Here is a 72,089-nt window from a genome sequence, read left to right on the forward strand (position 1 = left end):
AATTTCAAAGCCAGAATATAGAAAGAAAATAAAAAATAATTTATTATCCTATACCCCAGACATAACAGCTGCTCATATTTGGTGTGGATCATTCTACTTTCCAATCTATATCCTTAGCATTTTTATGCATTTTCCTGTTGTACAAAATTGGAGTTATCCTACATGTATTATATAAAGACATTTTCTCAAAACATTGCATATTTTTCCACCACAAAGACTCTAAACCTTCCCTATGCCTAAGAATCACCTGGAGAAGCTGTTTAACTGCCTCTTTTCTGCAGAGAGACCCTGACCCAATAAGTCTGGAATAGGATCCAGGAGTCTGTGATTTTAACAGGCACCCCTAGCTGATTTTGATACTGTTCTTTCTCAAACTATACTTTAAAAAAATATGGTTCCACAGCATATTTTTTTATGGCCACATGGTATTCCATTGTATAGATGTATATAAATTTCATAATTCATATTATATTAAAAATTCTCATTTCAGGTGTTGCACAGTGAAGTAGAAATAGAGTGATAGGAGGGAAAGAAGGCTCTGAGGTCCCCAAAAACTTAAACTGATTTTATATGTAGGTTTAACATACTCATGATATCACTTTATTCAAACTACTACCCTGGATAAATCCCAGAAATGAGCAGGTTCTCTCAGAAGTAATTTTTTGGGTGAATTCAGTTGGGGGAAATTACTTTTGAAAAATTTTGTGGAGATTAAAACTTTTTACAGAATCCAAGTGTAACTCAAATATATTTATACCAAAAAAAATTCAAGAAAATTCCATTGTTCTAAGTCCTTCTTACCTCTTTCCCTACCTAGTTCCTCATTTATGACTGACTCTTTGTACTTTCATCTGTAATAATTCCTCTTTGGATTTCTCCTTATGTATATGTCATTCCTAATGTCTGTCCAGAACTTCCTTATTCTTGATATCTCACTGTCTTATAAACTCCCCACCATTCCTCTCTACCATCATCTTTCTGTGGGTGGATGCCATCTATAACTTTTCAAGGGGTATTAAAAAACTTGACAACATAGTAAATGGGTGCTTTACCTAATGTCTGGTTGGGATAAGGGAGGATGAGATAACACCAGGAGGACCAGGAATCTGGTTTTCATGGTGGATTAAGCAGCTGACCTTTTGTTAACTTTGAAGGCCACCCATATTTCAAGTCAGCAGCCGCAGAACTCTTGAGAACATTGCCTTCCAAGGGGACTCAACTGACTGGCTTAACCTCTGCCCCTAGTGGAGTTCATTGTTTACCATCTGTCTGTTATCACAGGCCTTACACAGACAGACACCGTAGGCTTAAGGATGACCCATAGCAGCTGGCAAGGCTAATGGGGGCAGCAGGTATCTGTGAGCACTGTCTATAGATGACATATTGCTAGGTTTAATCTTTGTTTTAAGCCCTTCAATTTTAAACAAATGAATTTGAGGAAAACTGTTTATCTTCTTTTAATGTGTACAAAAAAATTCTTCAAACATAGGTATATTGGCCAAAGAAAAGACTAGAGAATACCCATGAGTCCAGACATGATGATGATGATGATGATGATGATGATAATGATGATGATAATGCTGATGATGATGCTGATGCTGATGACTATAGGAAGTTCCAAAGGGTTGAGATGTTTAGCCAGTTTATAGGAGAGGCTCCAACTGTCTCAAGAAGAGGCTCAGAGAATCTCAGTAAATTAGCCCTCTGAGTGGCCTGTTTCAAACATCTTTACTTTTCTGACAATGAAAGCTAATGTGCACCAGCCTTTTCTATATGACTCCACCATCTCTAGCCCATTTGTATGAGCATATTGGACCATTTGCCCTGATGCCAGACAAGGTGGCAAAGAAAGAACCAGCTATCCCAGGCATTTTGCACATGACCGCATAGCCCTGAGAGGAGGTTACATATCAGAGTGGCTTAAGGAACCTACCCAAGGTAAGACAGAGAAGGCATAACCAGAATTTGAACCCAGATCTTATCTAGCTCCCAAATCTCTCATTTTTCCATTCTCTTCTTTTGAGTCTTTCCTTTCTACACAGACAGTGTGAAATTAATAGTTTGTAACTGCTCACCACACGTTATCTTCTTTTTATAACAACAGCCTGGGTTATGTTTAGGGATTTACCTTTTCTTACTAAACACAAGCTGATGGAACTATTGATTATGATGATTTGCCCTTTCTAGGCTAATTAGATACTTCCTTCCAGAATTCAAGTTGCTTGGTGAGCAAAGCATTAAAAAGAATGGGACACAACTCATCCCCCTGCATTCCAGTTGTTGCTGTCCAGACCAATTCTCTGAATTCCCTAACATCCCTCCAATAAATACCACATTTGCTTTTGTCAGCCTGAGTCGGTTTCTGTTGCTTGCAAACTGGGAGTATAAACTGAAACTTACTTCCAACTCTGAATATGTTAAAGTAGCATGTTTTCAAAACTCATCTGATCTTGGGATTCATCTAGACAGTTATAAATAATCTAATTTGGCATTCTCAGGTTCTACCTTAGGCCCATCAAATCAGCATTTCCAAGAGTGAGGCCTAAGAAAACTGCTTTTTTACTAAGCTCCCCAAGTGATCTATTTTTTTTCTAGATAAATAAATTTAATTTTTGACACACTTCTCCCTGATTTTTGCATTCTCATCCATCCCCTGAATGGATCCCCTTCCCTATACTCTGCCTCTCCGATGGACCTGCCTCTCCATTTCTTACTTTTCCCATTCACTCTATTTTTGAGATCTATTTATATCAAGGTGCTGCATAGAATTTTATGATTTGCATATATTGCATTTTGTTTATTCATTCCTCTATTGATAGGGATCTATTTCCAATATTCCATTTTTTTCCCAGTACAAACAATATTATACTAGAGATCCTCCTTGGGTACTCCTATGACAGTATCCCAATGATACATATACCAAGGGTGGAAATGCTAGATTATAGGCGTATACACATACTTATCTAAATTACTCCAAACCATTTTTCAGTAAATTGCACAATTTACTAAACAGGCATGAAGTTTACTGTTTCTTCCACAACTCCAATGGTGCTTCATATTATCCAACATCATTTTTTATTTTCCCAATCTAGTACATATTAATGAGATCTTATTATTTTAATTTTATTTTCTCTGTTTATTGAGTATTTGTTTACATGCTTATTGGTTATCTAGGCTTACCTGCTATGCCTACTTACATTCTTTGAACATTTCTTCTCTGTTTTCTTTTGTAGCAGACAAAAGTATATTTTCCAAAAATGGTGATAGCAATAGTTTCCATTCCATATTCACTTCCAGAACTTGGCATTTTCCAACAAGGGGTCTACTTCCCCTTCCTTGAATCTAAGTGGGACTTTATATCTACCTTGATTAATAGAATTTGGTGAAAAATTACTGCATGTGTTTAGAGGTTAGGTCATACAAAGCAATCTAACCTTCTCCCCGCTTCTCTCTTATCTTTCTTTCTCTTTTCTTTTTCTCTTCTTGTCCTAGAAACCCAGCCAGCATATTGTGAGGAAGCCAGACCACATGACAACACAGTGTTAGATGTTTCTACCTACATCTCTAGCTAAGAATTCAGCTGCTAGCTCTCATCAATTGCGGCAAATATGAATGACTGGGCTTTAGGATAGGGGTTGGCAAACATTTTCTCAAAGAGCTAAATAGCACATATTTAAGCCATGCTTAGTTCATGGGATGTAGAAAAAGAGGATTTGCCCTATGAGGCTATATAGTTTGCCTCCTCTTACATGGTTCCTGTACCCTAAACTTCAAGATGTTACAGCTAAAAGTGAGTGGAGCAGAGATAAACTGTTGCCATTCAGCCCTACCCAAGGTGCAAATCTATGAACAAAATAAATGTGTTATTTGAAGCCATTGAATTTGGAGGTAACATGTTTTGCAGCCATGGTAACTAGGTAGCCTAGGGCTTTTTCTTGCTGATTTTAAGGAGTTCTTTATTGGCTATGGATATTAAGCATTTGTGAGTTTTACATATTGTTAATGTCTTCAATTTGTTAATTTTTTTTATCTGTGATGATCTTCCTTAAAGTAGAAATCTTCACTTTTAGGTTATCAAGATATCAAATACTAGCTGTATAATATTGGGAATATTGTTTTAGCTTTTTTACCTATTAAATTTACTTAATCTCTTCTTGTGCTGTTCATATCTATTTTGGTATCAGAGTTATATTAACCTTAAAAAATTCATTGAATATATAATCTTTCTTTCTCTCCTCTTCCCAGTATGTCTCTTGTTTTATCTGTTCTTTGAAAATTTGGGAAGCCTCTCCAAGAAAAAATGCTTTGGGAAGCGTTATATGGGATAGGGAGATAATTACTATTTCAGCCTTTGTAAATGATATCAGTTTGTTCAACTTTTCTGTTTCTTTAGGGTCACTTTTAGCATTTTATATTTTTCTTGAAAATTTGCATTTGCATCTGGGTTGTAAAATTTACTGGAGTGTGGTTGTTCATAATAATCTGCTTGTAAGATTTTTTAAATCTCTGCTTTACCTGAGGTTGTCTCTTTCTCATCCCATATTTTGTTACTTGGGTCTTTCCCTTTTCACATCATCAATTTTACAGTAAGTTTTGGTAGACATACTAGTGTTTTCAAAGACTGAATATTTATTTTTTAAAATTTAAATTTTGTTAGTTTGCTAATTTCATCAATTCTACCATTACCTTTATTTCCTTCTTTATGCTTATTCAGTTGCTTCTTTAGCTTTCTTTATTTGAACAATTACTGGTTTAGTTTATTTCTTTCTTTTTTTTATATTTTTAAAATTTAAATTCAATTTGCCAACATATAATATAACACCGAGGGCTTATCCATCAAGCACCTTCCTCATTGCCCATCGCCCAGTTACTCCATCCCCCATCCTCCCCTTCCACAACCCTTTGTTTATTTCCCAGAGTTAGGAGTCTCCAATGGTTTTTCTCCCTCTCTAATTTTTTCCCACTCAATTCCCATCCTTTTCCTTATAATCTCTTTCACTATTTCTTATATTCCACGTATGAGTGAAAGTCGAAGGATGTTGTGATTCCTTCCACAGAGCTGGTTTATTTTCATTTCTTTTTGTTTATGATAAGTGTATTCAGATTAATAATTTCCCTTTAAGTATCACTTTACCTGATTCCCACAAATATTAGTATATAGTGACTTCATTTATTTTAATTCTAAGTGTTTTACACTTTTTCTTGTAAATGATACTTAACTGGTTAGTGTTTACAGGCAACATCATCTGCATCTCCATAGGACAAAACTTGTATGTTTAAGGGCAAAAGCCACAGAGTCTGGTTGGCCTTACCTGGGTATGCCCTTCCTGTGTCTAGAAACTCTCTTAACTCAGTAACTTCAGGTAATTGTAGGGCTCATCTCATTTGTTTTTGTTTTTGTTTTTTTCTATCAAAAATCATTGTCCTTCATTGCCTTCTTTCCAGGATCTTAAAAACAGTTGGTTTTATATATTTTATTTTGTTGTTGTTCCTATTGGTGTGTGTATTGTTTTTTGGTTTAGGCAGGAGGGTAAATCTGGTTCCTGTATTACATTTTATTTGAAAGCGAAAGCCTATTTTTTCTTTTTTTTTTTTAAGTTTTATTTATTTAAGTAATCTCTACACCCCATGTGAGGCTTGAAATCACCACCCCAAGATCAAAAGTCACATGCTCTACCTACTGACCCAGCAAGAATGCCCCTGCTTCTTTCAATCTGAATACTGTATAGTGTTCCTTTGTGTGACTCTTCCATAGGCTGGCCATCCTCTCTCCCATTGATGGGCTTTTGGGCTTGCATCCAAGTTTCACTACCGTTAGTAGTACTGCTTTGAGGCATTCCTGTATGTCCTTCTTGGTGTGTCTGTGAACGTCTCTCCTGAGTTATAGATTTCACAGAACCCATAGACATGGTGCCCTGGTTTGGGGTGTGTGAGTTTAGAACCATCAAATTGGCCAATGAGTATTCTGCAGGAAACTTCTCATTTTCTCCTCTGGGGCTGCTTCTTCAGCCAGGGCCACATCCCACAGGTAGGGATTTGATTAACCATCTTACTGAGACTAATTGTCCTGATAGTTGAGGTACCTTCCATCAGCCCAGCCTGGAGGAGTCTTGTCCCTCCTCTCTGGCCTCACAGGGCATGTAAGGAGCCTTCTCCAATGTCAGTGGGATTGCTTTTCTGTTGCTGAGACAGAATGGGGATGGCTCATAAAGCAGTTTTACCACACACAGAGCCTTCACTCTAGCCCTTGTTCTTCCTCTGGCTCTTCCAGACATGGAAGGTAGGGGTGGGCTGGGGATCTTTGGGATCAGAAATTTGGTATCAGATTTTAAGTCTGGCACCCCAAGTTGAAATCTGACACAGGGGCAATAGACTAACCTTGTATGGGTTCACTATTTCTAAATGTTAGAGAACAAATAATAACAACAACCATTTAATTTTGGCTTTCATCTTCCTGTTCATATCTTTCTTGTTTACTTAAGCACGTAGCCTGCTGACAGCTGGCAAGCTCACAGACAGAATTAGAAGACAGACTAGCTCTGATTGCCCTGGGGTTACTTCCTTAATGAAGTCCTATAAGGAATTCCTAGCTGTCCCTAGCTGGCCTTTGCTGGAAAGCAGTTATAAAGCCTTCACATTAGCTAACGTTCAGTGTCAGCTTTGCTCTCCCCCAGCAAACCCCAGTGTACCCCCTTTCCCCACAACCACTTGAAGTATAGAGATGAAAAGCCTGAGTTCCACTACTTGCCAGTGGCATGCCTCTCAGCCATCTTCAAACTTTTCCCCATCTGTAAAATGGGTATAGTGATCATTCCTATCTCACAGTAATTTTTGGAAAGATTAAATGAGAAGCTATCTCCTATTAGCACTTAGTAGAGGAGTGGAATGTTTTAAGTGCTCAGTAATGATTAGCTCAGTGATTCTCAGCCGAGGTTGATTTTGCTCACAGGGGCATATGACAATTTTTAAAGATATTTTAAGTTCTCATACTTTAGGGAAGCAGTGCTGCTAGCATCTACTGGTTAGAGTTCAGGTATGCTACTAAATGCCCTACAATGCACAGGGCAGTACTCTCAACAAACAAGCAGATTATCCTATCTAAATATCAATAGTCCTATGATTGAGAAACACTAGGCTAGCTTCAAGTATATTATTATTTCTGTGGACATATCTCTTTAGTCTGGATTACCTTTATGGAGAGTAGACCACTAGAAATGGAAGAGATGTGAGAAATTATCAAATCTTATCAGAGTATGTTATCTAAACAAGTGGATGATCATGGAAGTGGGATCAACTTGTATACCTCTTGATCAAAATTTCCTTATTTTACCCTATAATATGTATTCAGCTTACTATCTATAAGAGTCTAGAACACTATATATATATATATATATATATATATATATATATATATATATAAGCTTTATTCCTTTGATCTTACAAGGTAAACTACTGAGTCCTGAGGTTTCCCCTTTTTTAATGGATAGTGTTTATGTAATTTTTTCACTTATAAAAGTAGTGCTATGAAAAAAAAAGTAGTGCTATGCAAACTTGTTACTTAAAGAATTGCAATTCACCATTCTTCTTAACTCTGCTGAGCCTAATTTCATTCAAAGTTAGACCAGATTCCATAAGCTCAGCTTGGTGAGGATGCCAACCCATTGAAAGCTTTTAATCAAGTCAATTCATATTTATTGAGCACCATCTATTGACCCTAACCATGCTAAGTGTGGAGAGATAGTAATGGATATAGTGAATACATGGCCCCAGGCTGGTGGGGGAGATGGATTGTACAACTAATTGTCAGTGTGATAAGTGTTATGAGAAGGGACAGATAATGTGGAGATTAAATGGAGTCCTAGAGGTGCAGGAATACTTGCTGAGGAAATGACATTTAAACTTGTCACATGAAGGACATGCCAAGTAAGAGCCTATGGAGACTGGAGTTGAGGAAAGGCAAATTGAAAGACACATATTAAGGGTTGTACTTGTTCTAAGTGTTCTCAATTTGGAGTTGGCCCCATGGTTGTATTGTTTACACCACTTAAGAGAAAACCCACTCGTATGCACGTCCAGCTCTGCCCAAGTTTAGATAACATTTTACGTTCAAAGAAAAATCATTATATGATTAGCTCTTCCTTAAAAAGCAGAATTTTACAATCTAGCAAAATAAGAAGTAATTATGCACCCTTCTCCTGCCTTTCAAAGTCCTCAAATGTTAAATGTCTTATATCTTCCTTCTAATGGGTTTCTTGTTTTGCTTATTTTGTTCAGCATAAATCAGAGCTAACACAATCCCATTTTTAATAGCTCTCTTTCAAAGTCTGTTGATATGCCAGTTGGTATGAATTGTCCTAAATGTCCTCCCTCATGGGCAAAACTCATCTGTCAAGATCTACAAAATGATATTTCTTGCTTCTGGGAGACATCTCTGTGAAGCTGCCAAGGAGAACTCTGCTAAAGCTGCATGCTAATACACCAATGCTCTGTAATCTCATATTTCAGAATTTTTGGAAAAACACAGGTACTGCAGACTCACAATTAATAATGAAAAGCAGTTCTTTCCAGTTTGACCTAGAGGTGAGCTTTGCTATGAGTGCAGGGTTATCAAATTCAACAAATAAATATATAAGGCAAATTATTTTTTAGTATAAATATAGTCTATACATGGGATATACATACATACACTAAAAAACCATTATTTATCTGTAAACCATTATGAAGTGTTAGAAAAGTGTTCATTCATATTCACCTTTGGGTCATTGGTCAAATGTCATTTTCTCTGTGATCACTCCCTGACCACCCTATTTAAAACTGAGTGACTCCCAATCTCTCTTTCTTGCCTTTGTTCCCTCCATAATACATCAGATTATATGTATTTCATTTATTGATTGTCTTATCCTCTAGAATGTAAGCTCCTTGAAGGCATGATTTTTTTTTTTAATTTTAGTTACTACAATATCTTCAGCACCTAGAACAGGCCCTGACATGGTAGGTACATAGTAAGTAGATGTTGAAATCATCCATCCATCCATCCATCCATTCATTCATTCACTCATTCATTCATTTGTAAACTATTGTGGTTAGTAACATAGATTCTAGAAACCCATTGACTTGAGCTTGAATTCTGGCTCTACATTCTATCTGTTGTGATGTCAGATAAGTCATATTATTTTCTGTGCCTCAGAGGTTTCCTCCTCTGTAAAGTAGATTTTAGAATAGCACCCCTTGGATGGATATGCTTAAAAAAAAAGATGATGTCTGTAAAATCCCAGCATAGTGCCTAGAACATTGTAAGATTTAATAAATGAAATTTATTGCCATTTAACAAATATTTGTTGAGCATCCTTTTTATTTTACAGAATTATCTGTGTGTTGGGAGAACCACAGTAAGCAGTGCGTGGTCTTTGCCCTTGAAGAAGTGAGAACTTAGTGAGAAAATATAGAGACATACAGTTGTAATAGATTATAATAAATGCTGCAGGAGTGGTAGCAAAATGATCTATGAGAGAATTAGGAGGGCACCTGACCCAAGGTTGGCAGAATGGAGAGAATCAAAAAAGGTTTCATGGAAGAATTGGTATCTCTCTTAAAATAATATTTGTAGTTAACCAGAAGAAGATGAGATAAGGATGGGTAGATAGAGAAAATATTCCAAGAAGAGGGATCTGTAGGTATCAGAGTCCAAAAGCAAGAGCGAGCATATGACTTACATGTTGGGGAAGAACAAGTAGATCAATGTAGCTGGATCATGGAAAGAAGAATGAAGAAGGGGAGAGACAAGAAATTAGCTTGGGGACCAACAGACCAGATCATGAAAGGTCTTAGAAAACTTGTCAAGGAGTTTAGGCTCTAACCTGGGGAAAGGAGCACCTTTGAGGCCAAGATTTACAATTTAAGAATCCATCTATCTATAATATGACAATTCGAGGGATTAAAGATAAAAGGGAAGACAGTAAGGAGATTTTGAGTAGTCATCCAAAACAGGGTAGCCCAGGTGGCTCAGTGGTTTAGTGCCGCCTTCAGCCCAGGACGTGATCCTGGAGTCCCGGGATCGAGTCCCATGTCAGGCTCCCTGCATGGAGCCTGCTTCTCCCTCTGCCTGTGTCTCTGCCTGTCTCTGTGTGTCTCTCGTGAATAACTAAATAAAATGTTTAAAAAAAAAACAGATGGGGGCCTGGAAGTTTCATAGGGGTGGGAAGAAGTGACTTAGATGATAATTAGAGGGGTAGAATAGAGAATTGGAGGATTGATTGTCTCACTGGATCTCGACATAACTTTGTAAAGGACCCCTGTTTTCTATGGATATTTTTTCTTATAATGCCATTGCCTTATTTTTGTATCAGTGGAATGCTGGCCTCATGGAATAAGTTGAGAAATATTCCATCATCTTGAATTTACTGGAGGAGTCTGTATGGAATTGTTATTATTTCTACCTTAAATGTTTTGTGGATTTCCAATGAAATCATCTGACCCTGGAGTTCTCTTTGTGAAGATGATTTTGACTACAAACTTAATTTCTTTAATAAATACGGATCATTCATTCAGTTTATATATTTTTTTTCTTGAGTGAGCTTTGATATTTTGTGTCTCTCAAAGAATTTGTCCATTTTAGCTAAGCTGTCAAGTTTATATGTGTAATGTTGTTAGTTATATTCCCTTGTTTTCTTTTTAGTATCTGTAGAGCCTGTGATATTGCCACCTTTCTCGTTCTTGATATCGGTAATTTATCAGTCTAGCTAGAATTTAAACAGCTTTATTGATCTTCTCAAAGAACCAGGTTTTTTTCATTGATTTTCTTTATTATTCTTAATTGATTTCCGCTTTGACCCTAATTATTTCCTTTGTTTTGGTTACTTTGACTTAATTTGCTCTTCTTTGTTTAGTTTCTTTCTTTCTTTCTTTTTTTTTTTTTTTTTAATTTATGATAGTCACACAGAGAGAGAGAGAGAGAGGCAGAGACACAGGCAGAAGGAGAAGCAGGCTCCATGCACCGGGAGCCCGACGTGGGATTCGATCCCCGGTCTCCAGGATCGCGCCCTGGGCCAAAGGCAGGCGCTAAACCGCTGCGCCACCCAGGGATCCCCTTTATTTAGTCTCTTAAAGTAGAAACTCAGGTAATTGATTTGAAACCTCTCTTCTTTGCTACTTTGGCATGTATTATACATTTTCCTGTAAGTGCTGCTTCAACTGCTTCCCACATTCTGATATGTTGTGTTTTCATTTTCATTCAATTGAAAAAATACTTTGTAAATTCCATTTTGATTGATTTTATGACTCATGGGTTGCTTAAGAGGTGTTACTTGATTTACAAATTTTTAGAGATTTTCCAGATATCTTTGTTACAATTTCTTTTTTCTTTTTTTAATATTTACTTATTTATTTGAGAGAGAGAGAGGGAGAGAGCGTGCGTGCGCACACACATGAGTGGGGGGTGGGGCAAAGGGAGAGGGAGAGAGAATCCTGTTTTATGGCTCATATTATGGGGTATCTTGGTAAATGTTATGTGTGCACTTAAAATGAATGTATTCTGCTGTTGTTGGGTGGAGTGTTCTGTATAGGTTAGTTCATGTTGGTTGACAATGTTGTTCTAATCTTTTATTTACTTGCTAATTTTGTCTAGTTGTTTTATCTATTGTTGAGAGAGGGTATTGACATCTCCTACTATTATTGTTGAATTGTTTATTTCTTCCAATGTTTACTTCCTGTATTTTCAAGTTTTGGTAATAGGTGAATATATGTATAAATTGTTTTATATTTTAAGTGAATTGACCCTTTTATCATATAAAATGTCTCTCTTTGTTTCTAGCAATTTTTTGTCTTATATTCTGTTTTTTCTGATACTAGTAAAGCCATTCTGGCCACTGCATTGAAATACCTGAAATACAGTTACTATGACTTTTAATACCCTTATCTACTATTTCTAAAATCATTGTTGGTTCTCTGTAAGTTTCTATTAATTGATTATCCTCTTCATTATGGATAGAGTTTTTCTCCTTTTTGCATACCTGTAATTTTTTATTAGATATCATATATTATAAACTTTACTTTTTTAGGTAGAGGATATTTTTGTATTCTTACAATTTCTTGAGCAGTTCTGGAATGCAGTTAAGTTACCCAAAAACAACTTGATCCTTTTGGATCTTGCTTTTATGATTTATTGAGCAAATCTAGAGCAATACTCAGTCTAGGTCTAATTATCCCCCATTACTGAGGCAAGATGATCCTGAATGCTTGACCACGTGCCCCTTGAATTGTTGGTATTTTACTCTGATTGGTGGGAGCAGGCACTACTCCCAACTTTGTGTGAGATGTGGGCACTATTTCCTCTTACCCTTTTGGATAGTTCTTCCCCCACCCTCAGATATTTTCCCCACATGAATACACTCACTTTTACTGTGTTGAATGCTCAAAGGAGACTCTGCATATGTCTAGGATTTTTTCCTATGCAGCTCTCTCATTTCCAGTATTTTGTCTCACCAGCAATTCTTGCTTAGAGTCTCAGCATTATCTCTTCAACTCAGGTAGTCCCTTGGATTCTCTTTGGGTTACATATTTCCTGTGCCATCATCTAGAGGCTTTTTCAATGGCAATGACAGGACTCACATATTTTTCCCCATCTCTCAGAGAAGACTGATATTTGTTGCCTGATGTCCACTGCCTTAAAAACCACTGTTACATGTGCTTTGTCTTTTTTTGGAAGAGAGAGGGTTTCAGGAAGGGGATAAATCTGACCCCTGTTACTCCATCTTGGCCAAAAGTAGAACTCCCTTATATCTTATTTTGAATCTCAAGAATTACTGTATTTTACTCATAAGTACTTTAGTATATATCTGTAAATGAGGAGAATACTTTTAAAAATATACAACCACTATATCATTGTCACATCTTTTAAAAATTGATAATAATTTGTTAATATACATTGTTCAATTAGCTCACAAATGGCACTTTACTTTAACCATTTTTATGCTTGAATCAAGATCTAAACAAGGCCCACACCTTGTACCTCTTACCAATAGGTTACCCTTACATCTCCCACCCAAATCTCACACTCTCTCTGTGTTTATTTTTTGAAGGACCCAGTCTCTGCCTAGCAGAATTTCTAGCACTTGTGATTTTGCTCACTACACCCCCATATTTCTCTGTCCTTTGTATTTCCTACAAATTATTAATGGATCTAGAAGCTTGATCAGGTCCAAGATTCATGTCACTTTTTAATGTGCTTTATTAGCTCTTTATATTTGAACTATTTATGATTACATTCCTGAGAAGACTGCAGGTAAGGACTATTGTAAGTTCTACTACCCTTCCTGGGGCTCCTCAGTGCATACCTCTGTGAATCTACTTTTTTACTTACTACATCTAACCTCAGATCATTCAGTCATGTCTAAAAAGAACAATTGGATTTGGCATAAAGATTAATATGGGAAAAGATAACCCAGGAAATTTTAAAATATACTGAAAACAAAATTCTAAGTGGAGTTCCCTAGAAAGGACATAGCAAAGGAAAACTGGAGATGGCTGAGTTGAAGCTGGCCTGTGAATTTCATTTTAGATTTTATTGTCCTAATTTATACATCCATAAAAATGAAATAGGTCATTACCAAGTGCTTAATTTTCAATGTAAGTCATAAAAATATGTACACATATAATACAGCCTAAGGTAGAGTTGGGACTTTCATTCCAGTCTCAGGTGATCTGATACCCATAGGATAAGACTGGTGAAAAATACTGTTATGTTTTATTCCTTCCTTCCTTCCTTCCTTCCTATATTTACTTACCCATCACTTCATATAATTAGCCAATAACTTAGCCACACATCCATTCATGAGTGAAGGTGGTGGACACAGGCCACCACTGATGCATGGAAAGAGGGCCTTCTCCTTGTCTTGAGGAAGATGGGTGAAAAGCATACACTATCAAATGTTATAAAAGAGGATTATAAAAAATTAGTGTGGGAGTCCAAAGAATGAAGTGACTTATCTACCATGCAAACTCATGAAAGATTATCTTTTTCCCTGCTTTCCAAATTTTACTACTAAGAGCATGTATAACTTTTGATTATCTCATAAAAAAGAAAAAAAACTTAAATCTGTTTGCTGCAGATGCTCTTTATTTTCTAGTTCTAACATTTCTAAGATTCTGAGTTCTGAGATCTCAGAGATAGATTCTGTTGGTATGACATTGGTATGACAATGTTGTTAGCTCAGGGTTATAAATATTTACAGAAATGATTGTGATTCAGTGTAATTAAGAGGTGGGAAAACAAGGGAAAGCTCATAAAGGGCAGGGATGAAATGTGAAGACCTCATGGGCCATACTCAATACCCTATCCAGGAGACATTAAATCCAAGAACACAAATGTAAGATTCATCATCTGTGTGTATCCCTGAGATCAAAGACTATAGATGACATTTACTGAGCACTTACTATGTACTGTTTTAAATATTTCATTTATTAAATCCTTACAAAACCCTTTGGGGTGGTTTTTATTATTAGCTCCATTGAGTAGGTGGGGAAACTGAGGCACATGGAAGGTAAATGAGTCAGAGCTAGTATTGACAGAGATAGGATTTGAACCAGGAACATGTGATACAGGTGTCACTCCCTTATGTATATATGGAGGATGACAAGTCCCAAGAACTTCAGGTGAGGGGCTGGAAAGCTGCTAGTGTAGTTCCAGTCTGGGTCTGAAGGTCTGAGAACCAGAAGAACTGATGATGTAAGTTCCTATCTAAGAGCTGATAGGCTTGAGACCCAAGAAGAACTGATGTTTTAGTTTGAGTCTGAAGGCAGGAAAAAAAAAAATGATGTCCCAGCTGCAGGCAGTCAGACATGGAGAATTCCCTCTTATTCAATCTTTTTTGTTCTCCTCGGGCTTTCGTCTGATTAGATGAGGCCCACTCATATAAGAGAGGGCAATCTGCTCTCCTCAGTCTACTAATTCAAATCTCATCCAGAAATACCCTCACAAACACACCCAGAATAATGTTTCACCAAATATAAGGGTATCTTGTGGCCATCAAGTTGACACACAAAATTAAGCATCACAGTTGGAAATAGAATCCTCCACCATCACTGATATCCAACCACGTCCCTCTGTAATCATTAACCTAAAGTCACACCTTCTACATAATTTATAACTCTGGATTTATTGTAGCAGCAAAGGGGGTATAATTTATGGACCCTAGAACCCCACCAGCCACTTCTCAGCTCTCAGTGGGCCTACATCCTCCAGGTGAGCTGATATTGGTCCTTACCAAAGAAGTCACTATATAAATTACAACATTACATTATAGATTTTATAATTAGCCTTGATACTGTGATTTCAAAAGTCACAGGAGTCATGATTACATAATTGGTAAGGTGGTAGTAATATATTTCCTCCCAAATTTAATCACATGAAAGAGATATAAGAGTTTTAACCTGTGGAAGATATACGCATTATTTTTGTGTGTGTGTGTGTGACCATGATTAGGCTTTCAACTAGCATTTTAGTTTCAAAGCATAAACTGGCCTATGCTGTTCCAAAATCCAAAAGGATAAGGAGAAGGAGAAGGAAGCTCTGCATACTTGAAATAAACTCACTAAGTGACATCCGGCTGCCACTTAAATTGTCAAAGTCCAAATGATGCAACCACAATGCAAATAAATTACAAAACTATAACTCAGGCAAAGACAGAGGATTTTATAAAGTAGTGACAAAAAACTGCACCTTTGAAAGGCCCTTGGCAAAAAAGAGTCTGTAAAGGGTTTCTTTAAAGTTAACAATTTTTAAAAAGAATTTATTTATTCATTCATGAGAGACACAGAGAGAGGCAGAAACACAGGCAGAGAGAGAAGCAGGCTCCATGCAGGGAGCCCAATGCAGGATTCGATCCTGGGACTCCAGGACCACATCCCAGGCCAAAGGCAGATGCTCAACTACTGAGCCACCCAGTAGTCCCTAAAGTTAACAATTTTAGAAGAGAATGGGATAGTAGCCCCAAAAGAGAATGGTTTGATGTCAAATGATTAAGAGAGACCTTTGAGAGAACTGACATCCCCAAATATCTCTGCAAGAATGACCTGTTAATGATCACACTGAGAAAAAAGAATATAACTCAATGAGCCATATGGAAAAATTATATCTCTCCCTCAAAAAAAAGAGATGACAATTGACAAATTCTTCATCTGTTCTCAAAACTTATAGTTAAAATTGTAAGATTAAATTTGATGAATACAATAAACTTACATTTTGTAGTATTTAGTTTTATTTTGAAGACAGGATCACAATCAAACCTTGAAGTTTAGATCCAGTTTAACTGGGAATTCTTTTTCTTCACCATCTAATCTTTGGATAACAAAATTCTATCAGGTGGGCCAAAATGGACACGACATTTCAATGTGCATCCCTATGTTAGGGTGGCCGCAGTGGTAACTTACTGGAAGTCAAGTGTCTGCTCGCATCTTCTAGGTCTAATAGGTAGTGATGTCTTTTTTCTCTAAATTCTTGGGAATCCTGCTTTCAACTTGGTTTATCTTACCTTGTATATTCTTATCTTATATATTCCCTGATGTATTATGGACTTTCCTCAAAAGGTCGTATTCTTTGGTTGTCCATTCCTAGTTAAGAATAAATCAGAAGAAAGGTGCCAAGAGTTCTGTGTGTAGGATGATGAACTGCTAGGTTTCTTGTGCTGGGACTCCTCCCTTCTAGTCTGGAGGGCCTTGGGGCTCACCTGTAACTCTAAATCTTTCCAAAGTGCATATACAAGTGGCAGTCCTTCCATTCTTCTGAGAAAACAAACCCAAATCTGCAGTAAAAACACTGTGTGGTTTTATTTGTCTTCTAACCTTGCCTTCTCAGACTATTACTTCCTTCTTACTGAGTTCTATGGCTTCCAAGCAATAAAAAAGCTGACCCAAAGAGCTCTGTTTCAGGCTCTGCTTCTAAGTGGCTGTGTGACCCCAGATGGGTAATTTAACTGGCCTGGACCTCAGGTTCCTTACCTGTAAAGTGTGTAGACTGGCCTAGATTTCTAATATCCTCTTCAACTCTAGAAGTCTATGATTCTGAATGAAATTCCTAAGGCATTGATAGGAGAGATTTTCCATTATAAGGTCCCCACTCCAGACACTTCAAAGTGTCATTTATTGCATGACCACCCCCTGGCATGCCTCTTCCACCCTCCTATGCTTCATTGTGAAACTGGAAGTTCCCCCCCACCTCGACCACTGTGTCCTCTTCTTCCTATTTTCCTACTCAGTGCTTTCCATTAGCTCATTCTCTGATTCTTGAAAATGATTCCATCATGCCAAACAAATTCCAAGTTTAAGCCCTCTCAAAGTCTTTTTTAAGCTTCTTACCAAAGATATAGATCTTTAGCTTCTCAGAATTCCCATGGAATTTTGTTCATAAACTTTCATTGAACCCAATAATACTTTATATTTCAAATATGGTTATTGTGAACAAAGTGCATTTCCACTTCTATATTCTAATGTCTTAGAAGGCAAGAATGTTGCTAATTTACTTTGGTGTGCCTTCTTTTTCTCCCAACCCCTAGTGTAGGGTCTAGTTTGAAGCTTAATCATGGTCCATTGAAAGAATAAATGAAGTAAGTGTGCAAATCAATAAAGAAAAAAGTGAGTCAATGCCTTTGGAAAATCATCTATAAGAGTTTGGTAAAAAAGAAAAACAAAATTAAGTCGTTACATACAGATAGAGCACAGGGAACAGGTTCGAAAAAAACCAAGAAGGTCAAAGGGGGTTTGGATTCCAGAATTTCTCTTCCTCTACTTCTCAGAGATACAAAAAGAAAATGTTAGGACCCACACTCGTGGCCAGATTGAGACCAGGTGCCAGGTCTAGGTCGGCTTGCAGTGGGTTAAAGCGACATTCAGTTTTGTCGGGAAGTCAACAAAACTATGGAGCAGGTCACGCTGAACTCTTAAGCCATTAATTCCCTCTGCTCTCTCCCTTTCATCTTCATGGGCTTAATTGTAAATTATTCCTCATTGCTGTGGGCTCTGTTTTCTTTTCTCGAGTTTGCTCCAGTGATTAGAGCCACAAACAAAAAGTACAAATGCTAAATATCTCCCTGTGAAGTTAAAAATAAGAAAGTCCAAGACGTCTCATTTAAAATAAACAAGCGTTCCTGAAAGCCACCTGGTTATTGCTGTGGTTACTGCTGGTTGGTAGTAATTTTATAAATTGCATCTCTGGGCAAATAGAGCAATAGGTTAAAAATGGCAGTAAATTAACTTCCAAGAGTTTTAATTAATAGGAGGAAAATAAAGAGCGAGATAAATACCTGGATCATTTCTATGACCTGGTGATTCAAAATAGGTATGACTCGTGTTTGGGATGGTTTGATTCCCCTTGGAAGTTTTGGAACATGTAAGTGGCAGCAGGGCAAACCTGAGGCAGAGGTCAAAATTATTTATTTATTTTTTTTTTTTAGTGCTTGGATGCATATAAGGCAGAGATAGCAAACAATTTTCAGAAGAGAAATCGCACAGCATTTGGCTTGGCGATCAGTGGTTCTATATAATAGCAACATCACTCACTCATAACTTTGTTTCAGTGGCTGATATTAAGAAAAATTGTTGCTTGCAATATGATGCACAAGGCTGTCAAGATCACACATACATGGCCTTTGGTGTGAAAATTATTTCGCTTTTATGGCATCAATTCAGTAGTGCAAAGTTCATAAGTTTGTATTAGGAATATGAGGGCCGCATTACATCACAAGAAGAAAGCAAAACCCTGTTACTGAGAAAATTTAGGTCCATCTTCTGAAATCGATGTCTAGGTCCAGCTCATGAGTCAATGGGAATTTTTTAGAAATCAGTGTCAGATATAGCTCATGTTTTGAAAAGGTGAGAACTTCAAAGAGGATTGATTCAATATTTCTGCTAAAGGTGATTGCCCAAGCCTCTAAAATGACAGGGACCCCTAATTGCATCCATGTAGAAAAGCTGAATGCTCTTTTGAGAAAATAATCTTGGACGAGACTGGGTAAACTGTGAGGTCCAAGATGGAGAGGCTTATCTCAGGGAGAGAGCTAGGTTATTGCTTAGAAGAAAAAAAATAAAAAAGAATGATAGTAGCATCATCAACCTAATACAATAAGTACTACTTTGAGGAGAAGTTTGAAAATAAACCAATAAAGACAAAACTGAAGCCAATCATTTCCTTATGAGAGAAAAACAAGTAGCACTAAATCCCAACACCAGTATCAGGAAAGCCATTGGGGAGAAGGTTTCTGTGTGGATGTAGTTTTGGGGTTCAGCAAGAAATCAGGAGCAGCAAGCAGATAAGTGGTGACAATTTCTTGGCATTTTGCCTCTTGATCATGTGCTGGGAAATAGCTATTTCTTTAAAAGGATCCAGCTAGAGAAGAGCTACATCCAACTCTCCATGCTCCGCCTCTCAAAGCAGAGAATGGGGAATTTTTTGTTAGACGTCCTAGGTTTCTCTTCATTTTCTTCATTGTTGAGTTGAAGAAGCCAAGGGAGTGGAATAGCTAGTCTTTTCATGGTGTAGCTGCAATTAATAAGAGCTGAATTAAAAAAAAATTCTAGATAGAAAACATACCATGCAATATTGGTTTCCGTAGTAGAATTCAGTGATTAATCACAAGTGCTCATCACAAGTGCCCTCTTAATTTATTTTTTGTTAATATTTTATTTAAATTCAACTTGCCAACATATAACACCCAGTGTTCATCTCATCAAATGCCCTCCTAAGTGCCCTCTTTAATATCAATCACCTATCTACCCCATCTCCACCCATCTCCCTCCGTCAATCCTGTTGGTTTCTATTGTTTGGAGTCTATAAGAGCTGAATTTTGAAACATACAATGAGAAATGGTGGAATCTGCAAAGAAATTGCTCTGGGTGGGGAGGGAAACCTCTCCAGTGTATCAGGCATTCTGGTCCCCAAAGCGAGATGAATCCAGAGTTGGTTTGGTTTGTTATTCTCTTTCACTTCAGAGCCAAACAACCAAGAGAGAGCTAGACCTCTCACCCTCCCATCACAATCAGCTCCTTGTCTTTCTCTTCAAGGACATAAAGCACAGCATGTGCAGACTGGACTGGGTGTGCATTTTTTTTGACCTTCCCAGTTGAGTCCTCCTGGGGCACATGGCACATCTCTCCACCTCATCTCCCTTCTCCCCAAAGTGGGAAAGATGAAAGGGACAGTGAAGACAGACTTGAAGCCTTTGTCAGCTTGGGGCCTTGTCTACTGCTTGATGGGGGCCAGCCTACTTGTTACTTGGAATCTGTCTTCAAAGTGCTGCAGGACAACGTCTCATAAAGACAAGGTTCAGCTCTGGAGGCAAAAGCTGAAATTGAATAGCTGCCTTACAGTACACACACGGAGTCCAGGAGTGCCATGGTTAGCAACTGCAACAGGTAGGCATCATTTTGATAAGAGGATCCTGAAGGCAATATAGGAATCAAGAATCTTTCTAATACTCTCAAGATGATTTCTATATGTATCTGCAGCATGTCCCCACATTCTCTTTTGAGGAATCAAAGTGTTCCAAAGTTTCATTGTCAGGCTCCTTTTATATCAACTTGAAAATGATTGAAAGATACCTGTGTGCACCAGGAAACCTGAAGTCAGTGCTATTTTTATTGTGGAAACCATGAAATTTATCCCATAGGGACATTAAGTGCAGAAGGATCTGAGAAACTTCTATTAACCCACTTTCCTTCTTCCTAACAAGAGACCCCTGAGTATAAACAAAATATCATGAATGCGGTAGAAAATGCAATTGAAATAGCAAGAGACTTCGCTCTAAGAAAACAGACCTCTTTGGTTTAATGACTGGGCAAGAGTTTTCAAGGCAGCCTCTTTTGGGTAAAGACCAGACACTTGCTTCTTGCGTCTATTCTGTGGCATCCCATTTTTAAAAAACAGAAGCACTTTTGTTTCTTGGCAGGTAGGAAAACATAGTGTATAGCTGTTATTGTTTTCATTTATGCTGCATTCCATTAACCCAACTGTTTTTTTTTTTTCTGGAAATATTAGCAGCCCATACGCGAAAGGGCTATAAGGAATCTGTAACCAGAGAAAACAAGAACATTCAGAGCTAGTCTTGTAATAGTTTTATGCAGAGTAAGGAGTGGAGAAGGATAAGCAAAGATAGAACAGAGTCTTTGATTCCAAAGAGGATATTGAGTACAACAGCCTCACTCTCCATTACATGGTCACCCATTAAACAGACTGAAGCTGACTATCCCTATTTCCCTTGTAATGCCATCAAGAGAAAATTGTACGTTCACACCTCCACTTTTCCCTACATTTTCACCTTTACCTGCCCTTCACCAACACTCACATGCTTATCTCTTAGACTAAAAGAATGGTGGCTCTACCAAACTGAGAAGCATATTGGAAATAAATTCATACAGCAGAGTATGAGATTGAGAACAAGCAACTGGCTAGGGGAAATGGACAGCCTAGACCCTCCATTCATTGTCGCAGCTCTTTCTCTGTGTGTCAGAGGTACTTGGTCTTCTTGTTTGGGGTATTTCTTTAAACTGCTGCCAAATTCACCATGCCATTTCCACAGAGATTCTAACTCATTTGTATTTCAGACTCAGAAGGGAATGCTTACCTTCCTGGGCTACCAAGGGAAAGCTGAAAGAAAGGGGGTGGTGATATACGTAGGGAGGGAACCAGAGAGCTGACTGGCCTGGTCCTTTGGGTTCTCTGCCTGCTTTCCTGTGCCATGTGCAATCACTGAAACCTGATTTTCATTTGATTGAGGCCTTTGATTTGATAAAGTCATTCACCCAGAAATGAGTTTCAACTCACACTGCTGTCTGTGATGTCATCTTGTCAATGGGTATGCAAGATCCTTAGAAGGCTTTGGGATGTAGCAGTTCTTGCTGGCATCATCTGTTCTTTGCAGAGGCATTTCTGTTACACTTTCATTTCTCAGGGAGAGCATGGTGAATATTAATAAGAAGGAGAGTAATAAGAAGGTAAAAGTAATTGCCCAATAGCCCTCAGAAATGGCAGGGTTCCATGGAAATAGGCATTCTCATCTCATATCCCAGCAGCCACAGCAAGTCTGGCACATGCCTGGAGACCACATGAGCTATATTTCCTCAAAAGGTAAAGATCCTTTGGGATGCAGGAGCAGGAGTCCCCAGGTAAAAATGTAATGTCAGGATTGATGGTAGCATGGCCCCTGCTGGGAATACCAGTGAGACAGGTGCAGCCTCTGTTCCCAGTCCACTGCCCATGTTCAGTTCACATTCTAGAAATTAAGACATTTCCATTTCTCTCTGTATGTGTCACTTCCTAAGCCAAGAATAAGTATCTTTTTTTGTTTGTTTGTTTGTTTGTTTGTTTTCAAGAATAAGTATCTTATCTTGATTTCCAAAGTACACGTTCACTCCATAGCAACAAGAGAGGTCTGGGCTGGAACTCACCTCCCACTCTGTCACCGGTCTAACCTTCATATCACAGGACACACCTCTCTGTTGGCACCGATTCACTAAGATGGGCTTGGCATCCCAGTCAGTTAGTCCACAAGGGTGAATGGTCCTTTCACCTCATACAAATAACAAAATAATAAATAATAAAAGAGCACCAAGATGCCACATGTGCAAATTCCTATCCAGAGACTTCTGTCAAGGTCTGAGAACAGGTGTCGGGGAATTTCCTGAGGAACTTGGAGTCCTGGAGCCAGGTTGGATCAGCCTTGCTAGAGCAGAAAGGAAAGCCTTCCTTGCAGAGTGAATGGTGTACATTAATACACGAGATTGCTGGTGAGGTTGGTGAATGCAATGAGTGGGAATCAAGATTCACTTGAAAGTTAGTATGATCTAGTGATTCAAGAGGTTAAGAACACAGGCTGTGGCATCAAAACATGTTCTGCATGCCACTATTAGGGCAGTACTTTGATCTTGGGCCAGTTACTTAACTGCTCCAAGATCTATTTTCTTCAACTGTAAAATATGGTTACTAAGCATACTACCTCATGGGGTCAGAAAGCATATTACCTATGAATGTGAAATTTTCAGGTAGTGCCTGGCACAGGGAAGTTCTAAGTGAAAGTTAGCTGTTAATATCAGGACTTAGTATTTTCCAGTGTCTGTCTGGCCTGAGGGTGTTTTCCAGTGGATGGAAGCCAGCCCACCCCACAAAGCCTGTGATCCTTTGGGATGCAGGAACTTTATGAGTTCCTGGAGGACCTGGCTAGGTAGGAGGAAACTAGAATACTGTGTGAGGGTAAATGTTGGAGGCTTCTCGATAGCAGTCCTATGTAATGTGTAAAAAGAGAGTCAATTTCTAAGCAAGGGTTCAACAACACGCTTACAGGGATCTGCTAGGTTCTCAGAAATTAAATTATTTGTAAAGTTTTAAAAGTTGGTTGATTCCATATAAGAGCTTTTTTGGAGGGAAGGAATTACACTGATAAGGCAAGATTATTCACTTTTGTTGTAGGCTTCTTGCAAAAAAAAAAAAAAATTTTTGGGACGCTTGGGTGGCTCAGCAGTTGAGCATCTGCCTTTCTGCCTTCGGCCCAGGGCATGATCTCAGAGTCTCGGGATCGAGTCCCACATCGGGATCCTTGCATGGAGCCTGCTTCTCCCTCTGCCTATGTCTCTGCCTCTCTCTTCCTCTGTATCTCATGAATAAATACATTTTAAAAATTAAAAATAAAAAAATAAAATAAATAAGCAAAAAAAAAATACCAAAAAGAAAGTGCATGACCATATTGCATTCATCATTTGAAAAGCTTTAATATGTAAATATCTTAGAGCTAATGAGGAATTTGGCTTATACATGGCTTCTGAATGATGCTGAATTATCTCACACTATCTGTTCTTTTGGGTTTATATTGATACAACTTTATTGTTTAATTTTGTTAAGAACTTCTAATTTATACATATATGTATTTGTTTTCTTCTATATGTCTGGAATAGTCCTGAAAGGATACACAAGAAACCATTAACAGTTGTAACTTCTGGCAAGAGACACAGGGAGCTTGGGGCAGAAGGGAGGTTTTTTTCTTCTTATACAACTTTGTACTATTTTCATTTTTTTTCTATGCGTGAGATTCAGTTTTCCAGTAAAAGAGAATTTATAGAAAGAACTGCATGAGAGACCAGATCACAGGAAAGCAGGAAGGACTGTTGGAATCATGAGGCCCAAATCCTGCTACTCCTTGTTGCTTATGGGTTACAGATGTTGGAACCTATGCTTAGAAATGGAGAGACTTCAGCCCTCTTTATTTCCAGGCTCAGGTAGCCTCTGGGTCAGCAGATGTCAACTGCCTTTGGAAACATGAGCCAACAGGTGTGCAAAACACAGAAGCCATGGTGGGAAGGCCCCTGCCCCAGCACATGGGGCTTGTTCCTTTAGCATTTAAGATTCTCTCTGGTCCTACCATTTGCCAGTCAAGCTGTCGGGTCAGAGAAATGTGGATGAGAGATATGTCACTGCCCCCATGGCTGCTAAGGAAATTCCAAGTTACACAAGGTTTGTTGGGAATGTGGACTTGTTTAACCTTAGGCAAGATGGCTGGGGCGGGGATTCAAGCTGAATCTGCATCCTAAGAACATAGAGTCTTCTCTCAAGCACGCTACAGAGGTAGGGCCAAGGATGTGGAAGCAGTTTGTAAGCCAAGATCACCACACAAATGCAAGGGCTTGCTCTTATTATAAAGGCTTGGGGGAAGGCAACGGGAGAGGATCTGGCCCCTATAAAAGATTTCCCCATGAACATCAAAGAATCAACAAGGGGGGTGGTGGGAGGAAGACAAAGGTAGAGCTTGGAATGTTGGCTCTTCCTCAAAGGCACTTCCTATGCATTCTCTTTGCTGAGAATCAAATCCAGAGACTCCAATGATAATGATTCTCATTTTTATTACCATTTTATTGTTTGGGGTTGGCTCAGCATTTCTTCCCCCACCCCCAAAGGCATTTGAGTGAAGATGAAAAGTGCCAAGTTAATATCTTGATAGAGCCAAGCCCTCTTTCTATAATCAGAGTCTTGGTGGACAGATGTGATGCCAGCTTGCTGTTGTAGCTCTGCCTCCATATGTCTTTGTAGCAAGGATAAAGGCATCCTGATCTTGTGGGGCCTGGCATTTCTTAGTGGAGGGACACTAGTGGAAAGAAATTTTTCAGTGTTTCTGTCCGCCTAATTCTGGCTGTGCTCAAAATACGTGAGGAGAAATTCCCAGAGCAGACAGGTAGTAGAGATTTTCACTAAACACACTGGAATGAACAATACTGTGCCTGATAAGGTTCATTCCTTGGATACTGGCTGAGTGTTGATGGAGAGAGTCATCTATGGCTGTGACACAAGATGTCACCACTTGATGACTGTAAACCCAAACCTGATGCTGCTTGACTAGAGGGAGGTACCATGAAAAATGGGAAAAGCAAATTAAGCAGAGAGCATTAAAAAAGAAACTTACATGTTAAAAAATATAGGCACTTAATGATCAAGGGATTCCTATTTGGTGACTACTACTACTAATAATAATGGTAAGTTACCAACAATAATAGTTGCTACAACATTTTGCAGAACAAAGGGGAGAAGCCAACATTTACTGAATGAACAGAGGCATCATTCTGTGACCTATGGGTCATATGCGGCTCAACTGCCTGAGAATTTAGCAAAAATCTTCTATGTATTTGTAAGGCCTGCAAAATATCTGAGAAATTTGACCCAATTATGGAAAAAAGTAAACTCACTTGCAGCAGATTGAGTGTTTTCTAGTACAGAGAGGAAAGAAAGTTTTCAGTAGAATTAGTGAAATTGAAGGAAAAGTTTGCATACCATCTTCCACTTCTTCATTCATTAATACAACCACTGCTGTAAAGTTTGCAAGCCAGGATAATTCTTTTTTTTTTCAATCTTTTTTTTTAAATTTTTATTTATTTATGATAGTCACAGAGAGAGAGAGGCAGAGACACAGGCAGAGGGAGAAGCAGGCTGCATGCACCGGGAGCCCGATGTGGGATTCGATCCCGGGTCTCCAGGATTGCGCCCTGGGCCAAAGGCAGGCGCCAAACCGCTGCGCCACCCAGGGATCCCCAAGCCAGGATAATTCTATGTTAAAGTAAAGAATGTGATCCAGATTACTAATCTTCTCCCATTTGACCCTTAATCATGGCTAATTTATGGGATATTTGTCAGAAGTAAAAGCCAAGACAGTACCACAAATTTTTTTTAAACCTCTGTATGGTGAGATGGTAGAAATTTGTTGAAAAGTTTTATTTATTTGATACTCCAGACCATGAAAGTTTCAAGAATTAAAGGGTTCTGAGACAATTGACTTGTTTACCTCCAAATTTATAAGATTACTTTTTCTTGCTGAGATGGCACAGCCTCCAGTGCTTTGACCTTGGAAGTGAAGGAAAATTAAAAGAAGTCTGAACACCTCACCTTCCTTTTATCTATCAGCCAAGTCAAATGAATGTTCGGAGAGAGCAGTTAACAACTGAGACCTAAATTCATTTCCTTACATCCTCAGCTAAGAATATCAAATAATTAGAAAGCTATTTTGTTGTTGCTCCTTATTTGCTTTTGTTAAACAAGTCACAGTTTCAGAAGAGATTCACAAATTTATGTGGCTTTGGGATTGTATTTAAATTTCTATGTCTCCTCTTGGAAACACCTCAGATTTGTCTGAATTATGAGAGTGGCAAAGTTTCAAGGAGTACGATTAAGCTAGAAATTCCCACAAAAAAGGACACGGTATCCTTGGAATTCCAGATATCAATCTATAAATGCCAGTACTACCACTCAGTGTTTGACCACATGTTCCATGTGTGGGCACTATTTGGGCTCTCTTAGCTCTGGGCAAGACTATTCTCTCATTGAGCTATGGATAGTTATGTAAATCTAGAATAAAAATTGAAATACTTTGTGCCTTGACATATGACCACGTTTTGGAGACTAGCTCCACCTGTTAAATACTAAATGTGGCACACGTTGTGGGTTGCCTATTACTGGGAAAGAGAGAGAGAGAGAGAGAGAGAGAGAAGAGGAAAGAGAATTGGATAAAGGAAAGAAGGAAGGAGAGGAAGGAAGGAAGGCATTTGGTTTTATGTTCTTGTCTTTATACTGTTTTAAAGTACTGTACCATAAAGTACTATAAAGTACTTTATACTGTTTCACTTAGTTCTTTATCATATTCATATGTATCACTTATTCAACCAGTATTTATTGAAAGTCTTCCAAATGAAGGCTTACATGGGTGTCATGGATGGGTAGCTGGGGAGTGGAACAGCAGAGAACAAAGATGAATCAAATATCTTGCCTTCAAAATGCTTGTTACCTAAAAAAAGGAGTTTATCAGTCAGCTTTTGATATGTTATGCTATTGTAACAAACAATTCCCCAACCAATGGCTTACAAAGGCGGTTTATTATTCATGCTCATATCACCTACAGATCAGCTGGTGTTTGCTTCATTCTGGGACAGGCTGAAGGAGCAGCCTCTATCCAGAGTATGGCATTTACATGTCAGGTGGAAAAGGAGAAAGAACAGAGAAGGAAAAAGGCACAGGATGGCCATTAAAGGCTATTTTCCCATCTCATTGGCCAGAGCAAGTCACATGGTAAAGTGTGATGCAAATGTGAATGTACTTCCACATAGAGGCATTCACTGCAAGTCATACAACCACAGGCTGGAACGTCTGCTCCTCTGGCAGGGCAGGCAGCAAATAATTGGGAACAACGATGCCATCTACCACGGGGAGATAAATACAAACACACGCAATGCACATATAGGATACATACACTATAGACAAACATCATATGGTAGAGAGTGGTAGGACTTTCAAGTGTAGGGGCATTCCTCAGCTCTGCCACAGAGAAACAAGCTACTTGACTCTGGAGAAGGCTCTTAACCTCTCTGAGCCTCGGTTTTGTCACCTAAGAAATTAGGATAATAGTACTTAACTCATAACTTTGTGGGAAGGATTAAAAAATTCTATTCAAGTTAGATAGCAGAGACCTTGTACAATAATTATCATTAAATTCTTTTCTCCTCCTGCGTCTTTGTATCCTCTTCTTTCACCTCATCGTTCTTGTTATTCCATTTCAGAACAACAGGGCATGCTTTGTGGGTAATGGCTTTGAATCTGAGGCTCAAAATATGGGTGTGTTTGAACAGGCAATAGGGGGATTTACTCTACTATTCAGTTTTCCATCTTTAACATGGGGATGATAATAGTAATTGCCTCTTATGGTTAGTAGGAGGGTTAAATGAGTTAATATAGAGAAACTGATGAGAACAGCACATGGCATATTGCACATATGGTAAGTGCTTTTTAGCTACAAATACACATATGAAGGGGCTGAGAGTGTTCAGGCTGACAAGACAAAAACAGCAAAAGCCAGGGCAGAGGAAAGCTTGAGGGACTCACAGGGAACAGGGTCTAGATATACTTGCTTGCGGCCCAGTATGGGTATGAAGTCAGGGGTGATAGAAGATGAGGCTGAGGAGGCACACGGGTGCCTGAGCATTTGGACTTCATTCCATTGGCAGTAGGGACATAGTTTGGGCTGTTTCAGGACAATCACTAGTGTCAGTGTGTAAGACAGGTAGAAGTAGCATACACAGGCACCTGGAAGGCCTGGAAGGAAAACGCTGGCAATCCTGGTGATGTTCAAAGACAGCTACCCTAAGGCAGAGATAGAAAGCGCGGAAAGGAAGGGCTTCAGCGTGAGGGAGCATGGCAGTGAGGCCAGCAGACCTGGGACATGACGGGGTTGGTTGGGACTGGGTGGGCGAGCAGAATGGCATGGGGGTGGGGGAACGGAAGCGACAAAAATAAGGCTGATATTTCAAGTCCTGTTGAATAAAAAAGAGTTATTTTGTAGACAGGAGTTAAAGACAATGAATCTAGTTTGCAATATTATATTACTTGAAAGTAGATCCTTGAAGGATTCTTTGGGGTTAATAAACATCCCTTAACAAGCAACTTGGAAGTGAGTGTTAAGATGCGGCCTGTCATTTACTGATAATGTGAATATTGTCACTCAGATATCCTTCCAAGCTTGAAACAGGATCAGCTGTACTGAAGACTTTAGCCAGGAGGCTGAGAAAGGAGCTAGGTAGTGGGACAGGGGTGTGTGTGTGTGTGTGTGTGTGTGTGTGTGTGTGTGGAGGGGAGGGGGGCTGTTTGGAAGTGGGACACTGGGGAGAACAGAGCAAGGCCAAGGATAAAGACACAAAAGGGGAAGAGGGACTATGCCATCTTCCTGAAATATCAGCCTTTTATGTTTCCAAATGAGATGCAGATTTCTACAAAACAATGGATAATATGGCAAGAATTTTTGATAAAAAGAATCCATATTCCTAATCCTAGAAAAAAATATTAGGGCATATAATTTAATTTTTGCAGTGGTAAAATTATAGATTAAAATTCTGTTTCCCTTCATTTCCTGACTTTTTCTGCCTTGAGCATGTATTAGTTTTATAGTATAAACATTAAATAATAAATTCTATGAACAGGGGGAAAGAAACTATCCCTGCCATAAAGAACTTGAAATCTGCCCCCCGCCCCGCTTCCACAATTTATGCTATTGTTTTGTGACACTTGAAACATATATTCTAATAAAAACAGATGTGCAAACAATCTTTTGGCAAGCAACAGATTCAAAGATTGGGGACTGCCTGTAGCTGATTACATTGCCAGTGTGTCAGAACTAGGGTTTTAAGTTCAAAATGCTTGCTAACAGAAATCATTACAATACACAGGCTAGGTTGGAGGGAAATACCAGCCTAAAATTTGGATACATTTAAAAGAAAATGTTTCAATGTGTTTATATTCAAACTCAGCCTCAAAGAGGTAACCTTTCAACTTAAGAGTCATTTTGGACAACTGTTCTTGAAATTGTCTTGTATATAAAACCCAATTGGTCGTGACTATTGAAAAATACATTACTTTTTTCTTGTAGCCAGAATATGCAGCAAATGAGAGCTCTCTAAGTGATTTGGCAAAAAATTAATCTTCAGACTGCTTTAATATGGGAACTGAACTGTTTTGATTTTCCTCCTGTCTTTGATTCCTGAGAAAGGTAGACTGCAGATATTTCCTTCAAAGAGGGTTTGGAGATTAAGCCCTCCCTGCTTCTAGAAAATAAGGTTTTGGTGTTTGTTTGCTGAAGAGTCAAGGGAATTGGGTGTATAGGACACAGTGGAAGGCCTTGTAAATATGGTGGGTAGATAGGGGCTTCTCCTCAGTCAGAAAAATATTCCCTAGGGTCACAGAAAGATGTCAGTGGGTCTGGTGCAGTGAGGAAGAGGGCCCTTCTTTCTGGCAGTGTTGTGGGGAGGTGGCAGGTCTCCAAAAGGAATGGTTTGGGAAACAGGATCATAGGTCTAGGTGTTTCACAAGTATGGCTCTGAAGGAACCAAGCCAAAGGAGCCAGTGGTCTTCCTAGGGACAACCAGAATGGCCTTATTATAACCATCCCCTACTTTCCCCCTTGCCTCCAAGCCTTGACCCTGCTTATGACAATAGAAGCTAGAAATACCCTTGATGTGGAAAGAAAGCCCCATCTTCAATATTTCCTGGCAGGATAAAGACTGGGCATTGAAATTAGGTAACATCATAGTTAATATGATATTTCTTGCACATCTAACTTTGAGGACTGAGGGTGAGAAAAACAAGGACACTGTTGAATAAAGGAATGTCCAATGATTTCCTCTTTGGAATGTGCACAAGGGATTATAAAGCTATAAAAGAACACAAGTGTGATGTACCTGCTGAGACCCCATTCTGGACTTTCTCGGCTGCCAGGAGGGTTGGCCACTGAAGACACAACCGTGATCATTTCTGGGCATTGCCTTCTGCCAGAGGAAGCTGTGTTGCCCTCTTCACAGGGGCAGCCAGGGTCTAACAACTGACTGATGCAAGGATACAAAGACCCAGCCCTTGGCCTTGGAACTGTGACAACTCTGCAAGGCCATCTCAGTTCCAAAGATCCCAGTGGGATCAGTCAGTCAAGGCCTTCTGTTGCAAGTGCTTTCATTTCAACCTCTCCCTCAGCCCCATCCTGCTACCTGATATATGGTCTTCTTAAGTCTGCTCCCCAGTGAATTTCCTGCATGCAGATCTCTGCCTCAGAGTCTGAAGGCGTCTCTAGGAAACCTGACCTAGGACAATAAACTACCCTAAACCTTTCCCATCCAATAACCCTGACCAACGATAGACATATTTTGCATCATTTTTTGGTAATTATTTAAGGAAGTCGATTTTGGTATGACTTTCTTTTTAGTGAGAGGGATTCTTAGATTGTCTTAATAATGAAGAATGAGGACAAAAGTAAAAACATAAAAAAAAAAGGTAAAAACTGTGAGGTCATCGAACTTTCTTTTCTTAGGGACACAAGCCAGAATTGCATTCTAGATGCTCATTTTTAATAAGCCAATGGCCAAACAAATGTCAAACACCAAAGAAATGTACTATACAAATGAATTAATAAAATGTTGACATAATATTTTTAAATCTCCCAATAGATCAAAAGGGATCATGTTTTCATCAGGTGTTCTTTGAGGCCACTGTGGAATTCTCTCCCATTACTCCAGGCCTATGTGAGGCTAGTCACATAGCTTCTACTGAATCCAGTAGGGGGAAAAGCAGGAAACTACAAAAAGAGAGAAGGTAGTAAGCAATTACTTATTTGCGATTCTGTATGGTGATAATTCAGTTCTTGATTTCCCCCAGTTTTTAAGTGATGAGTGTGGATTGACAGATTTCTAAATTCAGGAATAAAATCTTTGAAGTGTAAGAAGTAGACATTTGATTGAAATTTCCCAAATTTTAATTCTTACTTCCTGTAACCCTTCCCATTTCTCCTTGAGGAAGTAAGCCAGGAATGTATAGCCTACTTGAAATAAACATGAGAATATTCATTTTTATTATAGTCAACCTTGTTTGGACATGTGCAATTTCCAAAGGCAAATGCCAACAAAAATTCATTTTCAATGGCTTGACCTAACCACCAGTCTAAAGAAGGAAGAACAAGTTGGTCCAGTTTTCATTCTATGGTTCACCTTTTTAAAGTATTTCCTTACGTAGAGTAACTGACTCTATAGCCTGAGACCATACTTCCTATTCTATCAGCAGCTATATTCACCCCTACAAATGATGAAGGAAATACCATTTTACCATCACTAGCTGATTTGCATCCAATATTCCCAATCACTCTTTCCTTATTCCACATTATATTGTTGCAATTATTTCTCTTTTCGCTCTATGCCTCATGGTCAGCCATTCATAGGAAAACAGTGATCTGTGAAATGGGGTGGAATGTTGTAGAACTGAAGAATCAGGAGTCCTAGGTTCTTATACCGATTTGTGTTGCATCACTTCACTTGCTCTCAGCTTTGTTTTCTTATCTGTAAAGCAAAAGTATGACATTGCTCTCTTTCCTGGCACTGACATTTATGGGTTTAATATACTTTGGAAAAGAACCATTCTGTGGCTTATATGTAGCTAAATTCTCAAGAACATATAATGGGGAGAGGGTGATTTTTTTTAGAACTACATGATGATGATGATGATGATGATGATTATGTTGGGAGGTCCCCAGACTACCCCCCGCCCAGGTTCCATGATTCACTTGGAAGATTCACAAGACTCAGCATGTAGTTATATTCACAGATACGATTTATTACAGTTAAAAGAAAGGAAGGAAAAAGGCACATGGGTAATGTCCAGAGAAATTTGGCAGAAGCTTCCAAGGCTCTCTTGCAGGGGAGTCATGTGGGATGCACTTAATTCCCCAGCAACGAATTATGACAACTAATGTACAATGCTGTCAATCTGGGAAGACTCTGTTAGAGACTCAATACCCAGGGTTTTTACTGGGCTTGGTCAATAGGCAGCCTCTGCCTGGCCTATACCCAAATTCTACCCTCCAAGAGGGAAAGCAGGTATTTAACATAAACTGTACGGTTTGTTCAAATAGTTTAAACGTCATAAGCCACTTATTTAATGGTGGTGGGAACTGCTATGGACTTGAATACATCCCTCCCAAATTTCTATGTTGAAATCTAACATCCAATGTGATGGCATTTGGAGGAGAGTACTTTGGGAAGTGCTTAGATGATGAGGGTGGAACCTTCATGAATGGGATTAGTGCCCTTATGAATGTGACCCAAGAAAGCTCCCTTGCCCCTTTGGCCATGTGACTGTACAATGAGAAGATGGCTATGCAGGAAGCAGTTTCTCACCAGACACCCAGTGATCCTGGACTTCCAGCCTCCAGAACTGTGAGAAGTAAATATCTGTCTATAGGCCACTCAGTCTCTGGCCTTTTATTACAGTATTTAAAATACACAAGGACCCTCCTGGAATCTAAGTTCCCAAGGGCCAACCCTGCAAGCAGGTTTATCACAAGGATAGCAAGGAGACCTGCTGTATTGACTCTTCTCTCTCCACAGTTACATAGTATGTTGGTTTCTGAAATCACTCTTGGATATAGACACTTGTATATCCTGAGTTAAGTAAAAACCAGTATTAAGTAAAATAATGTTTCCAAATAAGGGTTTTTTTTTCCATTGGAATACTGACATGTTTATTTTTTAAAAAACTTGGAAAATTAAAAAAAGATGAAGAAAGAAAACATTACCTATATAGTAGCAATTCCTAAACATAATTAGATAATTATCTTCCAAATATTTTGGACACGATTATCATAATGCTTATTTAAATTATGGTTTGCTCTTTTCATTAGAAAAGAGAAAAAATTTCATATTATTTCAGAGCATTTTGCAGACATCAATCTGGAATGACTGTATTCCATTGTATCATAATTTACATAATCAATACCCTTTTTGTCATTTGTCTATATCATAAGTAACTCTGTGGTGAATTTCTTTGTGTGCAAGACCATTTCTGTATTTAGAATTATTCCTTAGGATGCATTCTCAGAACTGGATTTATTAAGTCAAAGGTTATGAATTTTTAAAAGACTTGCTATCTCTGGCCAAATGGCTCTTTGGGAGTTGTAACATTTGGGCATCTGCTAATGAAGTATTTCTCTCAAATGAAATGATGCTTTCATGTGTTTTGCTCCCAATGCATATCTGTGGTATTTTTTCCTTTTCACTTTTTCTCCCCATTGACCTCCTATATTATCTAATTATCTTACCCCTGGGGAACTTCTTTGGGCAAAGGCACAGCATTCATAAATGTCCTCTTTTTAAAAAAGCATTAAAAGGGATTGCCTGGAATTCCCGTCATGCATTATCACAGACTAATTCATTTGTTTTCTGAGCAGATAGAAAACAACTTCCCCAGATTTTCCTGGGAGGCAGAGAGGAGGTGAGAGAGGAGAAGGGGAAAGTCTGGAGTCCTGGGAGATCATCCGTAGGGTGGTTGGATGGTGTACAAGATGGTACAGTAGGCCCTGGGCAAATGAGAGAGTAAAAGTTGGATTCTGAAATACAAAATTTGAAAATCTATCCAGAGATCCAACATAAACTTTATGATGTCTTGCTCAAGAATGGATCTGACCAGGGAGGTGGTGCAGTTCACAGAAAGTGGGCTTGGAGTTGGACAGCTGAAACTGGAGCTCTTGCGCCATTGCCTGCCAAATGTGAGCCCTCAGCATGGTATTTCATCGTTGGCCCTTGGTGTCCTCGCTGGTACAAGAGACTGTAGAACACACCCAGCCCACCTGATAAGGCTACTGGCCTCAGGTTCAAATTTGGTAATGAATGTTGAGGAAATTACTGTGCAGAGTGCCTGGTGCATGGGGGTATATTGAATCAATGATTATTGAAACCGAGGGGGAATGATGGGTGAGAAAGTCCTTTGTGAGCTTGCAGGGTGGTGAAAAAGCATAAGACTCTTCACCCCTTCCTCAGCTTGGTTGTAAGCATCAGGCAATAGTAACCATTGAAAATGGTGGTTTTTAAGTTATAGCAAATGCCATACTGTTTTCTGTTGCTAGGAGCCAAACCAAGAATTCTTCTGCTGGCAATAATCTAGTTTCATTGTGGTCAGAATATTTTCAGTTGGGAGAAAATCCTACAGCACCTTACTATTTGCAATGTTGTTGTTTATCAAAATCACATATACTCAAATGAACAAAACTCTCCTGATAAATTAACAATAATTAAGTTCATTAAGATAGTATGTTTGTTACTTGGTAGTGTGCATATGTGTGTTTCAGCTTTCACACAATTGCAAAAGTTAAAAAATTTAGAAAACACAGAAAAGTATAAAGCATCAAAACCCCATCTCCCAAAGGCAGCCACCATGAATAATTACCATTACTCCCTTCCAGCATTTTCTAAAAAATATTTTTATTTATTAATTCATGAGACACACACACACAGAGAGAGAGAGAGAGAGAGGCAGACACAGGCAGAGGCAGAGAGAGAAGCAGGCCCCATGCAGGGAGCCTGATGTGGGACTTGATCCCAGGACTCCAGGATCACGCCCTGAGCTGAAGGCAGATGCTCAGCCGCTGAGCTACCCAGGCATCCCCCTTCCAGCATTTTTTAAATTCAGTTTTGAAATCATCAGTTTGTTCTCTAGGCAACATAGTAAAATAGAAATAGTGTTTTATTTTGGATTCATGCAGAGCTTGTTAAAATCTGGCCTCTGCCACCTGCTACCTATGCCATCTTAGGAAAGTCACTTAGTTTCTCTGAGGCTCATTCTCCTCATCCATAAAATGGAGATAGTGATACTTGCTTTCCAAGTCAGGGTTCATCAAAAATGTGTATAAAGAATTAAAATGCACAATGTACATAGATCAATTCATAAAACCTGTAGCACACACAAAGCTATAGACCATACCCAGAAAATAAGCTATAGTTCAAATTATTTGTAAGTAATGTAGCAAATAATTTTTATATGTAATAGATACCCATGCTTATATATATCAGCTAACACATGTGCACAGAGGGATGCTTTCTAAGCAATGATAATTCTATCATAAGTATTCAATAAAACAGTAAGGTCTGGCAGGGCTATCTCCATGCTGAACTGCTGGAGGTCAGAGGCTCAGCTGTCTGCATGTAAGAAGGAGGTGGTGTGACTATGAAAGACATCACCTCGGCAGTACTCAGGGCATATTGGAAACATAAATTTTACTTGTAAATTTATTCCCTTCCTTCCAAGAGAATTAAACGATATGGACTCTTCAATACAATTTAAAACAAGATACAGAGGGATAAAATCAAATGGAAGCATTCCTCTGACTTTACAGCATTCATTGAGCACCTACTATGTGCTAGGATAACTCTCTGGGTACTAGAGGAACAGGTAAATGAGACTGCTCTCTCCTCAGGGAGCTCCCAGGTTAGGAAATGTTTTCTCAATGTGTAACCTGAACATGCCTTGTAGAGAATCAGCTAGAGTGCTTCTGAAAAATAAAAAAAGGAAGATTGTTCATCCCTTGCCTGGGAGCCCTTCCTCATCAGAATGCTGAGGGTCTCCACAATTCACCACCTCTCTGGTCAATGGACAAGCACCATGGGGAGACAGACTTAGCTACAGCTCGTTCTGAAGAGATGTTCCAGTGTAATTACGGCTTCAGCCGTACATTACGGGGGTGTTAAGAATGCAGACTTTGGAAACCAACAGACCTGGACTGTTTTGCTGACTGGCTGGGAGTTTGGTGCAGCCTTCCAATCTCTGGGAGTCCCTATTCTATCAGTGGGTCTACCTGAGTGGTGTTGCGTTATGAGACATGACATCCTATGAGAACATGCTTATGCACAACCTCATTCATAGGATGTGCTGGAAAAGTGGTGGCCGTTGTCATCATCCACCATGAAGGCAAGTGCAGTCGCACCAAAATCTGATTCTTACTTTGCCACCAGTTAGATCCTTAGATCCCAGAGCCACAACACAGACATTTCTGGGGCCAAGGTCATTTGAGGCTCTGGCCAAAACCCTGCCCCTGGAGCCTGGCCATTAACCCACAACCACTAAGAGCTGAGTTCACAGAGACCTGGCTGGGAAGAAAGAGGTCTTGCTCTCTCTCCTTCCCTCCTTTGCCTCTTCCCCTCCCAGTTCTCCCTCCCATCCTGTTCATTGGAAATGATGCTCCGCACCCCCACCCCAGGACACTGCAGGCGCAGAAACCTGTTACCAGCTTTGTCAGATCCTGGAATGGCAGATGGATGCAGCCTGCAGCCTCTTCCTGCCTCCAAGATGTCTTCATCTGTCCTCCCAGGACCCCGGCAAAATGCTTTTGGCAAAAGCAGGCGAAAAGCATAAAAATTAAGTATAAGGTGCTGCATTCCTAGGGGCTTTTATGGGTTTGGATGTGTAATGAGGGTTTAACGGCAGTCAAGAGGCAGGTAATTAGGAGCCATCGCCTCTGATCACCCCTGTACACAGCCCCAGATAGCTCCTCAACACCTCCCGAAACCTTGTTTGCTTTCTCGGAGGCAGGAATCCCACAAGGTCTGCACATTGCCAGCTGTCCCGCTAACGAACTGCCAGCGTGCTCCTGAATGGGAGCGCTCCGCCTGGCCAGGCTCCCCAGCAGCCCTCGCTGTCTTCCCCAGCCTGATTGCCTTTATCTGGCTGGTGCAGGAGCCGCTCCTAATCACGCTGCTGCTGGCCTCCGAGGGTCAGACACGGGACCATCGCTACCCAAACAAACGAGGAGGATGTCACCTTTGGGGGAGACTGATAAGCAGTTGGCAGGCTGGCCACGGGGAAGGGAAGGCGCCAGCAGCCAGCAATCTGCAAAGGCCGTAAATATGTTACGCTCTCAGCGGGGAGACGGGCGATATAGGCACCAAGAGGCCTTTGTTTAATGAGCTGTCAGAAAGCAGGCATGAAATTATGTTTGAAAACATGTGCAAGCTGCAGAGACAGAGCGGGGGCCTATAAATGGCCCTCTTCCTTCGTGCTGGATGTTTCGAGCATCTTATCAGTCTGAGAACTGTCATAGGATGAAAGCTATCATTAGCAAACTAATGGTGTTTGAAAGCTACAAATTTTTCTCTCTCTTCTCCATTTTTGACTTAAATGGATTATAGAAAAAAAAGTCTTAATGGTTTTTTTTTCTTTCTTTCTTTCCTTGGGATTTTGGTAAACATGCAAATTGGAAGAGAACCAAAAACAAACCACACACACACACAAAGTATCTCTGGAAGAATGAACGAAACGGTTTTACTTGGAGTCTCTGCTCAGAACAACCAGCTTATATGCTTCCCAATTCTGTTGAGACTCTGTTCGGAGAACTCTAATGTACCTCCAGCCAGCATTTTATTTCAATCAGACTCGTAAAAGAAAGCATAAATATAAAATAAATGGCTCTCCTCTACTCTGAGTATTAGAATTAGTGGGTAGGTATAATATCACTTCCACCATATAAGCTATCAAATAGTAGAGGATAATTTTCCAAAGACTTGAAATTATTCTTGTGGGTCACATGGCCATGAAGTTTATTTCTATTAAGGGTGACACTTAAAGACTTTAAAAAATCTGCCAAAACTGAGAGGCATCACTGATTCAGAGCATATTTGGGGCCCAGTTCTTAAATTCTGAAATGATGTATGTGGCTTGGTTGCCATATATGGATCTTTTCCTCTCAATGCACAGCAGACCTGCATTTTCTGCCTGCAGTCAAACCAGGCAGCCAGAAATGACTTGCACAAAACCCCTTTCCCCTTAAGATGTTAACCAAGGCCCCTTCAGGAGAGGTGGCCAAATTAGCAGGGACTAGTCTCCTGGGACCATATTGTCCACAGACTGGAGAGTGGCAAACTGTTGTCCTCTAGCTTTGAGAAGAAGAGGAAGGCAAGGTCTTGAGTTGGAAATCATAAAGTTAGATTGAAAAGGTCAAAAGGGAGTAAGGTTAGAGAAACAAACTAAAAAAAATAGAAAAAGAAAGAAAGAAAGAAGAAAGAAAGAAACAGGGATCAAAGCAATACTTTTTGAGGCACATTAAACAATAACTACCATTCACATGATAATTTGTCTTCCTGTTCCTTATGCCTATCCCCAACTTGACTTGCTGATGAGAGATCAAAGAGTAATGGACCTGAAGTTTAGTGCAAGTAAAAGGTGGCAAGGGACTCAGCTCCTGAGGGCCCAGAGCCTTTACTCCCACCCACTCAGAATCATCCTTGAAAGCATTCTCTAGTCCCTCTCTCTTGAGCATCCACAAAGACTCTGAGCACAGAGCCTGATGTGCACAACATACTCAATCTGAGGTCCCATGCAGGAGGGAGAGCTTCAGCCCAGAGGAGATGAGAAAATCAAGAAAAAAACAAAATGAGGAAGAGGACAGATATGTCCAGGATATGTTCTTTGTCCAGAATGGGGACTGTGAACAACGGAAACCATCAACAAAATGAAAAGGAAGCCTATGGGATGGAAGAAGATATTTGCAAATGATATATCCAATAAGGACTTAGTATCCAACATATGTAAAGAACTTCTATAACTGAAAACCAAAACCAAAACCAAAAACAAAAACAAAATAATCTGATGAAAAATGAGCAGAGGACCTAAAGAGACATTTCTCCAAAGAAGATAACCAGATGACAAAAAGACACATTAAAGGTGCTCATCATCATTCATCATCAGGGAAATGCAAATAAAAACCAGGATATCTCCTCACCTCTGTCAGAATGGGTAGAATCAAAAAGACAAGATGAGTGAGTGTTGGTGAGGACGTGGAGAAAAAGGAACACTCGTGTGCTTTTGGTGGGAATGCAAACTGGTGTGGCCACTCTGGAAAAGAGTAAGCAGGTTCTTCAAAATTTTAAAAATAGAACTACCCTATGATCCAGCAAACCTACTTCTATTTACTCAAAGAAAATGAAAACATTAATTTGAAAAGATACATACACCCCTGTGTTTATTGCAGCATTATTAACAATAGCCAAACTGTGGAAACAACCCCAAGTATCCATCCATAGATGAATGACTAAAAAAGATGGGAGGTACACACACACACACACACACACACACACACTGGAATATCACTCAGCCATAAAAAGAATGAGATCTTGCCATTTGCCACAACATGGATGGATCTAGAGCTTATAATGCTAAGTGAAATAAGTCAGTCAGAGACAGATAAATACCATATGACTGCACTCATTTGTGAAATTTGAAAAACAAACAAATAAGGGAAAAAAGGACACAAACAGATTTTTAACTCTAGAGAACAAACTGGTCGTTGCCCAAATGGAGGTGGGTGGGGAAATTGGTGAAATAGGTGAAGGGCATTAAGAAGACACTTATGGCCATGAGCGCGGAGTAGTGTATAGAATTGTTGAATCACTGTATTATATACCTAAAACTAATGTATTAGTTACACTAGAATTAAAAAAATAATAATAATAAAATAGAAAATAAGAAGACTAAGGAAAAAAAAATCACTTATGAAGCTCTTCCCCAAACTTGAAAATAAAGGGGACAGAGAACTAAATATACATTTTCCTTTCCTCCTCCTCCCCCTCCTCCCCGTCCTCCTCCTCCTCCTCCTCCTCCTCCTCCTCCTCCTCCTCCTTCTTCTTCTTCTTCTTCTCCTTCTTCTTCTTCTTTTTTGGAGGGCGGGGAGAGAGAGAGAGAAAGAGAGAGAGAATCTTAAGCAAGCTTCACATGGAGCCTAAGTGGGGCTCAAACTCACAACCTTGAGATCATGACCTGAGCTGAAATCAAGAGTTGGACCCTTCACCAACTGAGACACTCAGGTGCTCTTGAATAAACATTTTTCCCAAAAAGACATACAAATGGCTACAGGTACATTAAAAGATACTCAATGTCACTAAATAGGGAAATGTTAATCAAAAGTACAATGAGATATCACTTAACATTTGTTTGAATGGCTGTCATGAAAAAGACAAGAGATAACAGTTGGGACTGATATGGAGAAACCCTGTACACTGGGGGTGGGAATGTAAACTGGTATAGCCACTATGGAAAACAATATGAAGGCATCTTGGGAAATTAAAAATAGAACTACCATATGATCCAGCAATCCCATTTCTAAGTATATATCCAAAGGAAATAAAAACAGGGTATTGATGAGATACCTGCACTCCCACATTCGTTGCAGCACTAATCACAATAGATAAAATATAGAAACAACCTAAGTGTCCCTCAGTGGGTGAATGGATACAGAAAACTTGGTACATATATATAGTAAAATTGTTTAGCCATGAGAAAGAAGGAAATCCTGCCATTTGTGGCAACATGGTTAGATTTTGAGGGTGTAATGCTAAGTGAAATAAGCCAGACAAATACTGCATGGTTATTACCTATATGTGGCATCTATTGAAAAGTCAAACTCATAGAAGCAGAGTAGAAAAGTGGTTGCCAGGGCTAGGGGTTGGGGGAAAGAGCGAGAGATTGATAAAAGGGTGCAATCTTTCAGCTATAAGACAAATAACTTCTGAGAAACTTGATGTAAAGCGTGAAGACTATAGTTGATAACACTGTATTGCATAATTGAATGTTATCAGTTTCTTGAGTGTCTTTCCAAAGTTTTGTTTTGTTTTTTAGTGCATATGTAAGCAAGTGTTTAGGACTTTCATGTGTCCATCTTTTTTGACATTTAAATCTCTAATTGTCAATGGGAATTTATTCTGGTGTGAGAAACAAGATATAGATTGACCTTAATTATTTTTCTAGAATAAAATCCAGTCATTCAAACATTATTTATTATGTAATCTGTCTCCTAATGATTTCAAGTGCTACCTTAATCATAAGTACCTATAGGTGCATACGTATCCTATATGTATGTATTTTAAATTTCTATGTGTATTTTAGACCATTTTGTTACATTAATTTTCTATTTGTATGTCAATACCATGCTCTTCTTTATTATTATCTATCTAGTTATTATAGCCTTATACTATGTTTTAATGTCTGATAGTGAGGTACTGTTTTTTTTTTCTCAGAAACATTTTCATAATTATTCTAGATATTATTGTTTGTTCATTTTTCACATAAACTATGGAATCAGCTTATCTTGTCAAAAACTATTCTAATACTTTTATTGTAATAGATTTATGAATCAACTTAAGAAAATTAATATATTAATGATATTGAGCCTCCTGTTGCCTTCCTACTAGTTGAAATCTTCTGTCTCACTCAGGATTATTTTAAAGTGTCATTCATGAGTATCTTCTAAAGTTTGTTTTTAAATATCTTTCTTACACTTGTTACTACTGGACATGAGATCTTTTATTACATCTTCTATCTGTTGCTTGTTTTTAAAAAGTCTTTTAAAATTTCTGTATGTTAACTCTGTACCTAGCCATTTTACTGATTTCTTTTATTGTTTATAATAGATTTTCAATGGATATATTTAATTTTTACAGATGTGTAATCCTATAATGGTAACTATAGTTTTACTTTCTTTTTTATTATATCTCTAATTTCTTTCTCTCACGTCATTGTATAGGTTAGTAGCCCTAGAATAATCTTACGTAACAGTAGCAAAATTGAGATGCTTGTATTGAATTTATTAAGAATGAAATTTGAATGAATACTTAATTTTATAAAATCAGATTTTTAAAACCTCTATGAGATTAATTATATTATTTTCCTCCTGGAATCTATTAATATGGTGAATAAGGAAATAGATACCTAAAAATTGAACCCTCTTTGCATTTCTAGAATAAATCCCACTTGATCATCGTGATAGAGAATTTGCAGATAGTCTTTTCATTATCTTAATTTTCAGAATATTTAATAATTTTAATTTGGCTTTCTACCTTCACCCAGATTACTTTTTTTTTCCACCCAGATTACTTAAGAAAGAATTATTAGTATGCCAGGAGTAGGAAATTTTTTTTTACTGTTAAATTCCAGTTTTATAGCATTGTGACTAGAGACTATTGTTTGCACTATTTTTTTTTAAAGATTTTATATTTAGTTTGAGAGAAAGAGCAAGTGAGAGACAGAATGAGTTGGGAGAGAGGCAGAGGGAGAAACAGACTCCCCGCTGAACAGGGAGCCCAATGCGGGCTCGATCTTAGGACTGTGGGATCATGACTTGAACTGAAGGCAGATGATTAACCAACTGAGCCACCTGTATGCTCCAGTTTGCACTATTTCTAATTTTTGGAACTGATCAGCATTGCCTTCCCTTATAGATAACTATCTCACAAACTCATAGCCCCTTAAATTTCTTACACCTTTTCTTCTCTCTTCACTCTTAGCTGATGACCTTGCTTCCCATGTCACTGGAGCACAAAATGGAAATATTTGAAAAATAAGTTCCACCAACTGCCACAACAATATCTTCCTACCTACCAGGGTCTGGACTGTATACACTGTTGCCCCTCCCCTTCATTTCTAACTCAAAGGCTTCATTTTAGCAACTGTCTCAGCTTTTTCCTATATCAACAGTTTCCCCCCTCTCCTCCCACCTCCCACCAGTGCACAACCATACTGTTATCTCTTTCATCTTAAAGACAAAATGCAAACTAAATTATCCTGTGTTTTTCTCCTCCAGGCACTGCCCTCTTTCTTTGCCTGCTTCCTCCCACCTTCCAGCAAAACTCCTTGAAAGGCATCCAGTGTCAGTGCTTCCTTTTCCTGTCCTCTTCTCATTTAAGCCAATTCAGTTGGATTTGACCTCTGTCACCCCACCAAACCTGTAGATATGGGAGAGCTTGGTTCTTGTCTCAAAGAGTCAAAGAATGATCTTGTGGACAAAGGAGAGTGAGTAAAAGGGATAGAAGTTTATTAAGCAAAGATACAGAGAAAGCTTTCACAAGTGAGAGAGGTCCCAAGAGGGTTGCCACTGAGGGCTTGTAGAGTTGGTCTTTTATTGAGAGCCTAATCGGGGAACCCAAATCCTTTTAACATTATCTACTAATATCACCATTGAGTAAGGACTGGTGATAGCATCTTAAATGCCTTAGTTCTTTGGGGTCTGGTTATTCTTTCTTGGTCACAGATGACTGTCATAAAAAAGACAACCTCTCCGCCCACACCTAGGGCAAGATGGTCTGGTTTGTTCCCTTATTTCTGGTTTCCTTACACCTCAGCATTTTTGGGATTTTTGTGAGCCTGCTTCCATGGCTCCCTACCTAGGCCTGCCTAGCCCCATTTGTCCCTAAAACTCACTGTCCTTGCCAATGACCTCTAGGTTGCTAAATCCAAATCTTGGTCCCCAATGAACTTGACTCTCAATAACACTAGCGTAATTACTCCAGCTTCATGCATGTGATTTCTTCACTTGTTCTCCAAGACGATACACACTTCACCTTCCTTCAACTCCACTGGCTGTTCCTTCTCAGTCTCCTGTAATAGTGCTTTTACCCCTTCACCTCATAGCATTGACATGTCCCTGGCTTGGTCCATGCATCTCTTAATCTCTTCCCCTCTCTCTATACTCACTCCCTGGCTGATTCTCTTCCAGTTCCATGATTTTAGATAGCATCTATTGTCAAATGATTCTGAAATGTATGCCTTCAGCTATAACCATTCCCTTAAGTATTAATTCATATACCTAACTCTCAATTCTGTATCTCCACTTGGATGTTGAATGGTTGTCTCAAATGTATCCTGCTCCAAACTGAAATCCTGATCTTCTACATCCCCGGAACTAGCTTTACCCACAGCCTTCACCATTGAGGTTAATGGCATCTCTGCCCTGGTGTCTGACAGGCCGTCAGTAATTAGAAAACATGAATTTCTATGCCTAGATGAGTGTTTACTGGAGCTATAGCAAAGGTTGTCTTATTGTCAGGAAAGGGTGGGGACTGTATCTCCATATTATAATTCTCTAAAGCATGAGCTAACTTTCACATATAGGGTCATTAAATCACCTTTTTTCAAATTCTGCTATAATACTTTGACCTGCAAAAGACCTCATCTTTGTACATTTGGGGACTATTCTCTTTCCTAATTAAAGTCAGATGGTTGGCTTGTGGTTGTTTTTTTTTTTTTTTTTTTTTTTTTCTTTCCTGAGCTGCCTTTTAACAGCTGTAGTGTATTGCCAATGAGTTATCAGTGGACAGATATGAGATTCCTTTATGATGTTAAATGACATATTACAGCATTTTTTCCACAAACTACAAAAGCTGAACATCATGGACACTATTAAATCTTATGCAAGAACTCTCCTTTCTAAAAAATACATGTTGATTTCTAAAATATAGCTGTACAATGTTTTTTTGGCTATTTTCCTAACATATGCTCTATTTCATGAGAAATATTTTTATAGAATTGGATGATCTTTTTTTGTCTCAAATTTTTAGACAACAAACAACAGCAGCAAAAAATCTGACCTTAAATGCTGGAATGGAGGAACCATAACTAATTAGTTTAAAACTAAGGCCTACTAATATAATTATTGATAGGCAAGAGTCATCAACAGATGCCTTGACTGCTGGATAATATGTTGCATAGTCTCAAATTATTGTCATATAGATAACTTATGAATTACAATGGAGAGAACAGAAGGATATCACCTAACTAAGAGGTCCAAATTAACATCATTGCTGACAAGAAAGACTGTCAGTGCCTCCTGATATGGTGGGGAGGTACATAACATCATTTATTTAGTATTCTTACCAAAATGTTTAACTTGAATATAATCATGAGAAACAAAAACAAAATCCAGCAACAATGATTCTGCGGTTATATAGGAAAAAGTCCTTGCTCTTAGAAGATGCATTTAGGGTTGAAGTATCATAAGTGCAACTCACTTTCTTTTTGTAAAAAAAGATTTTATTTATTTATTTGAGAGAGAGATCAGGCAGGCAGAGGGGCAGAGGGAGAGAGAAGAGGGACAGGGGCAGAGAGAAGCCGACTCTCCACTGGGCAAAGAGCCAGATGTGGGGCTCAATGTGAGGCTCAATCCCAGGACCCCAGGATCATGACCTGAGCCAAAGGCAGACACTTAACTGAATGAGCCACCCAGGCGCCCCAAGTGTAACTCATTTTCAAATGGCTCAATAATGACAGAGACAGAGAGAGCAAGAAAGAGAGAGAGAAAGACAGAGAGAGAGAGAGAGAGAGAGAGAGAGAGAGAAAATGTGGCAAAATGTTGAGAGTTGTAGAATCTAAATGACGGGTATACAGGTGTTCCTTGTACTGGTCTTTGAAAAGTTCTATAGTTTCGAAATTTTTCAAAATAAAAAAGTTGGGAGTAAAAGTCATAAGTTAGTGGTTCTATAAAGTGAAGATATCAGTTGTTACAGTCCTATATCTCTGTAACCTGGACTCAAGGCAGTATCCCATTGAGATTTATTTAAAGTGACAGAAGATATGTCTATGTGAAAGCTTCTGCAACTCAATTTTTTTTTTCCAAGATGGTAGACTAAACCACTATTAAGTCTGAAGATGTTATTTGCAGTAAGGTAACAATAAACATACTCACTATCTACCTAGTCACTGAAAATAGTAGGTTCTCTGCTCCTCCTTCCTCCTGTCCTCCATCCACTAGTGACCACCAGGAAGACTCCATGTCTTCTGTACAGAACACCTTCTTTCCCTTCTCTTTCACACAACTCTCTCTTCCTTGTTCAGGGATCAGTTCAGGGGTCATATCCTCTGTGAGGTCTGGCATGGTAGGTGACTCCATCTACTGGCTCCCACTGCATTTTGTTTTTCACAAAGCACGTCTTCTAAGGAGCTATGCTGGGCTCTGGCTGAATGTTTCTGTTTGTCTTTCCACTGGATTGTAACTCAAAAATCTCTGGATCTCCTGTGCCTTGCACAGCCACAGACACATAGATGGTGTTTAATAAATGCTTGTAGGAATGAATGAGGCAACAAGTGAAGACATGATTAGCTAACTGTGAACTAAAATGGAAAATCTCATTTTGACCAAGAGACAGCTCCTACAGTTAATTATACTGATTCAAATTGTCCATTTAATCTGTTATAATTTTTTTTTAAATTTTTATTTATTTGTGATAGTCACAGAGAGAGAGAGAGAATGAGGCAGAGACACAGGCAGAGGGAGAAGCAGGCTCCATGCACCGGGAGCCCGACGTGGGATTTGATCCCGGGTCTCCAGGATCGCGCCCTGGGCCAAAGGCAGGCGCCAAACCGCTGCGCCACCCAGGGATCCCCCTGTTATAATTTTTTAAAGCCTTTTAAGGGAATCAAGACATGGCTAATTCAGTGCACTGTGAGAATGTAAAAGGAAAGCTATTTTGAATACTAGACTGTATGGAAATAAGTCTGTTACAGTGAAAAATATTCTAGTAAGTGATGGCTTGTGAGGGAATATAGGCCTTAGAGAAAGTAGGGGTGTCTGGCATGTTGGAGTTTGGAAGAAGAAAGACTGAAGAAATCTAAGAGCAGGAATGGAGGTAGTTACGGGTATCCTTTTCCAGACCAAGTCTTTGAGGTCCTTGCCCTGTGGCTGAGCAGGAGGGTGTGTGTCATAATATGTCTTGGAGTAGTCACTAGTAACAACTGGCCGTACACTATCCTTAACCACATGGGAGTGACAGGAAGCAGGATTCAAGTACTGCCACCCACGCTAGTTTAGTGTCTTAATGTATCTGGTGAAAACTCAGTTCTGTGGTGAAAAATAAAAATTCCAGAAACCTTTGTTAGCATCTTATGCAGCAGCATGTAAGGGCAGCAAAAATGGAGGGTTTTTTTTTTACAATAATATACAGGAGCAATCGGGAATGAAAACTATAACATTAAATGTCATTTACAATATGAATGGATTTTAGGATGAAGGGAGATGGGGAGTTATTATCTAATGGGTACAGAGTTTCAGTTTGGGATGATAAAAAGTTCTAGAGATGGATGGTGGTGATGGTTGCACAACAGCATGAATACACTTAATGCCACTGAACTGTACATTTAAAAATGGTTAAAATGGTAAATTTCATGTTATGTAATGTTTTACCACAATTTTTAAAAATGAAGAAGTATCTTCAGTTAATGTAAGAGGTTTGTAGCTTTGCCAAATTACAGATCTTTGAAAAGCCATTTGGGAAGCTCAGAGGGACCCTGCCACTCACCAGCCAAATTCCAATGCATTCACTTGTCCCTGGGCTTCAATGCATTTTGGGCCAGACTGGTGTATGACGTGCTGAAAGACATGGCTGTAGGCTCATATTTTAAACTTTCAGCTATGTGGAGATCTGAGGACCGCAGATACATGAGAAGATACCATGTCTCTTTGCAAGGGGTCTGATTTTACTAGCTCAAGCTGCCTGGTGTGTGACAGGCAGGATGCCTTCCACCTCCTTTTCCTCTTATCTCTCCTATCATGTTGATATAACCTCCTGTGAAGCATCCCCAGTAGATTTGAGATCCAGGAACGAGGAGTGTGCTGGGTACATGATGTCTCACACATCATGAGTGTGATTTTGTCAAATGTTGAATAAATGTGTATGTGCTTTATAGAGTTTTGCTTTAGGGCTAAAAATGTAAATCTGACTTCAGCTTCTCTTCCTGTGTGTAAGGATTTGTCAATATGTCATCTTTACTTGTAGCATAGGTATTGTGATGAAAGAAGTCTAATAAAAGTTATTGAAAAATATAGTGTGCACTTCTATCTAGCTCATTTAGAAAGAGTCTCTCCTCCTCTCCTTTGGATTTACCCAACTTTCTTCTCTGGTTCATAATGGTTTGTTTGCACTCTGAATGTTCTTGGAGAAGGGAATCCTGCCCCTTTAAGATGTGCCCCCTGGGGTTACACTCTGATCATGCACATTAAAGACCTCCAGTCATAGGCTGACATTGGGGCTTAATCACTCCTTTGCCATATTACAGAATGGATGCAAAGGGAGACATAATGATGCAGGTGTCCATTTTTGTTGGAAGAATATGTGACACGCTCTCCCATTACAGTCTAGTCTTGTAGACATAATGCAGTGGCTCCTCTCAACAAGAGCTCTCCAAGGTAGCATGACTTGCCCAGGTCTCTCTGAAGCTGTTCCGGTGCTATATGCTGCTTGAGGCTTGCTGCCTTATGTAATGGGCCCAAAATTGGTTCTGTAATTAGACAGCAGATACTCTTAGGAGTCGAGAGATCCTTCTTCCTCGGAATCCTTTCGTATTTCTCAGCCTTCTCTATGAGGATCTCATCATTCTATGACATAGAAAAGGAAGTTTAATACAAATAACATCTAAAGTACACTTTCCAGACTTCTATCAACCACAAAGAACAAAGGGGACAGAATGCTGAGAGCCATTAACATACCAAGAACACCCCCTCCACACTGTAAGAACTGGTCACACATGTCACTTAGTACTCCAAACACACTTCACAGAGTTTTTCATTTCGTTCTCCGAAGTCGCCTATTTACATGGATGGCAATAAATAACATTGTAAAGGAAATGCAATGTCAACTGGAGGGGTTAAAAATTACTTGAAAATAAAAGACAGAATGCCTGATTTATTAGGAATTAGCAGCTACTTTAATCTGAATTCCATGAATGAACTAAAATGTATCCATCTGTTTTGTCTCTCCTTTTTTTCCTTCCTTTGGCAGGAGTAAAAAGTAGGAGGAGCTTGACATTATAAAAAAATAGAATATTTAGTTTCTACAGGACATTTGGAAAGGATATATAATGTTGTACAGTATAGTAATTCAGCTGTTGGGTGTTAATGCTATATAACATTAACATACATAATGTAGTAGGACTACATTTATAACTTCAAGAGAATTTTCTCTATACATGAACACAAATCCTATTACTAGAATCCTAATAATAGATCCTAATAGTAGGACCCCAGGTTCATATCCAATGATCATCATATTAAATAAGCTTCATATTAACTGAGTTTAGCTCAATAACCATTTGAAAATTGATAATGAAAGAAACGGAACCTAGAACCTAGAACCTTCATTCTACTCTCTTCTCTGCCTCTCCTTCTGTGATCTTAGACAAGAAGACTAAATTTCCTTTAAAATATAGTGACCAAAAATGCCAATACAGACCTTCCATCTTTAATGTTAATGCTTACACCTGCACATGGGCTGAAATTATACAGCAGCAACTCTCTTTTAGTTGACCTGAGTGTTAGAAAAAGAATAAAATAATTGATGAGTTTACTCAAAGGTTCTTTTTTAAAAAGAACTTATAGGGAAAATGTGAACAGCTTGATTTGGCATCTTTTTGCCCAACTTTTAAAATAATAGCAGTACTAGGGGTGCCTGGGTGGCTCAATCCATTAAGCATCGGAGTCAGGATTTTGACTCCGACCACAATTTCAGAGTTGCAGGATTTATCCCTATATCAGCCTCCCTACTGGAGGTGGAGTCTGCTTGTGATTCTCTCTCCCTCTTTCTCTCTGTCCTTCCTACCCCCACCCTCACGCACTCGCTTGCTCTCAAATAAATAAATAAATAAATATTAACAATATTTATGATACAGATTAGCATTTATTAAGTACTGGTACTCCGAATGCTAATGCTTTGCTGGTACTCCAAATGCTAATGCTTCGCATATACCATTTCATTGATCCTTACAACATATTCATGAGGGGAATATTATCCCCCTTATTATATAATATATATGTATGTAATATATCATATATCATATATATGATATAGCTATAATCTCCCTTATTAGATGAAGAAAATGTAGAGAAATATTAAAATGTGAACAGTAATCTGGCAAATATAAGTAAAAATTTAATTCTTAAACAATTTATTATGCATATATTTCCATCTGTCATTCCTTCCCATTTAATATTATTTTTATAGTAATAAGAAAGGAAACTAAAGTGATATTTTGTGTGCTTCAAGTAGAAAAAAAGAGAGCAGTGGTTGAACCCATTTGGATTCCATTCTGTTACAGCCAATCCTTTACAGAAATGGTGTTATAATATAAATGAATGTACACTTGTACTAGAGGGAAACATATATAGTCTTTAAAGTTATTCAATTTATATTGCTACTCAATTGTGAAAGTGTTGGTGACTGTAGCATGTATATAAATATGACACTAGTGACAGCTATAAAGATAAACCTTTTATGTTGTAACTTCTCAATTTAAGCACACAAGACTAAATTTGGGGAATAAATCAGGATAACGGGTAGCTACATTTATATGAAAATGAATAAATGTCTTATACTATCAGTTTATTAACCTATAATGAGTAGATACTTCATCACCACTTTGTAGATTTTTTGAAATACCTTGGCACAGTTGTCTTATAGATAATGCAGACTCATCTGGTTGCTAAGAAATTAATTTTATTACCTAAGAAATTGATTGTCTCAGTACTCAATAGTAGATTGGACTGAAAGAATGCGTGGCTGACCCAACACATTAGCCAGCTATGTGACAAACTGAGTGGGAGTATGTTCAGTTATATTCTTCCTTTATCTGGGGGCGATAAGAAGGGATGAAGATAATATATAGGCAGGGAGGAAGATTAAAGGCAGTAAGAGCCCTCAGGGCACAGTGATGAGAAGCCTCCAGGAGCAAGTTCCCAGGATCCTGCCACATAATAGATTATGGGAATGCTTCTTATCTTGCAGGAAAAGGAGTTGCCCAAAGGCAGTGCCTCACATGGCATATTGTGGGCATTATACTACCATTTCTGCAGTATGATATGAGAGTTGACACAAAATCCTTTGGCCTCACATTTGCTACTGTGACATCCACTATTGCTTGATGGTCCCGTTATTTGGGGTTTGCCCAGAGATGAAGTCTTTAATGTCAGGAAGCTCTAAAGTGCAAATATGGAGATTTGGAAGCAAGAGGATTCTTCAAAGAATGACCCAAGACGTTCTCTGGCTTGTTGCCATGCAACAAGCTAGCTGAGACAGTGAAACCCCTTCCCTCCAGCTGGAGAGGCTGTTTCCCAACTATCAAACAACAAGAGGGACCAAGATCTCTAAAATCTAATATCTAAGTATAGCTGGCACCTGAGCCTAAAGCTTCCTGTGTAAAGATTCTCTCGTATTCACCCTAGTAAAAGGAAAAACAAGAATGGGTGGCCTCTCTTCTGGAGCACAGCCCCTCATGCACCCAGCCCACCTCTCTGCAGAATGCTGAGACAATAAAGACCTCCTGCATCATTGGGTCTTCTGCCCACACATTCCAGATAGGTTTTCTTCTTTCCTAGGAAGCAAGGTGCCTAAAGCCAAATTTGTGCTCCTCATTCCTGCCCCAATCAAATTTACAGGATTTCATGACATATATATGTTTCTTCCTACTTGTAGTCTCCCTTGTATCCTTTCCCTTTTTATCTAAAGACCTATAATACACACACACACACACACACACACACACACACACACATTTTGGAATGTGATGGGACAAAAATTAACAAAATACAAGTTTCATTTTCATAAATATGTAAGAAAGAAGAGTCTCTCGTTATATATCCAGGGGAAGGAAAAAACCCATTTCAACCTTCAGCCTTCTAGGTACATCCAGTTAGATTAGATCCTAGTGCACACAGAGAGAGAAGGGCTGCTGTGCTGGGTTCCCAGAGAATCCGAAGGACAGAGCATTCTGAGGAAGAGCCTGGTGCTCTTGAGCAACATGTGAACAGGAGCCACATTGTGTTCCTTCTTACATTCCCATACACAGTGGTCCCAGCACATAGTAGGTACCCAATAAAAATTTGAAAAGCCTTCTTTAGAAGAAGCCTTTGCTGTGAAATGCAAAGGAATGCAGGGTGGGAAGAAGCCTGGCTTCCCCTGGAGTCTCTCCCTTACCATCCCAGTCACACTGAGCAAGTACACCTTGTCACCTGTGCACAAAAGCAGGCCGGCCTTCCAGGCAATGACTGGAAGAGTCATTGTAAGAGTGCAAGCTATTGACCAAACAATGGTCCATATCTCCTTCAGCCATCTGAAGACCCATGAGGGTGATTAACTGGAACCAACTGACTATAACTGAATTGTTTTCCCTGTTAAATTTGCAAGTAGCTCTCACCTCTTGGCATTGAACACTATAGCTAAAAGGCCTCTTTCAGAAGACATCCTGTCTGGGTTTCTGAAACTCTGAGCGAAGGCTCAGAAAACGAGCCTTGCCTTTTTGCCAGCTAACTTCCAGTACACTCAGTCTCAGCTCACTGACGTCGGCAGAATTCAGCTACAGAAGTGCAGTCAGAGGTCACTACAAATCAACCATCTCTGCACAGAGACCTTCCAAGCCGGCTGTTCCTGGCATCCATCCACATCTACCCAAAAGGATCTGTGGACAGCGTGAATGACATCTCCTGCTGCCCTTTAAAATGCTTTGGTACTGGAGCTCTCCGCATCCCCATCTTAAGCCACTCAGGTACACATGAGTCAGTCAGCAGTTCCAATTAGAGGATCAGAAAAGGAATGTGTAAGACGTCTCCCAGATGGCTTGAGCATGGGAAGTGAATGGTGTGGATCTCACTAATAGATTTTCCCTGATCTCTGGCTGAGAGGCCAGACAAGCACAAAGTGCCCATTAAAGGGCAAGTGGGCCTTACAATTCCCTGCCTTTTCATCAAGACAACTTGGCTACATATCAGCTCTGGAGCCACTCTGGTTGCTGAGCTCTCAGCTTTTATTTTTATCACCAACAAACAAGGCCCATAGTGAGCCAGTGAAATTATCTTTAGCCCTTGATCAGAATTGTGCTGTCCTCCCCCCTCCATGACACACACCCCCCCGCCCCAGCCATTCTCCACTTTGCAAGGATTTTTTTGTGAGGCGATGCCCAGAGAAGATTTGAGCATTGGTGCCAATTAGCACTGACCTTCAACCTCGGAATGCAGAGGAGCCATGCTGTGGGTAAAGGGAAAAGTGGTTTATCAGAGTGGAAAACATGTTTCGCAGCCCAAGTGGTGTCTCTTCTGGGCATTTAGTACTCACATAGTGGAAATTTTAATCCTAGGATGAAAGAGTAGAGGGAAGAAACCCCAATGGTGACTCCAGCCCTCTCCCTAATTTATTCACTAGGATCATGTTTCTTCAACCCTTTTTGGGGTAGCTGAGGCAAAAAGGAAAAGGATATTGGTAACTATATTAACTAGCTGTTCTGAGTAGCAAACCCTCTAAAACACTGTAGTTTAACCAACAACGATTAATCATCTCTTCCAAGCCTAAGGGTTGGGTAAGTGGTTCTGCAGATGGTCAGGGCTTGGCCCACCTCAGCTAGAACTTGTTCATGTTTCTGCAGCTACCTGACAGGATGACTGGGGGTCACTGATCTAGAATGGTTTCCATAGGAATTACTCTGCTATCTCCCATTTGCCTCTTATATTGCAGAAGGCCAACCCATCCTCATCCTCATGGTAGAGGCAGGGTTCCAGCAGGGAACTGAGGGCTAGGCTTGGAACTGCAGGCCAGCACCTCCAACACATTCAATTGGCCAAAGCAAGCCAAGCCATGTTCAATAGGTGGGGAAATAGATTTCACCTCTTGCTGCCATAGTTCACATGGCAAAGGGCATAGGTACAGAGATGGGTGGTGAGCTGGGGCCATCAGTGGAACCCATCTGCCATGATGGGAGAAAGCAGTGAAAGAAATAATTTGGGAAAAAGAAAGAATAGGTTAAAGGTGTCTAAAAGATTAGGCAAGCACCTAACCCTGACTGTTCTTCTCTCTCTTCTGCCATGCCTTCTCTTGAGCCTTCTCCTCAAGCTTTGGAAGGCTTAATGCATGTTCATCTAGGAAAAATTTGACTAAGTCTGACAGCCTGGGTTATATCACCCACCTCCTCTCTGAGGAATGTTGTCAGCTTCCCTCAGGCACTAGACATACATCTCAGCAGGCAGCTTCGAGGCCACGAGGAATCAAGATGGTTCCCAGGGCAAGGAGAGATGTGTGAGCTCCAGAGGATACTCACCCACTTTTACAGAGAAGGAGGAGAATCTTAGTATCACCCGAGAAGATTGGGCCCCTACCTGTCCTGTAGCATGATTGCCCACCTCCTCTTATGTGGCCCCTCCACCTGGTGTGACGAATGATCTTCAGTTCCCAAAATGTGAGATGGAAACAGCTCCCCATCTTTGCATGCACACTCCTCCTTCTGTCTGGAACAGCCCTCCCCACCCATACAATTCCACTTTACCCTCCAAGTGTCAGTGTGAAGGTCACACCTTCAGGTGCCTTGAGTAGGTGCCTCTCTTCTGTGATTCCAAAACCTACCCCAACCAGAGCACTCATCACTCTATCATAATTGTTTACTTTTCTTTCTTGTGATTCTGTCATTTCCCTTAGAGCTGCCCTCAAAAAATAAAAATAAATTAAAAAGTCTTTCGTCTTTATATTCCCAGGGTGAACCAAGTCCTTAGTCTCCATATTTCTGGAGCTTATTTCAGAGCCCAGCACAGAGAAGTGCTTAATAAACCAAACCCAGCCTCACTTTCTCCTTGGGGAACACTATATAGCTCTTATTTATGGAGCAAGGGCGGGCTTGTTTACTTTCCCAGTACCTCTGGACCAGAGCAGTCTTTTCTTATTCCAGTTTGTTTAGTTGACTTGGGCAGGTTATAACTACTTTGCCTAAAATCAACTAGCTTGCAAGTAACAGAGCAAGACCCGAAATCCCTGTCTTCCAAGTCTTAGCCCAGTCCTCCTTCTCTTCAACCACAGGTTTAAGATGGATTTATTAAACTTTTAATGCCCTTCCTTGGTCCCAGCAAAGAATTTATTCAACAGATTAAGCACCAGCCATATGTCAGGTACTATTCAATTTAAGAATATAGTGATGCATGAGACAGATCAAGTTGAGAGTTAGATGATAAAGAGTAATTATTTATTTATTTACAAAAGAAACACTTAGCCGTTGCTATTTGCACTATTTTATATGCTCTTCATTTATAGACATAGAAACTGAGCACAGACAGGTGAAAAAATTTAGGCAAGGACACATAACTAGGAAGTGGTCAAGTTGGAATATGAATCCAGTCTGGTTCCCAAGTCTGTGTTCATAACCACTCTCCCACAGGCTGCTGGTATAAAATGTTCTATAATGTTCTATAATGATAAATGTTCTAAAATAAAGTAAATAAGTAAAGCAAGATAGGAGGCAAAGGGGATCGAGGACACTGCTTTATACATGGTAGCCGGCCAGGAGTAGCCCATCTGGACAGGTGACACTGGATTAGAGGGAAAAGAAAGGGTGAGCCTTGGAGGGGAAGAGCATAGCAGGAAGAGGGAACAGCAAGTGCAAAAGCGCTGAGAAAAGAAAGTGCTTGGTGAGTGCAAGGAATAGCAGAAGGCCGATGTGAACTGGGAGAAGAGTGATGGCAAATGTATTTAGAGCGGCAATCAGGGGCAAAATGAGAGAGGTTGCTCTTTCTGGCTATAAGAGAGTTTGGATTTTATTTTAGTACGATTCGTGGAAGCTTATAGAATTACATATGATAACAAGAGTAAAAACAAAATCAAACGAGATTTAAAAATCGTGCAACACCAAGGGTAAAATTAGATATAAAATGCAGATCTTACCTGTTGCTAGTGAACGTAGGTAATTTATTTTACTACCAGTATCAGACTACAATTTGAGCTTGAGTTTCCTTGTGGTCATTGCAAAAAAGGGAAATATGGACAGTTGCTTCATAGTATCAAAAGATAAAAAAAAGAAAGATGTTTAGAAGTGCACTTTTTCCAAGTACGGAATTCTCTGGCTGGCTGAGCAAATGAGTTGGAATCCTGAACTGATTGATAGGAAAGGTAATGCATTTTGTAGAGGTATTTTGTAATTACAGTAAGATGTACAAAATTTTACTGGTTTTCCCATGGTGGAAACATTGAAACAAAACATGAAAATCTTCCTGTGTCTCTCTATATACAGTAATTCAGTCCACACAGTTTGCAAAGAACATATTTTGAGGCTTAGAACATGTCTATAGTGATAAAATATTTGATTCAAGAAATGGTTGATGCCACGGTTTAGGCCAATCCAAGGGTAGGAGGTGAGAGGCAGTATAGTCCGTCTTCTCACACTGTCGTTATGATAGTTGACAAAAAGAAGTAGACCACATAATGGCCCTCTAGAGGCCAGGCCAGGGCAAGGTGTTTCTCATTTCTGGCACACAAGAAGAGAAAGTAATTTGCTCTTTTATTGTATTCTCTTGACAATCATCACTGCAAACTAATTTTTTTCCTGCTTACTAAAAAATGGAGAAAACAGGCAGATTGGTTAATGGAGCCATGAGGGGGATGTTTCTCCACTAACCTGTGTGCTCATTAATACTCATAATACCTCCTGTGTTTTGAGCACTTATTCCATTCAGACAAGTTCCAGTTTTTTCCATGCATTCCTAAGTAAAGCTCTTTACCTTCTGGAGGCAGACACTCCATAGGATTTAATGTGATGAGGAACCTCATAAGCCTTTGGTTGTGTGCTTTAATTAAGTCTCAAAGTTTTGACGGCATAATAGAATATTTGAAAGCTGTGTAAGTTTTTCAGGCTATTCGGAAACTGCATGATATTGTAACACCAGAGTTCTGATGGGCCCTCGTGACTAAAGAAAGGCCAGGGCTGAAGATGGAGAACCTGGGATGGTGCACAGAAGTGACCACTGATGATCACTCCGAGGAAGAGAAAGAGAAAACGACCACAGGGCCATGAACAGACCCACACTCTTGATCCAATCCCTTCAGTTCCCTTTTGACCCTTTTCATTGCTTGAATCTCTGGTTCTCCCTTCATGCAGTCTTGCTCTTCTCATGGAGGAGGCAGACTGACCAAAACACCATTGGGTTTGTTGTTAGAAAGTCATGGAGCCTTTCCTGAGAGCAATTGCAGGAGCAGGAGGGGTGGGAACAGAACTCAAGAGGAGCGAGTGGTAAGGAGGTGGGGAGCGTGGAGAACTCCCCAAGAAAGTGGCACAAATGGGAGGAAGAGACCTTGCATGGTGGTTTAGAGATGTAGTGGGTCCAGAAGCTCATCTTTCTCCAAGATAGAGGAGACCAGCTGTGCATGGACTAAACGGAGAACTCCAGAGGAGAAACAAAGAAGGCCTGAGTCTAGAAGAAATGGGGAGCAGTCAGCCTTGAATTAGCCTCAGAAGGGAAACAAGGCACTTCAGAGACAGATTTGACAGAAGGGGACCCAAGAGCTATTATTTTGTGGAGGAAGGGACTCCTGCAGTGCAAGTAGCCTCATTCTTCTCTCATAAAACAGGATTGTGTGTGTGAAGGGGGAGGTCACCTGCCCAGAATGAGGGAGGAAAGATAGGATGAGGGCTGGGGGGAAATGGGGCAAAGCCAAGACAACTTCTGTCACATAAACACAGAGCTCTTAGGGAGAGTTCTCAGCCCAAATGTCCGGAGGTAGCTTGGGTAGTGTTGAAAAATTGAGAATAAAACTCAACCTTGGTTCGGTATATAAGCAAGCAGGTGTCCTCTGCTCAGGGCTCAGATATGAAGGGGGTGAGGGGGAAGGGAAGTCCTTAGCAGATTTGGAAAAAAAAAATTCAACAATCATTAATTCCAGTCAAAAGCAAAACACACAAACAAAATATACATTTCTAAACCTTCTAGCTATTCAAGTACATGATGCAATTCTCTCCAAATAATTGACTTTCTCTTCCATAAATATTTCTCACTCTATGCCTCCTTTCTATTGCCCAGTATTTATTAAGTACCATTGAACCATGGGCTGTGTGAGAGATTATATCTAATGACCTTCCTACATGTGCAGGGCACTTTCCTATTCAATTTCTTATTTGATCCTCATGAAACCCCTTAAAGGACAATAAGAAGGGCAGTTATGGCCATCTCCATTCTATGGCTGAGGAAGGAGGCTAACGATGGTCTGAAGAAAGTGACTTCTAACCACGCAGTTTGCTGTGTGCCTTCCCCAGGCCTGAACTTCCCCTTCATAACTCTATCACAGATGTAATTACTTATTTGTATAGTTATTTACCTGAAGTTTGTCTTCTCTGCTAGATTGTAGATCCTTGAGGGCAGACTGCGGGTGTCATTCACTGTCATCTTCCTGGTGAGTCCTGTTAGTCACGGAATCCTCAATGTCTAGACATGTGATTGGTAGATTTGCTGATGGAGGTGCCAATGCAATCTCTTGAACGAATCCATTTCTTTAACAAATTTACAACTTAAAAGCACTTGCAAAATTGTATAAATTCAGATTCTTGGATTTTTAACATTTCTCCCTAATATTTTTTAAACTTACTTTAACAAAAATCTGACATGTTCCAACATCTATGTAGTAGATAGTCAACAATTCTTGTTGTGGTGGAAGAGAAGTTCTGTATGTGAAAGAGTCAGGACCTGAGCCTAGGTGTTCTGACTTCGGGTTCACATTTGTTCTACCCTTCCCTGATTCCCCAGTATAACTAGAACAGTCTCTGGAACATAGTAGACAACCAATAGCTAGCCATTGAATGAACCAATGAACTAATTAATACCACTTGCTGTGGGATTGATGCCTGTGCCATGTAATTGTTTGCTGGTTTGTTGTGTTTGGATGTCTACCAATGACACCTGTGATATTTAAAGCTCATTATCACATAGCCAAGAATGATTTTGTTTATAATCGAAAAATAAGAACAATAAGAAATGGACAAAGATAATAATAAAAATGGAGCCAGAGAGCTGATAAATCTTTCCTCACTGGGGACATCATTAACTGAAGGAGAAGACTTTTGTTATCTTTGTTTCCCTTTTTGACATTAGAGAAATAAGAAAATAAATGTCTTTTTAACATTTACATAGCGTCCAATGGATTATTATGCAGCTGAAAAAAAATCGCTAAACTTTTGGGGCTTGCCACACTTTCTCCAGTTAGCCTAACTTTGCCCTACTCACTCCCTGGCTTCCATTTCCTAATCTGCAGCATGGGGATGCTGGTATTTGCATTACTTGCCTCTCTAGATCAAATGAAATGGATGTTTACTAGAAGCTGTGTGTTACCTGATGAGGTAGTACTAAAAAATTCTGTTGTTGTGTCAAAGAATCATAGGAAATCTATATACTATATACACTATTTTGGTCTAACACATATACCTGATATTCACTGACAAAACTCTACTCTAGGACATAGGCCTCTTTTTCAGTGTGGATTTGCTGATAGGGTTTTCCTATGGTCTTTCTTACTCAAATCCATTTCTTTTCTTTCCTTTTTTTTTTTTTAAAGATTATTTATTCATTTGAAAGGAGAGAGAGCGACAGAGCACAAGCGTGTGAGCATGAGCGGTGGGGGGAGGCAAAGGGGGAGGGAGAAGCAAACTCCCTACCAAGCAGGGAGCCTAACTCGGGGCTCAATCACAGGACCCTGAGATCATGACCTGAGCTGAAGGCAGATTCTTAACTGACTGAGCTGCCCAGGCGCCCCTCAAATCCATTCCTTGAAGGAAGTTATGACTTAAAGACCCTTGTAAAATTATATGAATTAATATTCCTGAATTTTTAAAATATTTTCACCGATATTTTATAGGGATCTTACCCAAACTTAATTTGATAGCACAATTATTTTTAGCAACTCACTGTATGAAATATTTCCAAATCGCTCAGCTCTATTTTTATAGAAACAACTTTCTGCCTTTTTACATTCATAGCTCATCTGCTTTAAATAAATTAAATTAGTAAAAGTACTAATATAAATTTATCAAGTACAACTGCTAAAAATAAATCTAGAAATAACTGCAGCTCTGTAAGTATGCCACACAACTGGTAGGAACAGAGGCTCATGGGTATATCAGAGCAGTAGCTTTTAAACTATATGAATGTGCATCCAGAGGGAGAAAGGCATTTGCTATTGCAGCCCAGTATGTATACACAAACACACGCACGGACACACTCATAGAAATACAAACACACACATGCCCCTCAAACAAAAACTTCAGAAAACATAGCTTACCCTTACAACGTATCATCCACTTTGATGTTTTTTCCAAAAATTTTACTCCTGTTTTGTTTTTAAATTCTGTATGGAAACTACTGAATCATTTTGATGACACGCTCATGGAGCTCAGCCTGGAGTTTGCAAAGACCTGTACTAGGGAGTCAGTTTCTAGTCAGGAGCTTTGGATATGCTGTGGTTCTTAGCCAGCGTGTCTGATGGGGGGAACGGAGAGGGTCAGTGGGCCTGGCAAGTGGATCCAGTGGAGATTAGTTAGGACAGTTTCTAGTGTCCATGGAAACGCTTTGCAATTGTATAGGAGTTCTGCAGTGTAAGGGTTGAAGGCAGGCTTGGATTTCCCCTTGATTGAAGTCCCCTGGTAATTGTTCTTAATCCTTGTGCCAGATCCCGTGGTGGTCCCAGATAATGGGGTAGGAGATAGATTTCCTCTGCCCCTCTTTTTTTTTTTTTAAGATTTTATTTATTCATGAGAGAGAGAGAGAGAATCAGAGATACAGGCAGAGGGAGAAGCAGGCTCCATACAGGGAACTGGAGGTGGGACTCGATCCCGGGTCTCCAGGATCACGCCCTGGGCTGAAGGTGGTGCTAAACCGCTGAGCCACCTGGGCTGCCCCTCTCAGGGTAGTAGAAGTCAATCCAAATAGACACGGTGGGCTGAGGGGGGCGGGGAGGAGTTGGTGGAGAGGCCCAGGACAGCACAGGAAACAGGCCGCCAGTGTTTGATCTGTGGTGACCGGGCACTCTCCTCCTCCTGCCCACAGCAGTTCAGCAGAATCAGCTGAGATGACTGTTTATCACATGCTGAGAGGACTGTCAGTTTGGCCAGGGCCACCAACAGACCATTCACCTTTAAACCTGAAAAGTCATCAACACTGCTGGAAATGATCATTTCAGGAAAGCATGAAAGGCTCCTCTGGGGTCTGAGATGAGACCTGAAATGGAAATACTAGAAAAGACAAGATGACCCCACCTAAACCAGACTAGAGTTGTCCGACTTCCAGGCTGTCAGAGGAGCTCTTAAGGGTTATCAACTTTGGGGTGCTATACAAACATAAGCATTTTTCACTCCCAGTTTCATTGTTTGTCACTCTGAAAAGGTATGTCCATCTCAACAAGGTTTTGGACACTTGACAGAATGTGGAAACCCATCAGCTGAGGCCCCCGTGCCCTTTGATATCCAGGTATGATGGGTTGGGAACTCCATTCCACACTCCATGGCCAGTCAAGGATTTCCTTTTACATTTCTATGAATTCTAAAGAGTTAGGGGACAATTATTTTGGATTTGAGGGCTTCTTCACCTAATTATTCAGTTATGTGCATCCATATATGTGACCATGTTGACCTAGATGTACAACCGAGCCATTCCTTAATCCATAACAATCTGCCCTCACAGGCTAATTTGTGAGCAGCAGACACATCAAAAGTCTTGAGGAGGCCAAAGTGGGGTTTCACTGGAGCAGGTAACTGTGTCCAACTAATTATTAGGTAGCCTTCTTCTAATCATTTTGCCCTCTTTCACAGACCCTTGTCTTCCACCCCCCCACCCCCCCCACCAAGCATTTTTTCAGGACTTCTTTATTCCATATACTGCCTACAGCCTCACATTATCTTGCAAGCCTCCGTGCCTTTCCACACTCAGGAAACCTACCTATTTTTCTCTCCCTCTATTAATCAGAGCAGTTCCATTCTTTTTGACCCTTATCGCCCAACTCAGCTCTGGTTCTCACCTTGGCAAATCCAAATCACACCCAATATTCAATGGGGGAAGAAAAATAGGGTAATTGTGATAAAAATATTTCATTTAGGAAAGGAAAAAAACAGCAACATACAGTGGCCACTATTTAAAACTGCTGATATTTCATGCTGGATAAGAATAGCCCATCCTGGTTGCCCTGCTGGTGGACTGAGCTGTAGAATCAGTCAGTTTGGCTGCCCCCAGTTCTGCTCTCTGGAAGGCTGTCTCCTTATACTGTACACCATGTGAGAGGATCTTAGAGAAGAGCTTTCCTTCCAGAGGCTGCAATCATTCCTGTGGCAGCCCACCTTCTGTGTGTGTGGCTTTGGGACCTCTCATCTTAGGGTCTGAGCAATTAGAAGCATTTGAATGCCAGCCTCATGTTTCTTTGGCAACTCAAGTTGCTTCAAGCCATTATCCTAGCTAATAATAATCAGAGCATCTAAAATGATTACTGATGTTCGGGTGCTCTTCTGAGCTCTTTACATATATTTCTTTTTAAAGGTTTATTTATATAAGAGAGAGAGAGAGAGTGCATGGGCAGGGGAGAGGGGCAAAGGGAGAGGGAAAGAGTCTTAAGTTGTAGCTCTACTGCTGAGCATGGAGCCCCACAAGAGGCTTGGTCTTATGACCCTGAATCACAATCAGCACCCAAACCAAGACTCCTATGCTCAACTGACGTACCACTCAAGCACCCCTTAAAGCTTGAGCTTTGATGGGAATATGGTTTAAATCCCAAGGTATAGTAGGCACATCGACCATGAACGACTAAGTTGCACTACATTAACCAACATCTCTAAAGTCTCTGTGGCTGATAACTGCTAAGGCTTATTTTGTCCTCGTTTCATGCCCCTTGGTGGTCAGCAGGAGGGGTTCCACACATCATCCATGCTCAGGAATCCAGACTGATAGAGAAGCCAGCACCTTGAACATTGTTGGTTGCCATTGGTTGCCATGTGAGGGCGAGAAGTGTTCTGGAGAATCTTGCACCAGCAGTAAGTACTCAACACTACTCAAAATTTGGTTGGAATATGTAGGTCACATGGCTCCACCCAATCACAGGGGCCATAAAATTTAATTCTAACGTGTGCCTGGAAGGCAAAGAGCTGCAAATTTTGGATGAGTTACCAATGCCTAAGAGACTAAACTTTATCACCACATTTCAGGGATTACCAATTTTCCAGCCAGGAAAATGGGAAGCCTTAGCATTCCATCTTCTATCCTGACTTAATCAGTTCCATATTTTAGGTTTAATCCCTTGTAATTCCCCGCCTCTAGGTGTCAATATCTGCAACATTCAGCATTATTTTGGTTGCAAATAACAGAAAAGTACTGTAAGTTGGCTTTTGAAAAAATATGGGATTTTTTTTGTTTACACTATTAAGAAATGTAAAGCTGTGTTACTCTTTGGACATATCAGGAGCCAGCAATTCAAATGATATCTCTAGGATGCTGTCTTTCTCCATTTTTTTTCAGCTTTGCATTTCTTTATGTTGGTTTCATTCTCAAGAAGGATTTTTTTATAGGGTGGCAAAAATAGATAATCACAGCCCTAGGCTCACATCCTGTTAGTTTAGGAGATGGAGAGTGTGCATTGATTTTCCAGTAGCAATACCAGGAGTCACTGGTCCACCTTAGGCACATATACATCACCTATCTGTGGCCAAGGAAATATGGTGCTCTGATTGGCATTTTTTGGATTGGTATTTTTTAGTCTCATGCCCAATCTCAAGGCTAGAAGGAGGTGAGTTCCACCAGGACCTAACAGGCCAAGAACAGAGGAAGAACAGTTGCTGCGAAAAAAAGAGAAATGTATGATAGGTAAAAATAATAGATATTCACTATAATCATTTGCCATTTTCATCCCCATTTTCTGGTTGAAGAAACTGAGGCTTGCTACAATTAGATGTTATTTGCATCCCTATTTTATGGTTGAGGATATTGAGACTTCACAAGATTAAGTAGCAAGCCTTAGATCATGCAGTAGTAGGCTTGAAATTCAAACTTGTCTAATTACAAATGACATTTGATTATTTGCTATACTCAGTTGCCTGCTATGCATTCCTATTACTAATCTAATAACAGAAATGTATGACAAAAATATAGCATGAGCTTTTGAATGTTTAAGGAAAAAAAATTAGATCTACAGTATTTCTTAATATTATTTAGAAAATGTTGATGAAAAACAGGACTATAAAATATGTTAGGAATCCCCAAGCTATCTAAATCTTTCTACAAATAGAAAAAAAATGATTTTAAGTTCATGATCTCCTTTAGAAAAATTAAATGGTGAAAATTAGTTAATTGATAAATACAAATTCCTTTTTAGAAAGGACACAGATTTAATATAAAATAATTGCCTCTTTATGACTGATTTATCTTAAGCCTGACTGCATTTAAATTATATCTTGCCCTTATTCAGACCTTATCTAGGGAAATAAATGAACCTTTCATTCTGGAAGGAGATAGAATGGAGAATGCCCCATGAGGAGACAAAGAAGAAATAGTCTGAGTTCTTAAAAGATGGATTGAGATCCTTTTCTCTCCTCCTGGTTGGTGAGGAAGACATACATATCCCACTGCAATAAATCGTGAGTCACTTATAAAGCAGTCCCTTGTAATATAGATCTATTAGGAATGCCTCCCCCCATCCCCCAAAGCCCACCACTGCTGTCTTGTCCATTCTGAGCCTCCTCTGGAAGGCTGATGAGCAGTTATCTCCCCCAGGGCCCATGGAGACGCCATTGTGGTAGCTGTCTGTAGAGACAGGGTGCAGCTTGCTCGTCTCCTAAGACTTCATTCTCATGCTGAGTATTTTCCTTTGAAGTAAAATATGTGACATTCTAGACTTTGGACCCTTCTCCCCAGGAAAATGAAAGGAAACACTGAGACAATCGCTCAAATCCTTCAAGGGCCAAATAGCTCCAACTGAGGCAGAAAGGATGGGGAAGGATGGGGGGAGGTGTAGAATATATCAGTTATTGTAGCTCTTTGCCTAAACAGTCTAGTTACAGGATAATTGCTGATGCACCACTTTGTATGTGTTGACCCAAACAAGTTTATATTTTCAATTAGATGGGCTCACTTATCCGATTACATCATACAGAATAGAGGCTAGACATGCAGCATTATCAAATTTGGGGACCACTTGGGCTAACTCTCCTTCCTTCCCTTTGTGATAATCTGAGTGTCTACAAATATGCTGTTTGGGTTAGGTCTCAGAAGGGCATTAGATCGCACACCTAAGGCTAAGCAAGTAGTTGTAACCAATATGGCATTCACTGGTGACCTTGATGAGAGCCTTTTCCACAGGGTGGTGGGGGTGAAACCCTGGTTGGAGTGGATTCAAAAGAGAATGAGAAGAGCTGAAATGAACACTTAGAATAAAGATATTTCTTTCAAGGCCTTTGCTATAACTGGGAGCAGAGAAATCTCACCACAGCTAGAGGGTAATATGACATGAAAAGAGTGTTCTTTGCTTTGTTTTATAGTAAATGGGATTATGGTAGGACTGTATGCTGATGGAAACATTCCAGTATATAAAGAGAAGCTGATCTTTGAGTAAAAAGAGGAGATTGCTGGGCTGCATCCTTAAGTAGAAAGAAGGAATAAGACCTGGTGCACAAGTGAAGAGATTGATCTTTGACAGTTTGCTCATCCTAAGCAGAGGGCACATAGACCCATATAGATGCAGGGAGAAGGAAGGACATGGTGATAGTAACTAGTGAATGTTCTCTTCATATTACTTCAATTTATTAATGAAATAGAAAATAAGGTATTTGGCTGAAGGGGGGAGTATGGGGAGAGGGACATTGGAATTTGAGGAGGAAGGAAAAAATATGAAATAGTCATCAGATTGAATGTCAGAATGAATTACCTAGATGAATAACCCAAAGAAGTCTATTTCTGGGTTGTTAAGTGATAAACTTAAACATGACCCCACAGATTCAGGCTGTCAGTGCAGACTTTGAATTCTGATTGGAATTGTCATGTGGTGATGAAATAATGCCTGATGCGCAGTGAGGGGAGGTCAACAGGTGGTAGATTTAACCTTACAGTCTTTCAAATATTAGTCTATAAAACAAAAATATTCTCAATTAAATAAAATAAAGACAGTCTCCCTAGACAAAGACCTGATATAGTACTCTTTGGGAGATGCATTAAAAAAACATTTTAAGGGCTTGAGGAAAAATCATTGCAAGTTGAGAAGCCAAAAGATAATGCAGCTTCCAAAGGAAGAAACATAATCAATTCAGAACGTTGTGTAAATGCCAGGAGACAAAGCCCATCAAGAATGTTTTTATAGTATAATTTTGGAAGTGTAGAAGGCATTAATATTTAAAGCAACATTTATAAATAAACTTTTAAACAGAGTTTTTTTGACGACTTGCACACTCCCCTAGGATGGCATTCAGGTGGTATATACTTCCTAAAATTGTACACCAAATGTTGTGTGTATATGAGTACATGCGTATTTCTGGAAGGGAGCACATTACTGTCACCAAATTCTCAAAATAGATTCTGATTCCAAAAGAATGACTTCCTTAAAGAAAAAAAAAAAAAGGAATGATCTACATCAGAAAACTTGCAATATAGGCATAATACTTTACCTCAGAAAATTTCTGAAATGAAGATTAAGAACAATTTGGAATGGTAGGAAATATGATGGGCGAGGAATCAAGAGTTTGGATTCTAGACTTGGACCTAATGAGCTATCTAATTAATAGACAAATTTCCTCATTGCTAAGAACACCAGCTTCCTCCTCCACAAGAGAATGGAGCTAGAATACAATACACTACTGCTAAGCTCTCTTCCAGCTATAACATGGTATGATTCCACAGACACATGCCACACTGCATGATTTTTGTTAACAAAAATGAAGACTGTCGTTATCTAAAATAAAGACTCTGGAAGGGCTTTGTGGCTCTTCCTGGATCCTCTTTTTCTTCTCCCACTGAGTCAAAATGACTATCTACTAACTAAAGAGAAATAACAAGGTAATATCAAGAGGATACTTTGGCTGAGATGGTAGTACTAAGTGACAGTTAAGACACACTCTCAGATGCTGACCAAGAGTGAATTTCTAGCTACTTACATCTGACATAACAAAATGACAGGGTGAGGGGGTATTTTCCCATGATTAAGGAAAGGTGAAGAGGCTGTGAATAAGAGTGTTTCCACATGAGAAACACTTGAGTTCCTCCTAATCTTAAGGCTTCTCCACAGAGTATATATTATAGCAATTCTAACAAAGCACTGGATCTGATGATGGGGTATGGGTCACTGTCAACCGTCCACTGGGTCATATGTTCCTACCATATTTTTTTTTAAGATTTATTTTTTTTATTCGAGAGAAAGAGAGAGAGAGAGAGAGAGAGAGAGAGAGAGGCAGAGACACAGGCAGAGAGAGAAGCAGGCTTCATGCAGGGAGCCCGATGCAGGACTTGATCCTAGGTCTCCAGGATCACACCCTGGGCTGAAGGAGGCGCTAAACCTCTGAGCCACCCGGGCTGCCCTGTTCCTACCATCTTAAAGCACACCTCAGTTGCTATGGAAGCCAGCCTCAAAGGTGGCCCCAATGATTCTTGCCTCCACATATTCATACCTTTTATGTAAGCTCCTCCCATAATGCATCAGAGTCTGATTGTGTGACCAATAGAATATAGCAGAAGTGAGGCTATATGACTTTCAAGGCTATTTCATAAAGGCATTGCAGTTTTTTGCTTTGGTCTTTTGGATGACTCCCACTGAAGGAAGCCACCTGCCAACTCAGGCAGCTCTATGGACGCACTCAGGTGGGGAAGAAGCAAGATCTCCTGCCAACAGCCAGCACCAGTTTACTAGTGATGTGAATGAGCCATTATTGAAGCAGATTCTCCAGCCCCAGTCAAGCCTTCAAATGACTGCAGCCCCAAATGACATCTTCACAATGTCATGTATCTCATCAGAAATTCTAAGCCAAACCCTCCCAGCTAAACTGCTACCAAATTCCTGATCCTGAGAAACCATGTGTGTAATAAGTGTTTATTATATGTTCAAACCAGTAATTTTAGGGGTAATTTGTTACACAGCTATAGATAACTAGTATGCTTGCTTTACTTTTCTTAGAGTCTACAGTAAATAATACATATGATGAACAGAGAAATGGAAACAAGCAAGTTTATTGCAGAGAAATTGGTTGGTATCATAAATGACAATTCCTATAGCTCAAGCTATAGTCCCGTGTTTTCCTCTGTTTCTGAATGAACAATGCTACTGCAGACCATTCAGGCACTTCCCAAAATGAGTAGTGAGGATAATATTTCTGACACATTTAACTAATTTATTAAGCTCCTGATAATCTGTAACTCTTAGTTGCCCCAACACCTACTCCCACCCCAATTAAAACAAAAGAATTAAGCACTTCATGGAAAAAGTAGAATCACTAAAGAACAGGGAGTTCATTGCTCAACTTGGAATTTTCAAAACACTTTTTTTAAGTTTATAGTCACATGATAATCTGAAGGCATGTGCTGAAATGGTATGTTGTTGCAGACAACAGAAATTGAATCTAACTAAGCAAAAAATCAATTTATAGGAGGGATATTTGGGAGCTGATAATATCCAGAGGCAGACTGAGGAACAGATTCAGAAATCAGGGCAAGAATGAGAGTCAGTCAGGAGCTTTGCATCATTCTATGACCTAGGGGCCCAGAGTCTGCAAGAAAAAATTGAGTATCTGATATCTCAGCTCTCATAAAACTCACACCATGGAAGAACCTTGAGTCTGGTTGCAGGGAGCACCTGGTCAAGAAAGGAGAAGGAGACTCTGATGTTAAGCAGCAAGGCAAAAAAAAAAAATGTCAATAGATACCTATCCCTTTTATTTTTGTAGGAGCCAGACTTTGTTGTGAGAAGGAGCAAAGAATGTTCTAACTCCCAAAGCTGGTTCTTTACATATCAGGGGCCAAGCCTGGTGGTATCTGATCAAGTTTGCTTGTCTAAATCATGGACTGTGGAAGGAGGATCATACATGTCAGGTAAGGAGAAAAAAGTGGCTCATATGGATGAAGGAGTTGGAGAGGGGCAGCCTTTGAGAACAGAAGACCACCAGGAGGCCAGATTGGTGTCCTCCCTTCTCTGTTTCTGTACCTGGAGGACTTCAGCAGAGAGCACTAAGGTAGATTTAAGGTTCTTTAGAGTAGAAAGCTATATTCTTTCTTTTCCTCCAGAATAGATCCCCCGAGCTGGATCCTCAGTAGGAACCACCAGCAGGCCTCAGGGAATCAGGAGAGGTGGGAGATGAGGAAACCATCAGGCTGTGAGGAGCACGTAGTCACAGGTAGATACACCAGCCTCAGTCATCAAGTGACAGATTCATTCAGTCCAAGAGAATATCTCATTGCCAGGAGGATGCATGGGCTTTCCCTGCAACTATCCAAGATGACCCCTTATATGAGAGGAGGTAGGGAAAGCCCTTAAGAGGAGGGTATGTATTCCCAAAGAGGTTATTATTATCAGTAGAGAATGATGTAGCTTGTATTGAGAAGACTATTTCCACCATCAGCAGGATTGGAGCCTCATAAGCAAATATATCTCTCCATTGAAGGCACCCCCGTGTCACAACTCTCGGTCTTATCTCTGCGATGCTCTGAGCTTCTGCTTATTTGCCACAACCTATCCTAGCTCTCAATGCTCCAGATCTTTCCAGTGGGAGCTGGAGGAGGAAGGGACTGTAAGGGGTTCTTTGAAAGTTACTGCAGTGAGTGGCCAGGTGTGATGTGTGACTGCCCTCAATCATGACTTCATCTAAAACCATAGCCAAAGAGTAACCAAACAGCATATGTGGCTGAGTCTTCACAATTGCCACTGGGTCCTTTGCACCAACCTTCTGAGCCAAGACTCAAGCTCTGCTGTTCATAGCCTGGATAACCCTTGGCAAGGCCCCTCACAGTCTTGGCTTCAGCTTCCTCATTTTTAAAATAGGATGGAAGTGATAATGGTGGGGGATGGGTGGAGGATTTTGTTTCTTTTCATTCGTTTGTTTTGCTTGCTTCGTTTTTTGATCTGAGCATGAGGAAATAGGGGAGAGGATGGGACCAGATTCAATTTCCTCAAATGATTTTTCAGCCATTAGATTCTGAGGCTTTACGTTACAGCATTTTCACATGGGAATGCTTCCAGAGACCACTGCATAATCTATAATTCAACTAATTTGTAAACATAACCTGAAAAATGTTCTGCAAATAGACCAAAGGCAAGAAAGCAACCCCTTAAACTCTAGCAGCTGATGGTCTTCACCAGTAGACAAATGAGGACACGCTTTGTTTCTAAGCACAGTTAATAAAAACTGTTACCTATAGAAATGAGCATGGATTTCTTCCTAAAAACTGGGCCCCCAGTAGCTGGTCTAATGTAATCTCATAGACCAGAAAGGCCAACAAATTGAACCCTAATTGAGTTCTCCAGTGGGTGGCCCACCCTGTCAGCTGCACCCTACAATCTAGCAGCTGTAACAATGGCCAGCCAAGCTCAGCACTCAGGTCACAGCCCATTGCAAACAAGCTCAAAGACTGTCTAAATCTTCTAAAGAAATAAAGATGAATGAAAATCAGCTGATGTTCAAACTAAAAAAAAAAAAAAATCAAAATATGGAGGTAGGAAGGAGAAGGAGCAAAATAAAATATTTTATCATTTGTGACTAAACACAATCATGTAGGAAAATATTTTTGCTATATCAATGACTAGACTTAGTAGTATGGTGTCTGTTTTAACTTTTTTTTTTTTTTTTTGCCAGTTCTCCCAAAGGTAGTTTTATTTTGCTGAAAAGGCAAAGAAAGGGGTTAGAAAAATTAGCATTAATTAAACTTTATTTCCCTTGGCCATGGGCCACACAGTTCAAATAAAGTGCAGCCTCTAGCTGAGTTCCCTCACAAGCAAAATTCAGAATGCATGGTTTAATTCGCATATATTTTTGTTTTTCTGACAAGAAAACAGAGAAGAGAGGGAATAAGGATAGAAAAACTGAGAAGATAAACAGGAAGTATGTCTTCTGTTGGCTTCCTTTAATTTTCTGCTTTTAGAGGAAATTAATGGGAGAAGTTGGGCAGAGCAGGATGCAAAATTATGTTTCAACCATATAAAAACATATGCAAGCATATAAATAATTGGTACAATACATATCATGAACAAAAGCTCCATTCTTCCAGTGTAGGTCAAAGCCTTCCTGTTATCTTTGACCCCTGCTTCACACATGCCCCTAGACTGCTCTCAAAATGGATCCAGATCCAACCACTTCTTACCACTTCACCACTACCCAACCAATCCAAGCCACTATCGTCTCTTCTTTAGGATATCTAAATAGCCTCCTAAACTGGTGTTTCTGTTGCTTTCCAAGAATTTGTTTCCCTACTAATTCTGATCTAGCTCCCTGCTACCTCCATGGCTTCACCTACTATTCTCCCCTTCACTCCTGATCCAGCCATGAGCTAGTCCTGAAGCATGCTAAGCATTCTCTCGCCTCAAGCCCTTGACAGTTCATGCTCCCTGTGCCCAGAACATTCCTTCCCTGGATTTGCTTTGTGACTTATTCCCCTATTCTTTCATTGCCCTATTGAAGACCTCAAGATACCAGAGAAGACTTTCCAGCCAGAACACTCTGCATAAAATGGCAAATCTCTGCCTAGAACTCCATA

General features: G+C 39.7%; 1 long non-coding RNA gene across 1 annotated transcript; it reads right to left on the reverse strand.

Moving 5' to 3' along the window:
• Window positions 1-46,854: 46,854 nt before the first annotated feature.
• Window positions 46,855-51,840, reverse strand: LOC112670875 (uncharacterized). Its single transcript, XR_003143262.3, has 4 exons — window positions 51,500-51,840; window positions 49,846-49,920; window positions 49,104-49,201; window positions 46,855-48,992 (listed from the first exon to the last, which is right to left on the reverse strand). It is a non-coding gene; the product is annotated as an uncharacterized LOC112670875 (long non-coding RNA).
• Between the last annotated feature and the right edge of the window lie 20,249 nt (window positions 51,841-72,089).

This window comes from Canis lupus, chromosome 14 (assembly GCF_003254725.2).
Source record: "Canis lupus dingo isolate Sandy chromosome 14, ASM325472v2, whole genome shotgun sequence".
NCBI lineage: Eukaryota > Metazoa > Chordata > Mammalia > Carnivora > Canidae > Canis > Canis lupus.